The sequence below is a fragment of the Mytilus californianus genome, unplaced genomic scaffold, assembly GCF_021869535.1.
Source record: "Mytilus californianus isolate M0D057914Y unplaced genomic scaffold, xbMytCali1.0.p SCAF_10, whole genome shotgun sequence".
NCBI lineage: Eukaryota > Metazoa > Mollusca > Bivalvia > Mytilida > Mytilidae > Mytilus > Mytilus californianus.
The window spans coordinates 41,829,519-41,894,089 of NW_026262582.1; the positions used below are offsets into that span (position 1 = coordinate 41,829,519).

A 64,571-nucleotide genomic window follows, 5' to 3' on the forward strand; every position below is an offset into this window, starting at 1 on the left:
AGCATTACCGATCCTAAACAACGTGAAGCTCTTGCTAAGGAGTTGCACGATATCAAGCGGAACATTCAATGAGTCGTGACCTTAACAAGTTTTTTAAACCCGTCGTAGAAGCACAAGAGAAAACGGATTCTAAAATCACCAAGACGATTGAAGATCTCCCAGCTATCCTACCTGCATTGACTCTTTCACCTCCCGAGTCTGCCGATTCAAAACCTATCGAACCACCTACAAACATTATTCACGTTTGTCCTCGAGCACAAAACTATTTACAACTCACTTTATCGCTAAAGGATGCTGACCACATTTTGGGACTAAGATATGAAGACAACAATGGAATTTACATTGGGAATGCACCCGATACCTTTGAAGGAGATGACATTCTTGTGGATGGAGTACCATACAAAGGAACACTAGGATTGTGGGAGCTCATGGTGAAAAAAATTCCTGAAATTTTATGAACAGGACGACTTGGATGCCTATGAAGCTATCTTGAATGATACAAATGCAAGGTATAAAAAAAAATTATCCAGCGTCCGGACCTAAATCAAACAGAGGTCTCAAATGGAAAGCCATCGAGTCGGACATGTGCAAGAGAGATAAGTTTGGTAGTGGACTGCAACAAACCATATTTCTACCTTCAGACCTTGATCAACTCTTAGATCGATTAGAGCTGTGTGCTGCTTCTCATCAAGCTGGAAACAGTGGTGTACGCAATGAAATCGTAGCTATTTTTGGTGCTATGAAAAACGCGGTTTTATTAACAGCAAAGATTACAAGCAAGCTCATCGTAACCTTCTATAAATAAATGTTAATCAGTAAGAAAGGATACAAACGTAAATATATGGTGGGTGGTAGAGGTTTGTTTGACACGATCGCTAATTTAGCTGGGCGTGAATTTTCCTCTTCTACCGCAAAGACTCTAGGAAGTAAAGCCAAGACTGCTGCCACCAATGCTGCATTTAAAGGTATGGAGAAAGGAGCTACCAAAGCTGTGGATCATGTGATTCGTAGGAAACCAAAAACTCATCAACGTTTGAATAACATCATCTCATTCTCTTAAAGCAAAAAAGCCCGTTTAAACAACATCATCTCAGGCAGTGATATTGCAACCATTTATGACTTCGTCAAACGTTATAAATAAAGAATGATATGCTTAGTATCACAGAAAGTTTGTCTTTTGATGAAATTATGCAGGAATATCAAGTCCATGAATACGAACCTCAAACTGGAGCATCCTTAAACACGTCAGGTTCTGAAATACAAATCAACATTGAAACCCAAGATTTGTTTGTTCATCCAGCTGAAAGTTATCTGTTAGTGGAAGAACGACTTCTGAAAAACGACGACACAGCGTATGCTGATGTAGATCTGGTCTCCCTTGTCAACAATGGTATTATGTATCTCTTCAAAAGCATCGGTTGTAAACTGTCTGGTCAGCAGATTGAATACCTCAATGATCCAGGTATAGCGACTACTATCTTGGGGTTGTTGACGTATCCCGACGACTTAAGTAAATCGCGAGATCTTAACCAATGGTGGTATAAAGATACTACGACTGACGGTGAGGCTGATAACACTGGTTTTACAGCTAGACGTGGTTACATTATCGCAAAACCTACAACCAAAGGAATGTTTTTATTCGCCATCCCTTTAAAACACATCCTTGGTTTCGCAGGGGATTCTGATAAGATTGTGTATGTATTCAAACACGAACTCACATTCGAGCGAGACTCTGATGCAAACGCAGTGTTAAGAGCAGCAGGGGTAGATCCAGCAAATATAGTATTACGTAAACTATCTTGGTTCGTTCCTCATGTGGTCCCCTCCGATGACAACAAGATAACACTATACAAAACAATCCAAAGCAAAACTAAACTCAACTGTGGTTTCCACATGAGACAGTGTGATTCCATATCTGTTCCCCAAAGTAGGATTTCATTTGGCGACTCTCTGCCAAGAGTGGACGGGAGAAACCTAGATACATCATAGTTGCCTTCCAAACCGATAAAAGTAACAATCAAGAAGAAAACGCAGCCGTGTTTGATCACTGCCGATTACAAAATATCCATGTCACTCTAAATGCTCAACGTTATCCAGCCGTAGACTTTAACATCCTCTTCACCCAGCGTCAAGTCTCTAGGGTGTACAAGGAAGTCGCCGATTTTCATAAAAAGTTTTTCAACATGGATCATCTCGTTAGCAATAGTAATATCAACCCTTCTGACCTTATAGACCTATACCCTTTGTTCGTCATCGATGTGAGTCACCAGTCTGAAAAGTTGAGAGAGTCTGTGGTTGACATTCACATGTTCCAGCGAACACCGAAGCCTTTGCAGTGGTGATCTCAGATAGACTCCCACAGTTCGAGTCTGATCGACAAAAAATGAACGTCGTGTTCTAAAGATAAATGAGTGATCATAACTTGTTACAACGCATCGTTGAAAATACGACACCTAGGGAGGGTTTCTTTTTCATTTTGTCGGCTAATAACAACAAAATCGATAACCGGTTCAATCCACCAATTCACTTAAAAAATGGAAAGAGTTATGAAATGGCTGTGGTCAACCTAGAGATTTACTACTTTTTCCCAAATATTCATGCAGGGAACAATACCTTTCGTTATTCTAATGAGAATGGTGTCACCTGGTTTACCGTTGCGTTACACACACTGGCTCTTACTCTATCGAAAACATCAACAACGTGTAACAAAGGAATCTACTACTCAACAAACACCTCACCAAAATCCAGATCGGTGCTAATCACAGCACACTGTCACTTACTTTAGCTAGAAACTATGAAGTCAATTTTAATGTTGACAATAGCATCAATACAGTGTTGGACTTTAACAAAGAAATCTACACGTTCGATCGAGTTACAAACGGTTACACAGAGGGTGATACCATGGTCAACATCATCAGCATCAACAGCATTCTCGTTAATAGTGATATCATCAGTGGTAGCTATGTCAATGGTTCACAACAACCCACCATCTACAGTTTCTTCCCAAATGTATCCCCCGGTATGAAAATCATTCAAACTCCTAAAAACTTTTAAAACTATTTACCAGTCACACTGAACACCATCAATCGTATGATTACTACTCTGACGGATCAAGATGGAACTCCCATCGATTTGAGAGGTGAACATTTAAGCATACGTTTTCATCTTCGTGAGATTATAAACCACCTTAAAGCTGAAAAAAAGGTAATCATTTAATATGGAATACAACAAGAGATGTTATTGGTGTGTGTGTAAATTAAACTCTGACGTTGACTCACTGTTTTGTCCCGTAGACAAGCATTACTAATCCACGTTTTCTAAGTATTGGAGTAACATTACAGTAATGGGGTTACATGATAGATCATCAACAGTACGTAGTGCTTCACCAACCGTTTTTTCGATTTAATGTTGTTAAGCCTTCATTGAAGACAATACGCATCATTACACGTGTGTTAGGAGTAAAGCGTTAGTGTTAAACATGTTTAAACAAGTCAGTAATGAACCCTTACTTTGCCGTGCTAGTCATCGATAGGTGTTAAGTGAATTTGGAGGAACCAGGGGGTATGATGAATTTAAAAAACTGTTTGTCACTAAAACGTATTACATGCAACGTGCTTTACTGTTAAAGCGCCTTCAACACAAGTATGATGTAGTGAAAACCTAAGTAAAATACGATTTTGTTTTTTAGGGAAGATCCCTAAAAAAGAAAATCTTCATTAGGTATAAATAAATGAACTATCATACACATGGTTTGAATTTGACACAAGATGTTGCTCACTTAGCGACAAATACAAAAGATCAACACGCTGTTAAAAAGTAGTAAAGGTGGAATGGTCTTAGAGCTGAGTGTAAAACAACTTAAACAAAACATGCAAAAGGAAGGTCTTTTTTTGGGAATGTTTGCCGGATTAGCTATTTGAGCTCTTCCCATGTTAGCTAAAACAGTACTCCCCGCTTTAGGTGTAGGTGATTTGAGTTGTTTACTAGTGCTGCTATGAGTGAAGACCTTGGGTCTGGTCTCTATCTTTAACGAGGAGGTAATGTTTGCATTTGTAAAAAACAAGGTCAAGGTTCATACCTTACCCCAGGTCAACTCCCTAACACCAATGGTGATGGGTTGTATTTTAAACATGGAGGTAAATTTTACAATGCAAAACAGGGTAGTGGTGCGTTTTAATGTCCCAATAGTCCTTTAAGTCAAGTTCCTCTTCTAGGTTGGTTGTTATAAATAAATATATGACGTAGACTCTAACAAGCAAACGTATCGAGAAGACAAAATTCGATGCGTTGAACAAAAGTTGGAGGTAGAAATGCTAAAATACATTAGAATTCTAAATACATATAATAGACTAGACAAGGTGCTTTCCATCGCATTAGGAACCTGTTCTGTTCTAAACGTTATTTGTACAACCAGTGCACTTAGCACCGCTGCAACAGGAATCGGAGTCATTGCTTGCATTCCTTTAAGTTCACTAGCGGTCGTTAATTCGTTAGGAATGATGGGGTTAACGGTATTATCCAAACGTATTCATAAAAAATGTGAAAAACATAAAGATACCGTACAACTCATTAGAACCTTTAAATCTAAGATTGAAGATGCAGTGAGTAAAGCTTTGGATGATGATGACATTAGCGACATAGAGTTTACATGTATTGTTACATGCTTAGACTCTTATTACGATGAAAAACAAACATTGCGAAAACCATCACACACAGCAAAAAAAGGTCTGACTAATTTTCCCGCAAAAAAAAAAATCCCGCTAAAACAAAAAGGTCTGACAGCGTCAGACTAATTTCTAGTAATTTCTAGTAATGTTGTATAGCAATAACGTAACGTAAATTGTTTTATGAGGTGTGAACCTTAGCGCTACTACCAATTTTATACCATGATCTAATTTTTAATTTAGTGTTGAGCTAGATTAAAAATTAAATGGATTTTTTTTAACGGAGTAAGAGGTGTTAAAATGAAAGTAGGAAATTGAATTGTTGTTAACTAGGAGTAAGAAATTATTACATTCTAACCAAGTCGTAAGAAAACTACTCTTGTTTAGATTTGTTACTGATTTTAAATCCTGTACTTTTTACATAACCCCCTTCTAAATTGTCCTTCTCTCTGTTAAACCCATTACATGCCCATACCCTCATAGTATATCCTTCCTTTGTTTTTATGATAATTATTTTACTCTTACCAAATTTACCATCTACATCTGACACTTCCATAATTTTATACCATACATCAGTAGGAAGGTTCTTCCATTTTAATGTGTCTTCATTTTGTTCTTGTACATTCTCTTCTAAATCACTAATACTCATAAAGTCATTATTAAAAGAAGCCATCATAATATAATACTATACTATTCATGTCTTTTTTGTTAAATTTTTCAATTTTAACTCTTACTCCTATTCGGACGTTTTTTTTTTGAATAATGTGACGTCATCATCAAAATGTTATACACTTCCTGTTTTTAACCATTTCCGGTTAAACACGCATGCGTAAATAAAACTACTTCCCGTTTAAACCCACTCTCATTTTTCCTCGTGAGATTTACCAAATCTCGTTGACTCATGTCAAATCTGGCGAGAGTTTAAAATTAAAACCGAGATTTAGGCAGAATCCCCGGTTCTATACTACTGAAATTTCATCCACTAAACTGACCTCTCTATGTATTTCTTCTTAAGTCTGAGAGAAAAAAACTGAGTAGTGAAATATTCTCATAGTTTTACGCAAGTTTTTAATTTTGTTGTTTCTTACAGAGACGAAGTTTCTTCTAACCATTGAAGTTATAAAAAACCGTTTGCAAGAACTATTAAACTATTGATGCATTTGGTAATTTTTGATACATTCATGAATTTTGCATATTTCAGTCCGCAAAGATGACATTCTTGGATTTTCCTCTTTTTTTTTTAGACTGCATTTTAAGATCTTTCAAAAACATTAATTAATCAATTTCATTACAAAATTATACGCAAATTAAATGGAAACAATGTTAAGCTTTTGTTTACCGATACAGATAGTTTAGTCCGTGAATTTCAAAGGGGTGGATGATTACAAGGATATATTCCAACATGTTCAAGACAAATTCGATATTTCTTATTATCCAAATAACCATTTATCAGAAACTGAAACTGGTGATAACAAAACGGTAATTGGCGTTTTTGAATATGAAAGTGCTGGTAAAATTATGACCGAGTTAGTAGGGTACTGGCCACTCCACGTCCCGGGAGGTGTCGTCACCGACCCCCTCCTGTTACAATAGGACCGAAAAAAACAAACAATCAAAGCAAACCCGGAGAGTCTATATAAGCTAAGAGGGTCTGGATAGGGGTCCTTCAATTCTGTATTGTTTAATTTTTAGGTCATTTTTCTCTATTCTTTATATTTTTGTCCATTATTCTCTATTCTTTATATTTCAGCACTTCACTATTCTCGATTCTTTATATTTTTGGTCTTTATTTTGCACTTCATACCCATTATTCTCTATTCTGTAAACCCCATTCAGACCCTCTTATATTCCCTACCGCACTAAACATGCTAAACACATAGAATACCTTTCAGTGGAAAATCGAAGTCTCGATTAACAACTGCGTAACCAATAGACTCATAATATTCTAAAACAGCCATTGCTTGTCTGTTGAGTTTATAAGTATATGTGAGTACTTTGTCTACACCGACTAACCGCTGGAACTCCAATCACTCCAACATGTGCCTGGCATCAATATTACCAAAAGTAAATTGATTACACACAGCCAATCCGGATTCGTCTTTCATCGGCAGGTCAACTTTTATGTAATTTTCTTCATTTCCTTCACACATATTTGATCCGTATGTTACGGACACGCTTCTTACAGATGAAGATTTAACTGGACATATATACTGAACAGAATGAAGCGCTTCATAAGAGAAATACGTTATTCTTTTATGTGTTGAGTTTATGTCAAACTTCGTGTTGTCTTTGAGGTAGAAACTACATATGAAATTAGTCGCCCTTAGTAACGCTTTCTTTTCCCATGCATTTATTAATACAAGTTTTCTTCTTTCATTAAAATCGAAGTTCCTTACTTCAATAAGAATTGCAGAATACATATAAATGTTTTCATTTATTGCTTGTCTATATGGAATAAAGTTGTCACTTTTATATTTATTCGGTATAGTTGCATTCGCTGCCTCCGTGTAGGAAGTTGGACTGACAATAAATGAATCTTTCCACTCTTTCGTGTTTTGTAGCGTTTTCAGATCCTTCACCAAATAATCCTGATATAACCTAAGAATTCTATGGCCATTCAATGAAATTAATAACAAACATACAAAACAGATTATTTGGACAATAAAACGACGTACTTTCACTTTTTTGCATGTCATATCTACAAAACAAAAAAGTATTATATTTTCGTTAGTGGAAACACATTCAAAAGATATAGTAAAAATCTGAGGGTCATGATAAAGGTGGAAAAGGTTGGGGAACTGTATTTTGTATTTCTAGACAATTTTCTTCTATACATTTGGGGCCTCGGTGACCGAGTGGTCTAAGTAGCTTGATTTTGACCAAACGATGCTAATGGGTTTTTTTGAAGAAAAGTAACGGTTTAAGTTTTTATTTTGCAAATTTTATTATAAGTATAGCAAATCTCTCATTTTATAAAGAGCTCTTCAAAATTCGAACGAATGCTGCAGACACAAATCACAATTTACATATCCACCCTTCGTGTGTCAAAATTATACAATAGATATAAAACTTTCTATGTCTATCATTAGTAAATAATGTTTTAATTTAATTATGTCCTATATCGTTCATTTTATCAGATCCGTTGAAATGTTACACTTCCCTCTCTTGACGTTTTCTGCGTATTTGTTAAGTGTTTAATGAAAAACAATAGGCATTTGCGGTCTTTTTTATGATCTAAAATTGTATTTAAACGTGAAAAGATGTTGTTTAAGTGTATAAAAAAATATGTAAAAGTTTCAAGGGAAAATATTGAAAAGAAAATAAACACGATCTTTTTGCTTGTGTCTAGTCAAAATGTCACAAAACGCCGTTCTTTACATTTTAGTTAAAAGTATGATAAGTCATATATAAAACAGTTTTGAAGGGAACAAAATTTGAAATTGTATCTAAAAAAATACGATATAACATGAAAATCTACATTTCAGATATTTATTTGAACCCATTTTTGACTATTAGTCGAAAATATTAACGACACAGTCAGCGACTACTTTTGTCTAGTCATGATGTCACACCATGCTTTTTCCTTACAACCATACCAAGTCCAAAGACGTGTCGAGATATTACGAGATTTGCAAAAATTCGGGGAGAAAGTTGTCAACGGCTGTGTAAATGTACGAAATAATTCCAGACGATTATGAAATACGTCTTATTGGTAAGTTTCACCAAATAATTACATTAGATGTATGTTTCATTATAATACGTTATTCTGATTGGCCAACTGCAATCTCGCGTTATTCCTTAATCAACTTCATTACACAATGAAATTTATCATTCATGATGACACGAGATCCCACAATAAAGTGCACAGGTAAATTAAATAAAAACTTGATAAAAATCGTGTTTTCATGATCCTAGCTAAAAAATGTAATTATAAGTATTGAATGCTTCTTTTTGTAACTTCATAGGGTTGTAAAAGCGTTGACCCTGCGCACATTTTTAGAATGAAGCGCTTCCTATAGTTTTAGAAAAAATAGATACGGGTATAGTTTAACCTTTTCTTGGAACCAATATGATATTTAGACTATTCTGACACGACAATTGTTTAGGGTCTGCATTGTCAGCAAAGCACTTACTACAGACACTTTCTTATATTTAAATGGGTTCCCTTCTTCGTAATTTCACCATGTACTATGTGGGTGTACATTTATGTCCCATAAAGCAACAAACTCGGTCATAATTTTACCAGCACTTTTATATTCAAAAACGCCAATTACCGTTTTGTTATCACCAGTTTCAATTCCTGATAAATGGTTATTTGGATAATAAGAAATATCGAATTTGTCTTGAACATGTTGGAATATATCCTTGTAATCATCCACCCCTTTGAAATTCACGGACTAAACTATCTGTATCGGTAAACAAAAGCTTAACATTGTTTCCATTTAATTTGCGTATAATTTTGTAATGAAATTGATTAATAAGTGTTTTTGAAAGATCTTAAAATGCAGTCTAAAAAAAAAGAGGAAAATCCAAGAATGTCATCTTTGCGGACTGAAATATGCAAAATTCATGAATGTATCAAAAATTACCAAATGCATCAATAGTTTAATAGTTCTTGCAAACGGTTTTTTATAACTTCAATGGTTAGAAGAAACTTCGTCTCTGTAAGAAACAACAAAATTAAAAACTTGCGTAAAACTATGAGAATATTCCACTACTCAGTTTTTTTCTCTCAGACTTAAGAAGAAATACATAGAGAGGTCAGTTTAGTGGATGAAATTTCAGTAGTATAGAACCGGGGATTCTGCCTAAATCTCGGTTTTAATTTTAAACTCTCGCCAGATTTGACATGAGTCAACGAGATTTGGTAAATCTCACGAGGAAAAATGAGAGTTGGTTTAAACGGGAAGTAGTTTTATTTACGCATGCGTGTTTAACCGGAAATGGTTAAAAACAGGAAGTGTATAACATTTTGATGATGACGTCACATTATTCAAAAAAAAAAAACGTCCGAATAGGAGTAAGAGTTAAAATTGAAAAATTTAACAAAAAAGACATGAATAGTATAGTATTATATTATGATGGCTTCTTTTAATAATGACTTTATGAGTATTAGTGATTTAGAAGAGAATGTACAAGAACAAAATGAAGACGCATTAAAATGGAAGAACCTTCCTACTGATGTATGGTATAAAATTATGGAAGTGTCAGATGTAGATGGTAAATTTGGTAAGAGTAAAATAATTATCATAAAAACAAAGGAAGGAGATACTATGAGGGTATGGGCATGTAATGGGTTTAACAGAGAGAAGGACAATTTAGAAGGGGGTTATGTAAAAAGTACAGGATTTAAAATCAGTAAGAAATCTAAACAAGAGTTGTTTTCTTACGACTTGGTTAGAATGTAATCATTTCTTACTCTTAGTTAACAACAATTCAATTTCCTACTTACATTTTAACACCTCTTACTCCGTTAAAAAAAATCCATTTAATTTTTAATCTAGCTCAACACTAAATTAAAAATTAGATCATGGTATAAAATTGGTAGTAGCGCTAAGGTTCACACCTCATAAAACAATTTACGTTACGTTATTGCTATACAACATTACTAGAAATTACTAGAAATTAGTCTGACGCTGTAAAACTTTTTTTTTTTAGCGGGATTTTTTTTTTTGCGGGAAAATTAGTCAGACCTTTTTTTGCTGTGTGTGATGGTTTTCGCAATGTTTGTTTTTCATCGTAATAAGAGTCTAAGCATGTAACAATACATGTAAACTCTATGTCACTAATGTCATCATCATCCAAAGCTTTACTCACTGCATTTTCAATCTTAGATTTAAAGGTTCTAATGAGTTGTACGGTATCTTTATGTTTTTCACATTTTTTATGAATACGTTTGGATAATACCGTTAACCCCATCATTCCTAACGAATTAACGACCGCTAGTGAACTTAAAGGAATGCAAGCAATGACTCCGATTCCTGTTGCAGCAGTGCTAAGTGCACTGGTTGTACAAATAACGTTTAGAACAGAACAGGTTCCTAATGCGATGGAAAGCACCTTGTCTAGTCTATTATATGTATTTAGAATTCTGATGTATTTTAGCATTTCTACCTCCAACTTTTGTTCAACGCATCGAATTTTGTCTTCTCGATACGTTTGCTTGTTAGAGTCTACGTCATATATTTATTTATAACAACCAACCTAGAAGAGGAACTTGACTTAAAGGATTATTGGGACATTAAAACGCACCACTACCCTGTTTTGCATTGTAAAATTTACCTCCATGTTTAAAAAACAACCCATCACCATTGGTGTTAGGGAGTTGACCTGGGGTAAGGTATGAACCTTGACCTTGTTTTTTACAAATGCAAACATTACCTCCACGTTAAAGGTAGAGACCAGACCCAACGTCTTCACTCATAGCAGCACTAGAAAACCACTCAAAGCACCTACACCTAAAGCGGGGAGTACTGTTTTAGCTAACACGGGAAGAGCTCACATGGCTAATCCGGCAAACATTCCCAAAAAAACACCTTCCTTTTGCATGTTTTGTTTAAGTTGTTTTACACTCAGCTCTAAGACCATTCCACCTTTACTACTTTTTAACAGCGTGTTGATCTTTTGTATTTGTCGCTAAGTGAGCAATATCTTGTGTCAATTTCAAACCATGTGTATGATAGTTCATTTATTTATACCTAATGAAGATTTTCTTTTTTAGGGATCTTCCCTAAAAAACAAAATCGTATTTTACTTATGTTTTCACTACATCATACTCGTGTTGAAGGCGCTTTAACAGTAAAGCACGTTGCATGTAATACGTTTTAGTGACAAACAGTTTTTTTAAATTCATCATACCCCCTGGTTCCTCCAAATACACTTAACACCTATCGATGACTAGCACGGCAAAGTAAGGGTTCATTACTGACTTGTTTAACACTAACGCTTTACTCCTAACAAACGTGTAATCATGCGTATTGTCTTCAATGAAGGCTTAACAACATTAAATCGAAAAAACGGTTGGTGAAGCACTACGTACTGTTGATGATCTATCATGTAATCCATTACTGTAATGTTACTCCAATACTTAGAAAACGTGGATTGGTAATGCTTGTCTACGGGACAAAACAGTGAGTCAACGTCAGAGTTTAATTTACACACACACCAATAACATCTCTTGTTGTATTCCATATTAAATGATTACCTTTTTTTCATCTTTAAGGTGGTTTATAATCTCACGAAGATGAAAACGTATGGGAGTTCCATCTTGATCCGTCAGAGTAGTAATCATACGATTGATGGTGTTCAGTGTGACTGGTAAATAGTTTTAAAAGTTTTTAGGAGTTTGAATGATTTTCATACCGGGGGATACATTTGGGAAGAAACTGTAGATGGTGGGTTGTTGTGAACCATTGACATAGCTACCACTGATGATATCACTATTAACGAGAATGCTGTTGATGCTGATGATGTTGACCATGGTATCACCCTCGTGTAACCGTTTGTAACTCGATCGTACGTGTAGATTTCTTTGTTAAAGCCCAACACTGTATTGATGCTATTGTCAACATTAAAATTGACTTGATAGTTTCTAGCTAAAGTAAGTGACAGTGTGCTGTGATTAGCACCGATCTGGATTTTGGTGAGGTGTTTGTTGAGTAGTAGATTCCTTTGTTACACGTTGTTGATGTTTTCGATAGAGTAAGAGCCAGTGTTTAACGCAACGGTAAACCAGGTGACACCATTATCATTAGAATAACGAAAGGTATTGTTCCCTGCATGAATATTTGGGAAAGAGTAGTAAGTCTCTAGGTTGACCACAGCCATTTCATAACTCTTTCCATTTTTTAAGTGAATTGGTGGATTGAACCGGTTATCGATTTTGTTGTTATTAGCCGACAAAATGAAAAAGAAACCCTCCCTAGGTGCCGTATTTCAACGATGCGTTGTAACAAGTTATGATCACTCATTTATCTTTAGAACACGACGTTCATTTTTTGTCGATCAGACTCGAACTGTGGGAGTCTATCTGAGATCACCACTGCAAAGGCTTCGGTGTTCGCTGGAACATGTGAATGTCAACCACAGACTCTCTCAACTTTTCAGACTGGTGACTCACATCGATGACGAACAAAGGGTATAGGTCTATAAGGTCAGAAGGGTTGATATTACTATTGCTAACGAGATGATCCATGTTGAAAAACTTTTTATGAAAATCGGCGACTTCCTTGTACACCCTAGAGACTTGACGCTGGGTGAAGAGGATGTTAAAGTCTACGGCTGGATAACGTTGAGCATTTAGACTGACAGGGATATTTTGTAATCCGCAGTGATCAAACACCGCTGCGTTTTCTTCTTGATTGTTACTTTTATCGGTTTGGAAGGATTGTGATGTATCTAGGTTTCTCCCGTCCACTCTTGGCAGAGAGTCGCCAAATGAAATCCTACTTTGGGGAACAGATATGGAATCACACTGTCTCATGTGGAAACCACAGTTGAGTTTAGTTTTGCTTTGGATTGTTTTGTATAGTGTTATCTTGTTGTCATCGGAGGGGACCACATGAGGAACGAACCAAGATAGTTTACGTAGTACTATATTTGCTGGATCTACCCCTGCTGCTCTTAACACTGCGTTTGCATCAGAGTCTCGCTCGAGTGTGAGTTCGTGTTTGAATACATACACAATCTTATCAGAATCCCCTGCGAAACCAAGGATGTGTTTTAAAGGGATGGCGAATAAAAACATTCCTTTGGTTGTAGGTTTTGCGATGATGTAACCACGTCTAGCTGTAAAACCAGTGTTATCAGCCTCACCGTCAGTCGTAGTATCTTTATACCACCATTGGTTGAGATCTCGCGATTTACTTAAGTCGTCGGGATACGTCAACAACCCCAAGATAGTAGTCGCTATACCTGGATCATTGAGGTATTCAATCTGCTGACCAGACAGTTTACAACCGATGCTTTTGAAGAGATACATAATACCATTGTTGACAAGGGAGACCAGATCTACATCAGCATACGCTGTGTCGTCGTTTTTCAGAAGTCGTCCTTCCACCAAAAGATAACTTTCAGCTGGATGAACAAACAAATCTTGGGTTTCAATGTTGATTTGTATTTCAGAACCTGACGTGTTTAAGGATGCTCCAGTTTGAGGTTCGTATTCATGGACTTGATATTCCTGCATAATTTCATCAAAAGACAAACTTTCTGTGATACTAAGCATATCATTCATTTATTTATAACGTTTGACGAAGTCATAAATGGTTGCAATATCACTGCCTGAGATGATGTTGTTTAAACGGGCTTTTTTGCTTTAAGAGAATGAGATGATGTTATTCAAACGTTGATGAGTTTTTGGTTTCCTACGAATCACATGATCCACAGCTTTGGTAGCTCCTTCTCCACACTTTTAAATGCAGCATTGGTGGCAGCAGTCTTGGCTTTACTTCCTAGAGTCTTTGCGGTAGAAGAGGAAAATTCACGCCCAGCTAAATTAGCGATCGTGTCAAACAAACCTCTACCACCCACCATATATTTACGTTTGTATCCTTTCTTACTGATTAACATTTATTTATAGAAGGTTACGATGAGCTTGCTTGTAATCTTTGCTGTTAATAAAACCGCGTTTTTCATAGCACCAAAAATAGCTACGATTTCATTGCGTACACCACTAATTCCAGCTTGATGAGAAGCAGCACACAGCTCTAATCGATCTAAGAGTTGATCAAGGTCTGAAGGTAGAAATATGGTTTGTTGCAGTCCACTACCAAACTTATCTCTCTTGCACATGTCCGACTCGATGGCTTTCCATTTGAGACCTCTGTTTGATTTAGGTCCGGACGCTGGATCATTTTTTTTATACCTTGCATTTGTATCTTTCAAGATAGCTTCATAGGCATCCAAGTCGTCCTGTTCATATAATTTCAGGAATTTTTTTCACCATGAGCTCCCACAATCCTAGTGTTCCTTTGTATGGTACTCCATCCACAAGAATGTCATCTCCTTCAAAGGTATCGGGTGCATTCCCGATGTAAATTCCATTGTTGTCTTCATATCTTAGTCCCAAAATGTGGTCAGCATCCTTTAACGATAAAGTGAGTTGTAAATAGTTTTGTGCTCGAGGACAAACGTGAATAATTTTTGTAGGTGGTTCGATAGGTTTTGAATCGGCAGACTCGGGAGGTGAAAGAGTCAATGCAGGTAGGATAGCTGGGAGATCTTCAATCGTCTAGGTGATTTTAGAATCCGTTTTCTCTTGTGCTTCTACGACGGGTTTAAAAAACTTGTTAAGGTCACGACTCAATCCTTGTTTGTCCAGTCGTTGTTGTAAGTTGCTAGCTTGAATGTTCCGCTTGATATCGTCCTTAGCAAGAGCTTCACGTTGTTTAGGATCGGTAATGCTAATAAACGTCAATTATTTAGAGCGTTGAACGTTGAACGTTGTTTAGCGTTGAACGTTGAACGCTGTTCAGCGTTGGACCTTGAGCGTTGAACGCTGAACGCTGTTAAGCGTTGAACGTTGTTTAGCGTTGAACGTTGTTTAGCGTTGAACGTTGTTTAGCGTTGAACGTTGTTTAGCGTTGAACGTTGTTTAGCGTTGAACGTTGAGCGTTGAACATTGAACGCTGTTGAGCGTTGAACGTTGAACGTTGTTAAGCGTTGAACGTTGTTTAGCTTGAGAGTAGAACGTTGTTGTTTAGCGTTTGAATAGTCGTTGAAACAATGGAGGTAATGCATATAATTTGTATATCTTGGACAAACTTATTGCCTCCTCTTCTTCCCGCTTTTTAAAATTCAAGTGTCTAAGGCATAGTTTTTTTCCAGGGTTGACATGGATGAGTGCACTGATGTCCTCTGTTCGTCATTGAAGAGCATTGTGGTTGTTGAGGTGGGTGTTTTGACTTGTGAAAGGTTTTACCTAAATTCCAACACTCAAAGTCATCACCATGACTAAATTGATTGTGTTGTGTTCAACACCACATTTTAAACATTCTTTTACCCTGTCATCAACCGCTATAAAGTTATGGTAACACACACATCATCATTGTTACTACTACTTCTACTACTATTAAAATACTACTACTACTACTACTAAATAGTTCAAGGTAAGGTTCAAAATCTTTCATGGGATCCATTTTATTTAACGACATAGAAGTCTTTTAATTTGGATCTGTATTTCCCATTTTCTTCAGGGCTAGTTTGGTCGAGGGTCACAAATCCACCAGGCTTTTTCCAACACTGATTGCAGAATGTTTTAAATTCCTCAAAGGTGAGGTCTAAGCAATGATCACGATGAATGTGTTGAAGATTTTTAGCGTCTTGTGGAAATAAGCAAATGAAGTTACTATTTTCCCGAATCGTTTGACGTGGAAGTTTAAAGTAATTTTGACATAGGTAAAAACAATCCACGTTGTTATGTCGACCTCGAACGTAGTAATCTTCACATTTATACTGTTTACTTAACATTAAATCATCAAACATCATCAAGTTTTTACGATGGGAATCCAGTTGTCGAGGGTCTGGTACATCGTCTCCTTGTTCATAAAAGAAGGCCTCGATACCACTAGGATGTTGAGGTGGGGGTAAGTCTTTTACAACATCTATTAAAGAGTGGGGGTATTTTTTTTTTCACAGATAACAAAGATCGTATGTCTTTTTGATGTATTCCTTTTCCAATGAGTGTTGCAACAGTTGATAGATGGGTTGATGAAGTGATTTTCTGAACACGCGCAAGCAATCGTAATCTAACCAGTTCTCTTTAAGAAGAAAGTTGTTGAGTAATGTCGTTTTACCACAGTCTGACTTTTCAATAATCAGTCCTCGAATTAAACGCTGTGGAAGAAGGAAGTGATTCTTTCTTTTCACAGTCGTTTCATTGTATGAGATATCTTCAACGTCCATTTATTTAAATAAATGACACTCTATTGTTTGAAATGTAAAAGAACTACAGAAACGAAAGTTTTCTTCGAAAAGATGACTAGCAACGGACGACGACGAAAAGGTGGACTCTGCGCCGTTTGTGGATCAAAGAAATCTCAGTTTGTAAGGTCTACCGGTAAAGGTTTTATGACCAAACTCAATAACCATCTATCCGTAGAAATGCATCTTCCAGGACATCAGTTTACGGGACCTGGAACAAAGTTACATCAACGACTCAATGCAGATAAAAAACCTAGATCTTGGTCTAAACCTATCAATCGAGTCGATGAAGCTGCCTATCGTCATGACCCCTGTTATGCTCGACATAAAGATACACCGACACGTAATTCTCTGTGTGATAAAAATATGCTCTTACAATTAGACTCCATTAACCATCCAACCATGAGAGAAAAAATGGATCGTGGTATCGTTAAACCTCTCATCGGTACTAAAAGACGATTTGGTTTGGGACATAAAAAAAACTTCTTTGGACAGATCAATTAGCAGAAGAATTACAAAAACCCATTCGACGTCAATTCAAGAAAAGACGTGTGATCGCTGGAGATGTAGATGAGATTTGGACTGCCGATCTCGTCGATATGAGTTCATTTTCTCGCGATAACAAAGGATTTAAATTCATTCTAAGTATCATCGATGTGTTTTCTAAATACGGATGGCTCATACCTCTCAAAAACAAGAAAGGGTTGACGGTGAGAGATGCCTTCCAAGCGGTCTTCACATCATCATCACGACTTCCTCAAAAGTTATGGACGGATAAAGGTACTGAATTTTGCAACAAAGAGGTGAAGAAGTTACTTCAAAATCACGACATTGAACTGTACTCTACCGAGAATGAAGAAAAGCCGAGTGTTGTTGGACGTTGGAACCGTACCATGAAAGAGAAAATGTTTAAATACTTTTTCGGCTAATTCTACGCGCACTTACATCGAGGTGTTGGATGATCTTGTGCATCAATACAATACGTCTACACATAGATCCATTAAAATGACTCCTATCGCTGCAAGTCAAAAAGATCATGAAAACAAAGTGTACTGGAACTTGTATGGTAACCTTCTTTCATTAAAATGGGGTAAATTTAACGTAGGGAATACAGTTCCAATCATTAAAAAGAAAGGCGTGTTTGAAAAAGGATACACCCCTAGGTGGACCGAAGAAGTCTTTACGGTGTCCCACGTGTTAAACACTCAACCTCAAACTATCGTATCAGGGATTTAAATGACGAGGAAGTACAAGGTTCCTTTTATGAGCCTGAACTTAAAAAGACAGATCAAGACATGTACCGCATCGAAAAGGTCTTGCAAAAACGAACCAAGGGTGGTGTGAAAGAAGTCTTTGTTCAATGGAAAGGGTACCCTAAATCCTTTAATTCTTGGATCAAACATTCAGACATGCAATAAGATTAAGCTTTTTGTTCTTGGGACTCAAGATCAAAAAGGTTAACTCTTAAATAAGAACGTTTCACCAATCGAAGGTATATCCTTAAATCGTTTATATCTTTCTTGTTTTTCTCTCCCATTGCCAACGAACTTTCTAACAATGTATCGGTTCTTGACAAGGTAATTCTTTGCATGAGTAACAAAAGTTTTTCTAATGCATCGATTTTTTGTTGTAAGATAGTTTTAAACTCATTTACTTTTCCATCGAATTCGTGTTCCAGTCTGGTTTCAAACGTATCCACTTTATTCTTAAGTTGTTTGATGGTTGTATCATATTCTTTTTCCATGTGTTTGATATCCGTTTTTAGTTCCTCACACTCGGAGTGTAATTGTAATTCTAATTGTCTCGTATTGTATTTCACTTGCTGCATGACCCATTGTTTCGTTGCAGCATCCATACCGTGACTTGGAGATTTTAAGTTAGTGTTACGATTGTTGTTCATGTTCAGATCTTCTAGAAAACTATCCTTATGGATTCCATACATTCCAAATTTATCTGTCATTTTATAAATATCATGGTGGTGAAGGTTTAAACATCACAGTTGTATGGTCCCCTAGCTTGAGTCTTCAAGCCGTTGACTCCTATTTATGTCTATCTTTCCATAAAATCCAAATTTGTCTGTCATTTATTTATAGTAGCCAAACATGACGTCATCAAACAGTTGACCTTCCGACAACAATTTTAACACATATAAACAAAAGTGTCCACAGACCACTGTTCCTCTTATCTGAAGTTCATCGGTGTTGTAGTTAATGTTAGGTTTTAAGTAATTTACTATTTCGTCGGAGGGTGGAAGTCCGTAAGAGTCGAAATACACTTTGCTAGTTGTCGTCTTATACCAACACGTCCAATGGGTTCCTGGTGTTCCTGGACCCCTTATGGTATCATGATTTAAAATACCACATTCTTTACTATGGGGTTTGGAAGGTAAGGTGTCACACATAAACACATCTCTAAAATGAGGTATCTTAAGAGTCTTGACCGCTTTCTCCATCTCTCCGTTCGATAGGGGCTTGTTGGGGAGTAGGATGTTGTGTACTCGTATCATTTATTTTTCTAGCTTCTTAATGCTCTTGAATTCTTTTTTAATAACAGCCAATTTATACTTATACTCATTTTAGTAGTAGTAATTACATGCTTCTTTTTTTAGATTTGAAAAATATGTTTTGAAAGCCTTATTACCTTTATCAACACACGTCTTTAAGGTATTTTTCAATTTTGTTGTTGTTCTAAGCAAAGACCCTCAAAAATCGTTTTTACTTTTACCAAGACATCTTCAACACTACAAGTCGTGTCCACTTGTATGACACGAGGATGAAGTGTTAATAAATGGTCATACGTTGTCATAAGTGTTTGCAAATACTCTTTCGAAACGTTTTTCTCTGCTGTTCTTCTTCGATTCATAATACGATTAAAAATAACGTCTTGTGGAGCCGTTAAAAGAATAAGCACATCAGGTTTACGCGTCCACAAATTATAGTAATGATCTAACAAGTTAAACGATTCCTCTATCATTCTTTCTTTTAACTGTTCTACGAAAATCTGTCGACTACACCATAACCCCCGTTCTTCTATGATCATTGGATGTGTTGTATTCCAGACGGGTCGAATTAATTCCTTTTGCGCGAGTAACATTTGATACTGTAATACAAATGCATACTCTTAAACACCTGTTTTCTTATAAGCCATTTCAGTGTAAAATTCTTCTAAAAGCGTATACTGTTCAACAGGTTCTGGTAAACACACGTGTTTTGTTTCTTTCGCTAACGAATCTAACAATGTACTTTTACCAATTCCAATGGGTCTATCAATGGATACTAAAAAACTCATGTTGTTTGCTTTATGAGTTGGACCTCTTTTATTTTATAATGTCTCTGGGCTAGAGTATTTATACCATCGGATAAAATGTACTGTTTGTCATCATTCGCTGAAACAGCTACTTTATTAATTTCTTCAGTGTACATCTGATGAAGATAACTACGCATTACATTCATCTTTCTATTACATGCTTGTTGTGTAGTAGGACATGTCTTAAAATCTTCAAATGTAATATTACGTTTAATAACTGCCTTTTTCATTCCTTTGGCTTTCTTGGTATCTTTACCATCTTCCATCTGATAAGAGTACATTTTAGCTCGAAAACCTACAAAGTCAGTCATATACTTACCATTACATTCATCTTTAAAATTACCAATGATTTTTTCGTTCACGCCTATTGGAATTCCAAACGGATTATTGGCTTCATATTTAGACGTGTCAAACTTATCTTGTATGTGGGGTATCATGTCCTTGTAAAAGTCTTCGGTTTGAATTTCATACGCTAAACTGTCGGTATCGGTAAACAAAAGTCGTGCATTATCCCCATACTTTTTTCGTATAAACCCATAATGAAAATCGTACATTAAAATTTTAGAAATGTCTAAAATGCAACTTTCTAAGTTAACAGGTTTGTCAAACTTAAGTTTGGTTTTTTTTCATATGCACAGCTACTAAATTTTCGGTAAACACCACTCGACGGTCAAAGTTAGGTTTGGCTACTAATTTTAATGCTTGTTTTTCTGTGGTAACTAATTTTACATTTACACGTTTACGAATATTTTCGATCGTTTTTTTCCAAACACGGAATTGTTCATCAATTTAAAAAAATCCTTTTCAGACTCTGTTTAGATACCGCTCTAAGTTTTGTGTTTTGGTCAATGTAAGACTTAAGCCAACGTGATTGTTGAAATGTAATAACACGATGTACTTTGGTTAAAAGGATGCCATTCTGAAGACACTGTTTCAAATTTCTATAACGAAGGACATAATTTTCACGTTTGTTAAAATGCGGTACTAGTTTATGAACTTCATAGATGTCTATGTTTTCTGATAGGAAGGGGTAATCGTTATGACTATCGTGAAGTTCTGATGGATACTCTAAATCGCATTCAATCATATATTCCATATCACTATCATCTTCCCATTGTAAAATGTTTTCCATATCCTCTGGTTCTCCACATTTAAATTTATGGGTAGGTAAAGGTTCAAACAATATAAATTATTGGCATATAAATACGTTAAGTATTTAGTAGGTTGTGTAGTGTGTGTATTTATGGTTTGCCTTACCATGTAGATGACTTATTTGAAACACACCTCCTCGAGTCGCCTTTTCAAACATCAGTAACATATCTCGATCGTGTACTAATTCTAGTTTTACTTTACTAATTTCTAAAGCTGCATCATAAGCTAATCCTGGTGATTTATAATAATGAAAAGGGTCAAGTCGATAATGTTGTAAACAAATATCTCTAAAGTCTTCAAAAATGTCCTCTTATTGTATTACATCCCCTTTCAAATATAAATTGTGATAATCTTGCATAGTTTTACAGTTGCTTGTTTTAAATACACGTTGTGCATGTTTATAGTCGTCATCACTAATGTCTCCATCGTCTAGTCTGTTGTAAAACGCGCAAGGAGGTGGTAATTGTGTTTCCTTCATTTTTAAAGAACCATCCATATAATCATAAGGATACACTCCTTTTCTAATCATCAACTCGCAATGCTTTACAAAACACCCCTTAACTGCCTTAAATTGGTCTTTGGTTAGATTTTAAGCTAAGGTTTCCAATGAACTTAAACCTACATGAATCAAGAAATCGCATGGTTAAACCCCCCTTTACTTTCTTAGAAAAACTTATATACTTTTCATCAGTGTTTGGAATGCAATCAATTCTACCATTAGTATAAACCCTAACTCATTCACAAACAAATGGGCATCGTACCCTGTTAAATTATGAAACACAATAGGAACAAAGTTGGGGAGTTGAAAATCTAAATTACACTTTTTATGTCATGCACCACGATATTTACGTGTTAAATGATCATGATCTCGTACTTTGTCCATTCCTAATTCATCATCACAAATGTGACAACGTGTACTCGCTTTAAAACATGCATTATCTTCTTTTGTCATGACCATATCTTTTTCATCTTGATACATGTCAGCAATGTCCCTCATTTCCTCTTCCATACATTCAACAAACCTTTTAGCTACATCTTCGCCACAGTATACTAGTCCTTCTTTAGTTTCATTATGTGTATAAACAACTCGGTGATAAAAACCTGAAGGTGTATGTCGTTTATATGCATTCGTGTAAGGTTTCAATGCATTGGGTAGACAAGTATCTGTATTTTTTTAAATAACATTCGAAATCAGCATAAATAACAGCAGAAACACACATTTTACGGTTACAATTTTTAAAATTTATAAAGGTATCTTTCTTTGGCATTACAGTTCTATCTGGATCCTTTTCAATACAATACTTCATGTGTGTATCTAAAAGGTCTTGTTTTGAAAAATGCTCTAAACATCTTTGACAAAAATAAATCGATTCTTTATGATAGAGGGATGAAAGATACCAGAGGGACAGTCAAACTCATAGATCGAAAACAAACTGACAACGCCATGTGTTATGATGTGTTACTTGTGATGTTAAAAGACGTGACATACTTCTAATACAACAGTAATGTTGTTTCGTTGCATTCGTTAAAAACATAAGATCAACATGTGTTGTGCAAGTATCTTTGGAAATTCTTAAAGGGTACACTTCTAATGTTTCTTCATTATTTTCATCTAGTTCTATACCATCATAACCAAACACATTTATGTTAAGGTGTTTATTGTGTCTTTCAAATTTATAAATCGATTTTAATGATACTGGGAAATTATTACTGTCAAAATTAAGGTCATTTTCCCATTTCTTGTATTGACTTATCTGATTAGTGTTTTTTGATCCACATCTTCGTAATGTAATGCTGCTAACACCGCCCATTGAAAACAATTATCATCATAATTTCGCACGTTAATCATAGTCTTATTTTTAGCTAGTTTGTCTGGAAGAGGTATGTAGGAACTTCCCTTAAGTGGTATACATTTACTTATATGAATTTCTAATTTTTCAATATGACCAAACGTCCAACCACTACCTTCTTGCATGTATCTTACCATGCTTTCTTTTACCTTTTCAATCATGTGTGTCAATTCTAAATCAAGATGAGTTGCTTCAGTGATAGTCACATTGGTTAATATAAAAATGGAGTCCCATAAGTTTTGTCACCCGTTGCAGGGTTTGTTCGTACTAACTCCACTTGAAGTACTAGTTGCACCTTTAACATTTTCTTTTGAATAAGGGCCTCGTTAATTTTATGAATACGAGTGCTTTGACTCACTTCAAAAAATGTATCTACATCAAATTGTCGTAAAGGTTCAATCATCACAGTGCGAAATACTTCAAGTGTTTCTTCTGCCGGATCAGTAATAGGTATAGATTCTTCACTTTGATGTGAAGGACCTGATATTTTATCATCATCAAAAATGGGTGGTTTTTCATTATTAACAATAGGTAATTGTTCATTGTTCCACCATCTTCTAATGGAATTAAATAAATCACTTACAAAATGCATAAAGCGATTCATCTTTATGTATTTAATACTATAATTTTTAAGTCTTTATTGTTATTTTTTTTCAATTACCAATATTTTTTTTTAATCGAGTGGTTAGCTAGATTAAAAATGAATTGGTATTCATTTAAGGGAAAAAAACTTTAGGGTAATCATGTTACATTCTAACCAAGTCGTAAGAAAAATACTCTTCTTTAGATTTCCTACTGATTTTAAATCCTGTATTTTTTAATAGGCCCCTTCCAAAATATCCTTCTCTTTGTTTAACCCACTACATGCCCACACCATTGTACTATCTCCTTCCCTTGTTTTTACACTCAATATACGACTTTTACCAAATTTACCATCTACTTCTGACACTTCCATAATTTTATACCACACCCCAGTGGGAAGGTTCTTCCATTTCAATGTGTCTTCATTTTGTTCTTGTACCTTCTCTTCCAAAGCACTAATACTAATAAAATCATTATCACAAGAAGCCATCATATAATACTATACTATTCATGTCTTTATTGTTAATTTTTTCAATTTTAACTCTTACTCCTATTCTGACGTTTTTTTTTAATAATATGACGTCATCATAAAAATGTTATACACTTCTTGTTTTAACCATTTCCTGTTAAACTACTTCCGGTTGAACACGCATGCGTAAATAAAACTACTTCCCGTTTAAACCCACTCTCGTTTTTTCTCGTGAGATTTACCAAATCTGGTTGACTCATGTCATATCTCGCGAGAGTTTAAAATTAAAACGAGATTTAAGCAGAATCTCCCTTTCTTTATAACCCGAATAATTCAGTACCTCCCCCTGATCGACTCTCCCACTCGCGAGGGCCTGAATTCTTTATACAATAAAAACGCGTCACGAATCCAGGATTTTGATTGGTGCTCTCTGTGAGAGAGAGCCAATCATCTAATAGCTCAATGTTATCGAGATAGGTAAATCCCGAGCTAATTCCGAATGATTATTTGACGATTTTTTATTGACAAGGCCTTCAGGCAATAATGTAGCCATCGTAGAGCAGTAGAATATAACGACTGAATTATTCGGGTTACTTTCTTTACTACTAATTTCTATTATTCGATACAAAAATAAAATCATTGGAGCAGTAAGTTCATTGAAAGAAATTTATTTTATCAGACTTATGCCTAAAATATAACTCTTATAGCAGTGAGTTCGTTGGAAGAAATTTCTTCTATCAAACGTAATATGAATTACTTCGAGCTGATCGCTCGTTGAAAGAAATTTCTTCTATCAGATTTAAACCTAAAATGAAATATTTAATCTAAGCCGTTAGTTCGTTGGAAGAAATTCCTTCTATCAAACCTACAATTAGACCTAAAATGAAACACATGTAGCTGTTATTTCGTTGAAAAACTTTCTTTATCAAACTTGACCTGAAATGTAATATTGTTGGCAGTTAGTAAGTCGTAAGAAATTTCTTCTATCAAACGTCAATGAAATATTTGAAGCAGTTAGTTTTCGATGGAAAAAAATCTTATATCAGACATAGACCTAAAATGAAATATTTGTGGCCGTTAGTAAGTTGGGAGAAATGTCTTCTACCAGACCTACATGTAGATCTAAAACGAAAAACATGTAGCTGTTAGAAAGTGGGAAGAAATTTCTTCCAACAAACTATCAGACTTAGACCTAAAATATAAAACATGAATAAGAATATTTGGAGCACTTCGTTCGTTGGAAACATTTCTAGCCTTAAATAAATTTATATCATTTGTAGAAATTCTATCAATTATGAAGCAAATAACGTGATTGTGAGTAACACAATAATACTCCGGAACTGGTCAGATGTATCTCTATGGCAATTCATCTTGAAATCACATGAATTTACTTGACATTTTGGCATCAAACAGCATACATAAAGAAATGTAGTTAAACATAATTAGGTAGGGTATTTTTTTGTCATATTTTGGGAAAGAATATTTTCGGGTCAAATATCTTTAAACTTTAATAAAAAAAACTGTTTGACAAGCAAATACTTCATTTAAAAAGGCATCCCACCTTTGCAGACAGAATAAGAATGATCGGTGCGTTCAAAGAATATGTCCATTTTACATTTTCTAATTAAAAAAAAAACAATGTTCAAAAGAATATATAATTGTATTACCTGTTCTTAGAGACACTCAAAATGATAAAACGTTGAAATAAAATATTGTTATGAGAAAGTAAATGTTACGCAATACTGATTAATCAATTTAATTAATGACAGCGGTATACAAAAATTGAATATTGAAAATATTTAAATCATCTGTTGCAAAAGTCAAATGAGCATGTCTTTCTACACGTTTAAAATCACGATTTTCATCAATTTTTAAGTGGTGGTAAAGATTAAATGACTGTTTGAAAATAGCTCTAGTATATAAAAACATTCTGGAGTTACATTTTAACCTTACTTTATCTAATATCTTATTCAATAATATCTAGATGAATTATGCAATATTTGTAAATACAAATGTATATACTTTTTTTTTTTTTTTTTTTTACAAGAGAATTTGTATTTTATTGAAATCTGTACATTTGTTAATTGAATACATCGAATACCGGTACCTTATCCCGGCCTCGTTAACACGTATTTTCATGCAAATCTATCCGGGCAATACATCAAACAGACCGTCAATGTTTTAAAACTTTGTTTATATTTCTCCATTTAGCTTTCGTTTTCATTATAAGAGTTTACTTCTTATGATATATGCGAAGTAATTCATGCCGAAGCTGGAAAAATATAGAATTTTGATTCAATATTTGCTTTTGAACATTTCTCGGTATAATGTTAAAAAAATTAAGAAATATTCACAAGTTTTGTACTAAATTTTGGCGTTTCGTGACGTCAACGAAATTTTCTATATGACGTCAAATTTAACGTCGTAAATTACTGTCGGGCACTCGCCGTCCTCTTGAACTCTTCATTTAGTTGATAGCTACAAAATGCTTATAAAGAATAAATTAATAGTAAATACAATATTTATAGAGCGCATTATATAATAACAACAACTACTCTAAGCTTAATAAAAAGGCAGTCCAAAATAAAAGAGGAAAATCGGAGAATGTTCTTTTCGGAGGTAAAAATTTGCTGTAATTGTGAAAATGCTTAATTTTTCAATTTCGTATGCTAATATTTTGCTTTTGTTTGGTATTTTCTGCAGAAAATCGGTGTTGGAAGAAATTTCTTCTCTGGTACATATAAATGGAACAATTTGACCAAAAAAAAAACACCATAAAAATGACAATTTTATTGGGTATATATATTAAGATTACATTTCATATTTTACACAACAGGTATATCACAATTAAATGAAGAAACAGCTACCTATAAATTAATAAAATGCAATAATGTTTTCAAAACAAACACTTCACTAGTGACTACATTTTGTACAGAAAAAGATGCCATCCTCCTTGGAAGAAATTTCTTACAATAATTTAGAAAATGTAATTAATTTCCAAATAAGTACACAATTATTGTTAATAAACACAACTTGTTCACTTCATTTTGTATCTATTTTAAAGTTGGAAGAAATTTCTTCCAACTTGAAGGACTATTAAACTAGTTAAAATCTTTTCCAATAAATATAGAAACTTGTAATGCATTTACAAATTTTGCCATGCCCTTCTATTTCTCTGTTGCAGTCTATGTATCGCCCAGTTTATTGCCCCACCCTCCTTTTTCCCTGTTGCAGTATATGAATCCTAAAGTTTATTGCCCCACCCTCCTTTTTCCCTGTATCAGTGTATAAATCCTTCAGTTTATTGCCTACCTTCCTATTTCTCTGTTGCAGTCTATGTATCTCTTAGTCTATTACCCCATCTTTCTTATTTCCCTGTTGCAGTCTACTTATCTCCCAGTTTATTGCTACATCCTCCTATTTCCCTGTTGCGCTCTATGAGTTCTGCAATTTATTGCCATACCCTCCTATTTACCTGTTGTAGTATATGAATCCTCCAGTTTATTGCCCCACCCTCCTTTTTTTCTTGTAACAGTGCATGAATCCTCCAGTTTATTGCCCCACTCTCCTATTTCCTTGTTGCAGTCTATAAATCCTCAAGTATATTGCCCCGCCCTCCTACTTCCCTGTTGCAGTTTATGAATCCTCTTGTTTATTGCCCCACCTTCCTTTTTTCCTGAATCAGTGTATGAACTCTACATTTTATTGCCCCACCTTCCTATTTCCCTGTGACAGTATATGAATCCTATGGTTTATTGCCCAACCTTCCTATTTCCCTGTAACAGTGTATGAATCATCCAGTTTATTGCCCATCCTCCTATTTCCTTGCCACCTTCCTATTTCTCTGTAACAGTGTATGAATCCTCAAGTTTATGGCCCAATCCCCTTTTTCCCTGTAACAGTGTATGAACCCTACAGTTTATTACCCCACCTTCCTATTTTCCTGTAGCAGTGTATGAATCCTCCAGTTCATAGCCCCACCCTCCTTTTTCCCTGTAACAGTGTATGAACCCTACAGTTTATTACCGCACCTTCCTATTTTCCTGAAACAGTGTATGAATCCTCCCGTATATTGCCCTACCCTCCTTTTTCCCTGTAACAGTGTATGAACACTACAGTTTATTGCCCCACATTCCTGTTTCCCTGTAACAGTCTACTTATCTCCCAGTTTATTGCCCCATCTTCCTATTTCCCTGTTGCGCTCTATGAGTCCTCCAGTTTATTGCCATACCCTCCTTTTTACCTGTTGCAGTATATGAATCCTCCAGTTTATTGCCCCATCTTCCTTTTTCCTGTAACAGTGCATGAATCATCCAGTTTATTGCCCCACCCTCCTATTTCCCTGTTGCAGTCTATAAATCCTCAAGTTTATTGCCCCGCCCTCCTACTTTCCTGTTGCAGTATATGAGTCCTCCAGTTTATTGCCCCACCCTCCTTTTTCCATTTTACAGTGTATGAACCCTACAGTTTATTGCCCCAACTTCCTATTTCCCGGTAACAGTGTATGAATCCTCCAGTTTATTGCCACATCCTCTTATTTCCCTGTAACAGTGTATGAATCCTCCAGTTTATTGCCCCACCTTCCCATTTCCCTGTAACAGTGTATGAATCCTCCAATTTATTGCCCCATCCTCTTATTTCCCTGTAACAGTGTATGAACACTACAATTTATTGTCCCATCATCCTATTGCCCTGTAACAGTGTATGAATCTTCCAGTTTATTGCCCCACTTTTCTATTTCCCTGTAACAGTGTATGAACCCTACAGTTTATTGCCCCATACTCATATTACTTGTAACAGTGTTTAAATCCTCCAGTTTATTGCCCCACCTTCCTATTTCCCTTTAACAGTTTATGAATCCTCCAGTTTACTGCCATACCCTCCTATTTTCTTGTTGCAGTCCATGTACCTCCCACTTTATTGCCCATCCTTCCTATATCCCTGTTGCAGTCTATGTATCTCCCAGTTTATTGCCCCACCATCCTATTTCTCTGTTGCAGTCTATGTATCTCCCAGTTTATTGCCACATCCTCCTATTTCTCTGTTGCAGAATATGTATATCCCAGTTTATTGCCCCATCCTCGTATTCCCCTGTTGCGCTTTATGAATTCTTCACATTTTTGCCATGCCCTTCTATTTCTCTGTTGCAGTCTATGCATATCCCAGTTTATTGCCCCACCTTCCTATTTCTCTGTTGCAGTCTATGTATCTCCTAGTTTATTGCCCCACCTTTCTATTTCCCTATTGCAGTCTATGTATCTCCCAGTTTATTGCCCTACCCTCCTATTTCCCTGTTGCAGTCTATGTATATCCCAGTATATTGCTCCAACTTCCTATTTCTCTGTTGCAGTTTATGTATCTCCCAGTTTATTGCCCCACCTTCCTATTTCTCTGTTGCAGTTTATGTATCTCTTAGTTTATTGCCCCACCTTCCTATTTCTCTGTTGCAGTTTATGTATCTCCCAGTTTATTGCCCCACCTTCCTATTTCCCTATTGCAGTCTATGTATCTCCCAGTTTATTGCCCCACCTTCCTATTTCCATGTTGCAGTCTATGTATCTCCCAGTTTATTGCCCCATCCTCTGATTTCCCTGTTGCAGTATATGTTTATCCCAGTTTATTGCCCCACCCTCCTATTTCTCTGTTGCAGTCTATGTATCTCCCAGTTTATTGCCACATCCTCCTATTTCTCTGTTGCAGAATATGTATATCCAAGTTTATTGCCCCATCCTCGTATTCCCCTGTTGCGCTTTATGAATCCTCCACATTTTTGCCATGCCCTTTTATTTCTCTGTTGCAGTCTATGTATATCCCAGTTTATTGCCCCACCTTCCTATTTCTCTGTTGCAGTCTATGTATCTCCCAGTTTATTGCCCCACCTTCCTATTTCCCTATTGCAGTCTATGTATCTCCCAGTTTATTGCCCCACCCTCCTATTTCCCTGTTGCAGTCTATGTATATCCCAGTTTATTGCCCCACCTTCCTACTTCTCTGTTGCAGTTTATGTATCTCCCAGTTTATTGTCCCACCTTCCTATTTCCCTATTGCAGTCTATGTATCTCCCAGTTTATTGCCCCACCTTCCTATTTCCCTGTTGCAGTCTATGTATCTCCAAGTTTATTGTCCCATCCTCCGATTTCCCTGTTGCAGTATATGTATATCCCAGTTTATTGCCCCACCCTCCTATTTCCCTGTTGCAGTATATGTATATCCCAGTTTATTGTCCCATCCTCGTATTCTCTTGTTGCGCTTTATGAAACCTCCAGATTTTTGCCATGCCCTTCTATTTCTTTGTTGCAGTCTATGTATCTCCCAGTTTATTGCCCTACCTTCTTATTTCCCTGTTGCAGTCTATGTATCTCCCAGTTTATTGCCCAACCTTCCTATTTCCCTGTTGCAGTCTATGTATCTCTCAGTTTATTGCCCCACCTTTCTATTTCTCTGTTGCAGTCTATGTATCTCCCAGTTTATTGCCCCAACTTCCTATTTCTCTGTTGCAGTATATGTATATCCCAGTTTATTGCCCCAACCTCCAATTTCCCTGTTGCGCTTTATCTTCATGAATCCCCCAGATTATTGCCATGCCCTCCTATTTCTCTGTTGCAGTCTATGTATCTCCCCGTTTATTGCTCCACCCTCCTATTTCCCTGTTGCAGTCTATGTATCTCCCAGTTTATTGCTCCACCTTCCTATTTCCCTGTTGCAGTATATGTTTATCCCAGGTTATTGCCCCGCCTTCCTATTTCCCTGTTGCAGTCTATGTATCTCCAAGTTTATTGCCCCACCTTCCTATTTCCCTGTTGCAGTCTATGTATCTCCAAGTTTATTGTCTCACCTTCTTATTTCTCTGTTGCAGCCTATGTATCTCCCAGTTTATTGCCCCACCTTTCTATTTTTCTGTTGCAGTCTATGTATCTCCCAGTTTATTGATCCACCTTCCTATTTCTCTGTTGCAGTCTATGTATCTCCCAGTTTATTGCCCCACCCTCCTATTTCCCTTATGCAGTCTATGTATCTCCCAGTTTATTGCCCCACCCTCCTATTTCCCTTATGCAGTCTATGTATCTCCCAGTTTATTGCCCCACCTTCCTATTTCCCTGTTGCAGTTTATGTATCTCCAAGTTTATTGCCTCACCTTCCTATTTCTCTGTTGCAGCCTATGTATCTCCCAGTTTATTGACCCACCTTTCTATTTCTCTGTTGCAGTCTATGTATCTCCCAGTTTACTGATCCACCTTCCTATTTCTCTGTTGCAGTCTATGTATCTCCCAGTTTATTGCCCCACCCTCCTATTTCCCTGTTGCAGTCTATGTATCTCCCAGTTTATTGCCCCACCTTCCTATTTCCCTGTTGGAGTCTATGTATCTCCCAGTTTATTGCCCCACCATCCTATTTCTCTGTTGCAGTCTATGTATCTCCCAGTTTATTGCCACATCCTCCTATTTCTCTGTTGCAAAATATGTATATCCCAGTTTATTGCCCCATCCTCGTATTCCCCTGTTGCGCTTTATGAATTCTCCACATTTTTGCCATGCCCTTCTATTTCTCTGTTGCAGTCTATGTATATCCCAGTTTATTGCCCAAACTTCCTATTTCTCTGTTGCAGTATATGTATATCCCAGTTTATTGTCCAATCCTCCTATTTCCCTGTTGCGCTTTATCTTGATGAATCCTCCAGATTATTATACCATCCTCCGATTTCCTTGTTGCAGTCTATGTATCTCCCAGTTTATTGCCCCCACCTTCCTATTTCCCTGTTGCAGTCTATGTATATCCCAGTTTATTGCCCCACCTTCCTATTCCCCTGTTGCAGTCTATGTATCTCCCAGTTAATGCCCCACCTTTCCTATTTCTCTTTCGCGCTTTATGAATCCTCCAGTTTATTGCCTAACCTTATTATTTCCCTGTTGCAGTATATGAATCCCACTGTATATTGTTAAATGATTCCTTCCTCCATGCAAATAATTTTTTCCCAATAAATTTAGTAAATTGTTATACATTTACAAACAGTTTCATATGTATAAGTATTTCAATATACATAGTTCACTTAATTTCCAACCGATCTTGGAAGAAATTTCTCTCTCAAATAAATCAAGAAAATGTAATACATTAACAAAACTCTATGATGCAACAGGAACCGGTATCAAACATTCCTTCGGTCCCTGGAAGCGATAAAAATACGATCTCCTGGGACCCCTGGAACCGGTATATAATCATGATTTATTTAAATGGCCTGGGTCGTTATATTGGAATTTTAATGTTTTGGGTACCTGAGCTACAGGAACCGGTATCAAACATTCCTTCGGTTCCAGGAAGCGAAAACAATCCTATTTCTTTGGACCCCTGGAACCGGTATATAATCATGTTTTATTTAAGAAATAATTCATGCAAGCCATAGATTTGTTGAAAATTTTCACATGGACTGGGTCGTTATATTGGAATTTTATCCCGAGCGTAAGCAAGGGATAAAATTAACGAATATAACGACCCAGGCCATGTGAAAATGAAAACAAATCCATGGAATGCATGAATTATTTTGATTCTAATATGGTAAAGTTTCCCACTGAAAACTCTGACGCCATTTCATTAAAATATGGCGTTTTAGTGCACAAATCGCATTGTGACGTGGTCGATTTATAGTGGTAGTGAATTATTGAGTATTTTATTATGGCTATATTCATATGACGTAATAAGCACCCCATATTACAATTTATTTAAGAAAGCAAATTAATTGTAAACACCTATTAAGTCTGACGCCATTTCCAGATTTCAGTAAAATATGACGGTTTTGTGCACAAATCGCATTGTTTATTGAGTATTTTATTATGGCTCTATTCATAATTCCAATCTTATTTGCAAATATCACATAATAATCTGATTTCATGAGTGGAATCCGTTTCGAGTGACTGAAATTGAAAAGGTTAACATATCGATTATTCTGTCTACTGCACAACGAAACAAAAATCATGGTGACAAAGCAACTCGCCTCCTAAAAATTGTGCGTTCATGTTACTACAAATAGTTGACCTTTGCGTTGACATTCTTTAGATTTACATCCAATATTTTGAATGGTGAAAAATTCAAAATGTTATATTGACATCAGTTCATGTTTAAGATACTTTTGATACCTTTCCTGAAATTCTCCAGTCATAAAATCTTTTACAAAAATTCACCCTACAACAGTTTACATACTTTTAACCACGCTCTAAATTTTATATTTTTAAATTGTCCTGGAGTGTCCTTTTATTTTATGTTCTTGAAATGTCATGTTTCAAAGGTACATCTTCGATTGCATTTTATTGATAAAAATCCTTATTTCATCAAAAAAACATTCGATTTACATAAGGGTTTATAGTTGAGGTTTTATATTTGAGGACAGCGAGAATTTACGATGTAGGGTTCACAGAGAGATTTTCTTCATATCTTTATACTCATCTAAACTTTGACTATCATGCTTTTAATGTTATCAAAAAATAAAAACTTTATTTCTTTCATATAAGAAAATTTGAATATCGAATCGACTGCTAGCATCCGTTTGGATATTGAATATCGAATAACGAACCGGCCGCCAACTTGACAAACATAAAAAATTTAAAGAATACAAAAATGACCACCATCTCCATCAACTCTCGAATAATCAAATCACTGAATCTCGTTTCTATGGACACCTTGATTACTTCAAAATTGAATTTTTTTTCACCATTGGTACCAAATGGGAACACGTGGGACGTATGTCTCATTCGAATCTTACTTGTCTCTCCAAACTTTGGACTGGAGGTCATATATTGCCCATGCTAGACTTAAAGATGAATCACGGCCGTAAATCAAAATGACGGACTTGTGTATACAATGTACAATAAAAAACGAATAATACAAAGAACTATATATAAGAGGGTCGACTTGAATGGGTATTACAGAATAGAGAAAAATTAATAAAAAAAATTAGAATAAAGGGCAACAAATATGAAGAATTAATAGAGAAAAATAGGCCAAAAAAAAAAACAGAATATAGAATAATTAAATAGGGTGCTGAAATATAAAGAATAGAGAAAAACAGCCAAAATTTATAAAGAATACAGAAGAATGGCCCAAATAATAAAGAATACAGAAATGAAGGACCCCCTCCCCCTCCAGACCCTCTTATATAAGGATTGTAAACAGTTGCTACTCTTTTGATTTTATTCAGTTGGGCGGTGAAATATTCATCAAAAACGATATTCTCGCATCGTTGAATATATTTCAGGATGATATCTTCAGAAGTGATTTAGCAGGAGTATCTTCGTCGGTTAAGATGCATATGACATCGTGGAAACCATACAATCAATCGAGTGAACTTTTTATCGGGAAATATTTATTAAGTGCAGCACTTGTGCACGACAGAGTGAAATGTGTGTACATGCCTACTCGAACAAAACTTGGTTCAGTTGAGGTACACGGTATGATTCCATCTGGGAAATATAAAAGGTATGCAGATGCAATAGTAGAATTCAGAAGAAAGTTGAATCTGAAGCATTATTTTTTTATGGTGGAGAGTGACATGTTTCTACATCAAGTCTGATTTAAAAAGAAAATATGGATCAAATGAGATTCATGATTTTAGCGCATCTGGGTCAATATCCCTAATGGACCTTGAGATGAGGAACACAGATTTATGACTCTCATTAAAAATTTAGTCCGCCATACAATTGTAGAAGCTGTGATTTAAAAAATTGACATAAATGAACTAGGACTGGTGTTTTATAGCGCTGATGTGATGTGAAAAAAAGTATAAAAAAATAAACCTGAACAAATAATTACAAAGGATATATTTTTTAATGATTTTTATGGTCAGAATTTTGTGATTATTTCCTGAGGAGAGTGACATTTTTCACTATCTTTCGGGGTTGGGCACTTGACGGGAAAACGAATCACACTTGCCACCCCGAAAATCGCACCACACATGTGCAAGTGTCTCAGCTTCAAAATGAGCCATCATACATATCCAAGTTTACGATATGGCCTGAGCAACAGAAGAAAACGTTAACATTACCGCCTATGGAGAATCTATTACGCATATTGCCCCAATTTGTGGCCTTGAATTTCAAAGGTGATGGAGTGTTTCATGGCTCAGTGACCACAATTTAGGATGATAGCTGCTGAAATCAAGGTCAGTTACACTCTTTTAGTGCTAATTAATCAAAACAATACAAAATGGCTACCCAAACTTTTGATTTTTATCAAAAATATACTAATTTTTTGTTGTTAAATAGCATTGATGCAGAAAATGGGTCATGTAAAATCTGGACAGGGGCCATTCAGAGGAAAAGAAATTATATTTTAGGGATGCTAAATGTGGCTTATCCAAATGGAAAAAGGACAAAAATGAATGTTGCACGCTTGGCAAAAATGTTACAGTTAAAAACAGTTGACATTGATAGAAATTTAGATGCCTCGCACCTCTGCCATAATGCCTTGTGCGTTAATGCTGACCATATAATTTTTGAGCCCCATGATTTAAATAACCACCGTAAGGTCTGTGTAACTTCACAAAAATGCACCACTCATGAACTGCATGGCACAACATATCCTAACTGCTTGTTGCATCTTAAACTGTGGTTTGTTCTATTTTTAATTCTAAAATTTAAGTCTCCGAGGTAACATATTGCACACTTCACTATGCATGAATCATTTACTCAAATACAAGTTTCTTACACTGCTAAAAAAATGAAAATGGGATAAAAGCCCTCCCTCTCACCCTCCAAGACACTGAAACAAACATGCATGTTTATATTAACCTGAGGTAACACATTTTACGGCTTGTTTCACGAGTGTTTACCTTTTATTGACATAGGAGGGGGAGTAACTCTTGTTGTTTACAAATGTATTTTTAACTGTGTCAGGAAATTGGGACATTCAAACCACATGAACCAACTAAAGACTAAAGTAAGCATGCTTTAAAAGAAATCTTCAAAATAAAAACCAAACAAATCAAACAAAAACTACAAAATTATAAAATTAGGATATCAAAAGTAAAATTAAAAGCTAACAGAACTGAAATAATTGCAAATGGAAGTAAATATGGACATGATTTTATTTTATTTTATTTCCTTGTATGTTGTATCAATGAATGTGTGCATGATAGGAAAAATAATTTTTTATGCAATACATGTGTGTTAACCCTCTTAATGCCAAAGCGACATATATGTCGTTTCAGTGTTGATGCCAAAGCGACATATAAGTCGTTTGGGGGTTTGATGCCAAGGCGACATATATGTCGTTTCAGCAATATTACAATAAGTATATATTATAAATCAAAACTTTGCAACCTATACTACACTAAATAATTAATGCGTTATAACATTGTTGACCATCAGTCATCTAAGTGTATTTTGGAGCAATGACGTAATATCCATGACGTCATTGTGACATTATAATTATGGCACAAGTAAATTGAGTTTTCTTTCTCTGAAAAAAAACCCGTCTTCCAGCGGCAAACGACAACGTTGGTTTTTATATTTGCATGCACGCACATGACACTGATGCTGACGATTTAAAGATCGACATAAGAGCTGGAAACACAAGATAATTGAACAACAAGACCGGGCCGCCCTTTTTTTGGCATTGTAACTTACCAGACTAACATAATATAAAACACTTTATTAACCGCATATCCGACATATTCGTCAGGCTGTGTGTTGAAAAGTACTTTAGAAAGTTTCGCACATTACGTATGTTCGAATAGTAATGTTTATGTGTTTACCCTCTCAGTCCGAAACGGGAAATCGGTCCACCCATGACAGAATCATGGCCCAAGAGAACGCACAGTTAGGACTCGCTAAATATCAAAAGAATATTGAGATTTGGAGTTATGAAAATTTAGAAAAACACTAATTTTAAACATGGAACTCAACAGAAATTCCCTAACATTGTCGATAAAATACACACTGCCAATGCCTACAGTTTCTTATCTAAATTGAGTTTCTTTTACCCAAATGGTGTTTGACTGATAAGCGACAAATACTTTACTTTAATTTGATAAACAAAATTTCGTATTTATTAGTTTTCGATAATTGAAATTTAACCATGTTTTTAACTCCTTTTGATGTTTCAAAGTGTTCTTTATTATTGCTAGCTGAGTTCCTGTCGTGAAGGAGGAAAGGTTTAATTCCATTTTTTACAAACATATATTTCGTGAACTTCGACTGTATTATTTGTGTGAACACCGCAGGAAAAATATTTTACAAACATTTTAGAATGAAATCGTGTCATTAAACATTATATGGTGCATTATTGACGGACAATTTCAGTCGGCTTCACATAGTTGATAGACGAAATATTTAATTCAAATTTTAAGTAAAGCTATTTTAAAACTGAATTTACGATTAATTAATTGCATGTCATTTAGTTCAGCGACCAATATTTTATACTTATAATATAAAAATAAGGGAATGTGGTATAACTGCAAATGAGACAACAATAAACCAAAGTTGAAAAGAAGTGGATGTCAGCAGTATTGCAGGCAACCGTACGGCCTTCAACGATGAGAAAAACAATACCACTAGTCGCCTATAGAAGGCCCCGAAATGAAAAATGTGAAATAATTCAATTGAGAAAATTAATGACCTAATTCATAATACTACATAAGGTCTTATTAAATATAGACTAGACTGTAGTGAAAAACCTCATCTCTAATACTATATGGCTTATTCATACTCATGTTCAAGTATAACACACAACTTTGTAATCATTTATTGAAAAAAAAATGAAAGTTACTGAATGTTTTTGACATTATTTTGGTATTTTTAGCCATGCATGCACCATCTGTATCCAGCTTGAAATTTTAAAGCCTGAGGGACCAGTATTTTTTATTTGAAGTCTGACTTTTCCGGATTTAACAGAAGCTAGGGATTTGAATTTCACTAAACAGATACCACAGACCTGGTCATGAAATATTCATAAATAAATTATAGAGAATAAACTGATGAAACAATATGTTCTCCGAGTGTTCGAAATTAATTTTTGTAATTTAACTTAAAAGGATCTTGTCGATAATCGTACTTCTCTGTGCGATGATTCACATTAAAAAATACAAAATGAACACCCAATGTCTATGCATTCGTTAGAAGAGAACACGAAAAGATATATAAGAGGAGACACCCTCTACTGGCACAATTTTTTTTACACAAAACCAGCAGCGGTTATTACGGCCTCTAAAATCTGGAACTATGTTTAACCTTTTGATTCGGTCAATGATGTAAAATATACCATTTAGAAATGATATAAGTTGTTTTGCAGGTGAAGAATACAAGGAGTATGGGTACTAAAATTATTTTCGATAATAGTTACGCACGGGCAATGTACGGGCAATACTTTCTTTCATACTGTTTTTTATTTGCTGTATGTTTTTGAAATTGAGGTTGTTCTACAGAAATTTACACAAAAGGAATCTTGTTACCTTCAATACCCCATCTCCAGGATAAAAAGAAGTGGTTTAGGCCTACATCAAAAGACACAATAAATTAAAAAAAATCATGACAAACAGAGGTCGACAAACATTCAATACGCAATCACATCTATATAACTTCATATATTTAATAGTCCCGTGTCGAGACAAGTTAAGATAAATTTAAGCCCGTCTTCTGAATTTATCCCTAAACATTAAATGCAAGAAACAAATGTTCTTACATGTAATATAAAAAAAAGACCACTGCTCACATGGTTTATGTATAGAGACAGCACAGGACAATGTTGCTAGGTTAAAATATCACGACATTACTCGCCTTCTTTTTTATCGGTAATTGTTAAATCAAAATGTTACTTATAGAAAAATAAAAGTTCTTGAACATGGGGAAAACGATTATAACTGACCTTTCATTAACCTTTTAGAAGAAATTATGTACAACTCCTTTTTATACAGTGGCCGAGAAGTATTTTTCACGAACAACTTTTGGTTATATATTACATTTTTTTAAATATAAATTTTATAAAGTTATTTCTAATTGGATTTCAATCAACTAATAGAAAAAAATTATCACAAATCTAATATGTTTATAAGTAATATTTATCCTTGGACAATTATCTTTTACTGGTGATATAAACAATAATTTTTCATCCCGAAGTTTGTCATATATTTTACCCAAATTAGTTTGCAAAATATTAATATCAATGTTCACATCAGTAGAAAACAAAAACAATCGAAGATAAAACCCTAAAATATCTTTTTAAAAACTGTTATGATATGAAAATATATAGCCAAAATTGTAGGTGGCAAATACGTATTGCATAATACTTTACAATATTCCCTTGCAATTAAAAAAAGAACTTTTAATAATTGGTCTTGCGTTTTAGAGAATTATATCAGTCGAAAATTTAAATGGTTAAAGTAATTAACACGTAAATTGCACAAATTCAACAGTATTTTCAAATATTTATCAGTTAACTTTACATTCTTGAGTCTCCTTGGTCCATCAAGAAGCAAATTTGTATAGAAAGATTTTAATCGGTCAATTTAGCATTATCAAAATGATCTCCTGGTCACCGCTATTGTGAATGCCGGTCGCGTAGAAAAAACAACTTTATAAATCAATATGAGAAAAAAAAACGCCAAAAAGACGACGCCAAAAGAATTTGGTACTGGCGACGTCAAATTGTCATTGCCCATACACCTTATCGCTAATCCCGCATGACCCGAGAATCAGTCCCGCTCGAACTTTTGACGTCATACAACAATCACTTTTCCATTGTGGCGTCAGATATTTTCTATTATGACGTCATAATTTTACGGGAACTTCTGTGATGTCTAGTAATGGCGGACAAATAGCGATAAGGTGTATTGGCAACGTCGAAACGTTGATTTTTTTAATGTGGCATCAAGAGGGTTAATTTGCATGTATGATGCTGTGTGTGGTATGTTTCAATGTCAATACACTCTGTAAGATGTGTACAAACTAAATTATGATGTCATAATGCAATGACGTCACAAAAACAATGACGTCACAATGTACTCTTCACCATTTTTCCCACTTTCAACACACATACAAAAAAACCTCTAAAATTCTTATTACTTGATGGATTTTGAAAACAAGACTAGTTTTGGAAAGGCATGTGACTAATCTTTACAGTAATGAACATATATTAGAGATATTTATTCAATAAAAAAAAAATATAATAGAAAACAAGACTATCAGGGTGGAAAAATTTCTTAAATCTGATAGTTTTTAAGTGAAAAACACTATATTTACATGATTTATCAACAAAATATGAGGATTTGTAGAAAGTCTGTAAGGTAGAAGAGGCTTATGAATTGCAGTTATACCAATAAAAGTTAAAACAAATGTTTAAAATGTAAATTTATAAGATATGCTTATTGTGTTTTTTTCTTCCTTAAAAAGGACATAGAACAGTTATAAACATTGCTACCTAAAAGTATTAAAATGAGCTTATTTTATTTCAGATATGGCTAAAACTTCACAGAATTGTTAAGAAATGTGTACTAAAGGGATACAAACTGCAATATAAGTGGAATCTGACATTAGCTGATCTAATATGGGTCAATATCCCTAATGGACCTTGAGATGAGGAACACAGATTTATGACTCTCATTAAAAATTTAGTCCGCCATACAATTGTAGAAGCTGTGATTTAAAAAATTGACATAAATGAACTAGGACTGGTGTTTTATAGCGCTGATGTGATGTGAAAAAAAGTATAAAAAAATAAACCTGAACAAATAATTACAAAGGATATATTTTTTAATGATTTTTATGGTCAGAATTTTGTGATTATTTCCTGAGGAGAGTGACATTTTTCACTATCTTTCGGGGTTGGGCACTTGACGGGAAAACGAATCACACTTGCCACCCCGAAAATCGCACCACACATGTGCAAGTGTCTCAGCTTCAAAATGAGCCATCATACATATCCAAGTTTACGATATGGCCTGAGCAACAGAAGAAAACGTTAACATTACCGCCTATGGAGAATCTATTACGCATATTGCCCCAATTTGTGGCCTTGAATTTCAAAGGTGATGGAGTGTTTCATGGCTCAGTGACCACAATTTAGGATGATAGCTGCTGAAATCAAGGTCAGTTACACTCTTTTAGTGCTAATTAATCAAAACAATACAAAATGGCTTCCCAAACTTTTGATTTTTATCAAAAATATACTAATTTTTTGTTGTTAAATAGCATTGATGCAGAAAATGGGTCATGTAAAATCTGGACAGGGGCCATTCAGAGGAAAAGAAATTATATTTTAGGGATGCTAAATGTGGCTTATCCAAATGGAAAAAGGACAAAAATGAATGTTGCACGCTTGGCAAAAATGTTACAGTTAAAAACAGTTGACATTGATAGAAATTTAGATGCCTCGCACCTCTGCCATAATGCCTTGTGCGTTAATGCTGACCATATAATTTTTGAGCCCCATGATTTAAATAACCACCGTAAGGTCTGTGTAACTTCACAAAAATGCACCACTCATGAACTGCATGGCACAACATATCCTAACTGCTTGTTGCATCTTAAACTGTGGTTTGTTCTATTTTTAATTCTAAAATTTAAGTCTCCGAGGTAACATATTGCACACTTCACTATGCATGAATCATTTACTCAAATACAAGTTTCTTACACTGCTAAAAAAAATGAAAATGGGATAAAAGCCCTCCCTCTCACCCTCCAAGACACTGAAACAAACATGCATGTTTATATTAACCTGAGGTAACACATTTTACGGCTTGTTTCACGAGTGTTTACCTTTTATTGACATAGGAGGGGGAGTAACTCTTGTTGTTTACAAATGTATTTTTAACTGTGTCAGGAAATTGGGACATTCAAACCACATGAACCAACTAAAGACTAAAGTAAGCATGCTTTAAAAGAAATCTTCAAAATAAAAACCAAACAAATCAAACAAAAACTACAAAATTATAAAATTAGGATATCAAAAGTAAAATTAAAAGCTAACAGAACTGAAATAGTTGCAAATGGAAGTAAAATTGGACATGATTTTATTTTATTTTATTTCCTTGTATGTTGTATCAATGAATGTGTGCATGATAGGAAAAATAATTTTTTATGCAATACATGTGTGTTAACCCTCTTAATGCCAAAGCGACATATATGTCGTTTCAGTGTTGATGCCAAAGCGACATATAAGTCGTTTGGGGGTTTGATGCCAAGGCGACATATATGTCGTTTCAGCAATATTACAATAAGTATATATTATAAATCAAAACTTTGCAACCTATACTACACTAAATAATTAATGCGTTATAACATTGTTGACCATCGGTCATCTAAGTGTATTTTGGAGCAATGACGTAATATCCATGACGTCATTGTGACATTATAATTATGGCACAAGTAAATTGAGTTTTCTTTCTCTGAAAAAAAACCCGTCTTCCAGCGGCAAACGACAACGTTGGTTTTTATATTTGCATGCACGCACATGACACTGATGCTGACGATTTAAAGATCGACATAAGAGCTGGAAACACAAGATAATTGAACAACAAGACCGGGCCGCCCTTTTTTTGGCATTGTAACTTACCAGACTAACATAATATAAAACACTTTATTAACCGCATATCCGACATATTCGTCAGGCTGTGTGTTGAAAAGTACTTTAGAAAGTTTCGCACATTACGTATGTTCGAATAGTAATGTTTATGTGTTTACCCTCTCAGTCCGAAACGGGAAATCGGTCCACCCATGACAGAATCATGGCCCAAGAGAACGCACAGTTAGGACTCGCTAAATATCAAAAGAATATTGAGATTTGGAGTTATGAAAATTTAGAAAAACACTAATTTTAAACATGGAACTCAACAGAAATTCCCTAACATTGTCGATAAAATACACACTGCCAATGCCTACAGTTTCTTATCTAAATTGAGTTCCTTTTACCCAAATGGTGTTTGACTGATAAGCGACAAATACTTTACTTTAATTTGATAAACAAAATTTCGTATTTATTAGTTTTCGATAATTGAAATTTAACCATGTTTTTAACTCCTTTTGATGTTTCAAAGTGTTCTTTATTATTGCTAGCTGAGTTCCTGTCGTGAAGGAGGAAAGGTTTAATTCCATTTTTTACAAACATATATTTCGTGAACTTCGACTGTTTTATTTGTGTGAACACCGCAGGAAAAATATTTTACAAACATTTTAGAATGAAATCGTGTCATTAAACATTATATGGTGCATTATTGACGGACAATTTCAGTCGGCTTCACATAGTTGATAGACGAAATATTTAATTCAAATTTTAAGTAAAGCTATTTTAAAACTGAATTTACGATTAATTAATTGCATGTCATTTAGTTCAGCGACCAATATTTTATACTTATAATATAAAAATAAGGGAATGTGGTATAACTGCAAATGAGACAACAATAAACCAAAGTTGAAAAGAAGTGGATGTCAGCAGTATTGCAGGCAACCGTACGGCCTTCAACGATGAGAAAAACAATACCACTAGTCGCCTATAGAAGGCCCCGAAATGAAAAATGTGAAATAATTCAATTGAGAAAATTAATGACCTAATTCATAATACTACATAAGGTCTTATTAAATATAGACTAGACTGTAGTGAAAAACCTCATCTCTAATACTATATGGCTTATTCATACTCCTGTTCAAGTATAACACACAACTTTGTAATCATTTATTGAAAAAAAAATGAAAGTTACTGAATGTTTTTGACATTATTTTGGTATTTTTAGACATGCATGCACGATCTGTATCCAGCTTGAAATTTTAAAGCCTGAGGGACCAGTATTTTTTATTTGAAGTCTGACTTTTCCGGATTTAACAGAAGCTAGGGATTTGAATTTCACTAAACAGATACCACAGACCCGGTCATGAAATATTCATAAATAAATTATAGAGAATAAACTGATGAAACAATATGTTCTCCGAGTGTTCGAAATTAATTTTTGTAATTTAACTTAAAAGGATCTTGTCGATAATCGTACTTCTCTGTGCGATGATTCACATTAAAAAATACAAAATGAACACCCAATGTCTATGCATTCGTTAGAAGAGAACACGAAAAGATATATAAGAGGAGACACCCTCTACTGGCACAATTTTTTTTTACACAAAACCAGCAGCGGTTATTACGGCCTCTAAAATCTGGAACTATGTTTAACCTTTTGATTCGGTCAATGATGTAAAATATACCATTTAGAAATGATATAAGTTGTTTTGCAGGTGAAGAATACAAGGAGTATGGGTACTAAAATTATTTTCGATAATAGTTACGCACGGGCAATGTACGGGCAATACTTTCTTTCATACTGTTTTTTATTTGCTGTATGTTTTTGAAATTGAGGTTGTTCTACAGAAATTTACACAAAAGGAATCTTGTTACCTTCAATACCCCATCTCCAAGATAAAAAGAAGTGGTTTAGGCCTACATCAAAAGACACAATAAATTAAAAAAAATCATGACAAACAGAGGTTGACAAACATTCAATACGCAATCACATCTATATAACTTCATATATTTAATAGTCCCGTGTCGAGACAAGTTAAGATAAATTTAAGCCCGTCTTCTGAATTTATCCCTAAACATTAAATGCAAGAAAAAAATGTTCTTACATGTAATATAAAAAAAAGACCACTGCTCACATGGTTTATGTATAGAGACAGCACAGGACAATGTTGCTAGGTTAAAATATCACGACATTACTCGCCTTCTTTTTTATTGGTAATTGTTAAATCAAAATGTTACTTATAGAAAAATAAAAGTTCTTGAACATGGGGAAAACGATTATAACTGACCTTTCATTAACCTTTTAGAAGAAATTATGTACAACTCCTTTTTATACAGTGGCCGAGAAGTATTTTTCACGAACAACTTTTGGTTATATATTACATTTTTTTAAATATAAATTTTATAAAGTTATTTCTAATTGGATTTCAATCAACTAATAGAAAAAAATTATCACAAATCTAATATGTTTATAAGTAATATTTATCCTTGGACAATTATCTTTTACTGGTGATATAAACAATAATTTTTCATCCCGAAGTTTGTCATATATTTTACCCAAATTAGTTTGCAAAATATTAATATCAATGTTCACATCAGTAGAAAACAAAAACAATCGAAGATAAAACCCTAAAATATCTTTTTAAAAACTGTTATGATATGAAAATATATAGCCAAAATTGTAGGTGGCAAATACGTATTGCATAATACTTTACAATATTCCCTTGCAATTAAAAAAAGAACTTTTAATAATTGGTCTTGCGTTTTAGAGAATTATATCAGTCGAAAATTTAAATGGTTAAAGTAATTAACACGTAAATTGCACAAATTCAACAGTATTTTCAAAAATTTATCAGTTAACTTTACATTCTTGAGTCTCCTTGGTCCATCAAGAAGCAAATTTGTATAGAAAGATTTTAATCGGTCAATTTAGCATTATCAAAATGATCTCCTGGTCACCGCTATTGTGAATGCCGGTCGCGTAGAAAAAACAACTTTGTAAATCAATATGAGAAAAAAAAAAACGCCAAAAAGACGACGCCAAAAGAATTTGGTACTGGCGACGTCAAATTGTCATTGCCCATTGGCAACGTCGAAACGTTGATTTTTTTAATGTGGCATCAAGAGGGTTAATTTGCATGTATGATGCTGTGTGTGGTATGTTTCAATGTCAATACACTCTGTAAGATGTGTACAAACTAAATTATGATGTCATAATGCAATGACGTCACAAAAACAATGACGTCACAATGTACTCTTCACCATTTTTCCCACTTTCAACACACATACAAAAAAACCTCTAAAATTCTTATTACTTGATGGATTTTGAAAACAAGACTAGTTTTGGAAAGGCCTGTGACTAATCTTTACAGTAATGAACATATATTAGAGATATTTATTCAATAAAAAAAAAATATAATAGAAAACAAGACTATCAGGGTGGAAAAATTTCTTAAATCTGATAGTTTTTAAGTGAAAAACACTATATTTACATGATTTATCAACAAAATATGAGGATTTGTAGAAAGTCTGTAAGGTAGAAGAGGCTTATGAATTGCAGTTATACCAATAAAAGTTAAAACAAATGTTTAAAATGTAAATTTATAACATATGCTTATTGTGTTTTTTTCTTCCTTAAAAAGGACATAGAACAGTTATAAACATTGCTACCTAAAAGTATTAAAATGAGCTTATTTTATTTCAGATATGGCTAAAACTTCACAGAATTGTTAAGAAATGTGTACTAAAGGGATACAAACTGCAATATAAGTGGAATCTGACATTAGCTGATCTAATATGGGTCAATATCCCTAATGGACCTTGAGATGAGGAACACAGATTTATGACTCTCATTAAAAATTTAGTCCGCCATACAATTGTAGAAGCTGTGATTTAAAAAATTGACATAAATGAACTAGGACTGGTGTTTTATAGCGCTGATGTGATGTGAAAAAAAGTATAAAAAAATAAACCTGAACAAATAATTACAAAGGATATATTTTTTAATGATTTTTATGGTCAGAATTTTGTGATTATTTCCTGAGGAGAGTGACATTTTTCACTATCTTTCGGGGTTGGGCACTTGACGGGAAAACGAATCACACTTGCCACCCCGAAAATCGCACCACACATGTGCAAGTGTCTCAGCTTCAAAATGAGCCATCATACATATCCAAGTTTACGATATGGCCTGAGCAACAGAAGAAAACGTTAACATTACCGCCTATGGAGAATCTATTACGCATATTGCCCCAATTTGTGGCCTTGAATTTCAAAGGTGATGGAGTGTTTCATGGCTCAGTGACCACAATTTAGGATGATAGCTGCTGAAATCAAGGTCAGTTACACTCTTTTAGTGCTAATTAATCAAAACAATACAAAATGGCTTCCCAAACTTTTGATTTTTATCAAAAATATACTAATTTTTTGTTGTTAAATAGCATTGATGCAGAAAATGGGTCATGTAAAATCTGGACAGGGGCCATTCAGAGGAAAAGAAATTATATTTTAGGGATGCTAAATGTGGCTTATCCAAATGGAAAAATGACAAAAATGAATGTTGCACGCTTGGCAAAAATGTTACAGTTAAAAACAGTTGACATTGATAGAAATTTAGATGCCTAGCTCGCACCTCTGCCATAATGCCTTGTGCTTTAATGCTGACCATATAATTTTTGAGCCCCATGATTTAAATAACCACCGTAAGGTCTGTGTAACTTCACAAAAATGCACCACTCATGAACTGCATGGCACAACATATCCTAACTGCTTGTTGCATCTTAAACTGTGGTTTGTTCTATTTTTAATTCTAAAATTTAAGTCTCCGAGGTAACATATTGCACACTTCACTATGCATGAATCATTTACTCAAATACAAGTTTCTTACACTGCTAAAAAAATGAAAATGGGATAAAAGCCCTCCCTCTCACCCTCCAAGACACTGAAACAAACATGCATGTTTATATTAACCTGAGGTAACACATTTTACGGCTTGTTTCACGAGTGTTTACCTTTTATTGACATAGGAGGGGTAGTAACTCTTGTTGTTTACAAATGTATTTTTAACTGTGTCAGGAAATTGGGACATTCAAACCACATGAACCAACTAAAGACTAAAGTAAGCATGCTTTAAAAGAAATCTTCAAAATAAAAACCAAACAAATCAAACAAAAACTACAAAATTATAAAATTAGGATATCAAAAGTAAAATTAAAAGCTAACAGAACTGAAATAGTTGCAAATGGAAGTAAAATTGGACATGATTTTATTTTATTTTATTTCCTTGTATGTTGTATCAATGAATGTGTGCATGATAGGAAAAATAATTTTTTATGCAATACATGTGTGTTAACCCTCTTAATGCCAAAGCGACATATATGTCGTTTCAGTGTTGATGCCAAAGCGACATATAAGTCGTTTGGGGGTTTGATGCCAAGGCGACATATATGTCGTTTCAGCAATATTACAATAAGTATATATTATAAATCAAAACTTTGCAACCTATACTACACTAAATAATTAATGCGTTATAACATTGTTGACCATCGGTCATCTAAGTGTATTTTGGAGCAATGACGTAATATCCATGACGTCATTGTGACATTATAATTATGGCACAAGTAAATTGTCTTTTCTTTCTCTGAAAAAAAACCCGTCTTCCAGCGGCAAACGACAACGTTGGTTTTTATATTTGCATGCACGCACATGACACTGATGCTGACGATTTAAAGATCGACATAAGAGCTGGAAACACAAGATAATTGAACAACAAGACCGGGCCGCCCTTTTTTTGGCATTGTAACTTACCAGACTAACATAATATAAAACACTTTATTAACCGCATATCCGACATATTCGTCAGGCTGTGTGTTGAAAAGTACTTTAGAAAGTTTCGCACATTACGTATGTTCGAATAGTAATGTTTATGTGTTTACCCTCTCAGTCCGAAACGGGAAATCGGTCCACCCATGACAGAATCATGGCCCAAGAGAACGCACAGTTAGGACTCGCTAAATATCAAAAGAATATTGAGATTTGGAGTTATGAAAATTTAGAAAAACACTAATTTTAAACATGGAACTCAACAGAAATTCCCTAACATTGTCGATAAAATACACACTGCCAATGCCTACAGTTTCTTATCTAAATTGAGTTCCTTTTACCCAAATGGTGTTTGACTGATAAGCGACAAATACTTTACTTTAATTTGATAAACAAAATTTCGTATTTATTAGTTTTCGATAATTGAAATTTAACCATGTTTTTAACTCCTTTTGATGTTTTAAAGTGTTCTTTATTATTGCTAGCTGAGTTCCTGTCGTGAAGGAGGAAAGGTTTAATTCCATTTTTTACAAACATATATTTCGTGAACTTCGACTGTTTTATTTGTGTGAACACCGCAGGAAAAATATTTTACAAACATTTTAGAATGAAATCGTGTCATTAAACATTATATGGTGCATTATTGACGGACAATTTCAGTCGGCTTCACATAGTTGATAGACGAAATATTTAATTCAAATTTTAAGTAAAGCTATTTTAAAACTGAATTTACGATTAATTAATTGCATGTCATTTAGTTCAGCGACCAATATTTTATACTTATAATATAAAAATAAGGGAATGTGGTATAACTGCAAATGAGACAACAATAAACCAAAGTTGAAAAGAAGTGGATGTCAGCAGTATTGCAGGCAACCGTACGGCCTTCAACGATGAGAAAAACAATACCACTAGTCGCCTATAGAAGGCCCCGAAATGAAAAATGTGAAATAATTCAATTGAGAAAATTAATGACCTAATTCATAATACTACATAAGGTCTTATTAAATATAGACTAGACTGTAGTGAAAAACCTCATCTCTAATACTATATGGCTTATTCATACTCCTGTTCAAGTATAACACACAACTTTGTAATCATTTATTGAAAAAAAAATGAAAGTTACTGAATGTTTTTGACATTATTTTGGTATTTTTAGACATGCATGCACGATCTGTATCCAGCTTGAAATTTTAAAGCCTGAGGGACCAGTATTTTTTATTTGAAGTCTGACTTTTCCGGATTTAACAGAAGCTAGGGATTTGAATTTCACTAAACAGATACCACAGACCTGGTCATGAAATATTCATAAATAAATTATAGAGAATAAACTGATGAAACAATATGTTCTCCGAGTGTTCGAAATTAATTTTTGTAATTTAACTTAAAAGGATCTTGTCGATAATCGTACTTCTCTGTGCGATGATTCACATTAAAAAATACAAAATGAACACCCAATGTCTATGCATTCGTTAGAAGAGAACACGAAAAGATATATAAGAGGAGACACCCTCTACTGGCACAATTTTTTTTTACACAAAACCAGCAGCGGTTATTACGGCCTCTAAAATCTGGAACTATGTTTAACCTTTTGATTCGGTCAATGATGTAAAATATACCATTTAGAAATGATATAAGTTGTTTTGCAGGTGGAGAATACAAGGAGTATGGGTACTAAAATTATTTTCGATAATAGTTACGCACGGGCAATGTACGGGCAATACTTTCTTTCATACTGTTTTTTATTTGCTGTATGTTTTTGAAATTGAGGTTGTTCTACAGAAATTTACACAAAAGGAATCTTGTTACCTTCAATACCCCATCTCCAAGATAAAAAGAAGTGGTTTAGGCCTACATCAAAAGACACAATAAATTAAAAAAAATCATGACAAACAGAGGTTGACAAACATTCAATACGCAATCACATCTATATAACTTCATATATTTAATAGTCCCGTGTCGAGACAAGTTAAGATAAATTTAAGCCCGTCTTCTGAATTTATCCCTAAACATTAAATGCAAGAAAAAAATGTTCTTACATGTAATATAAAAAAAAGACCACTGCTCACATGGTTTATGTATAGAGACAGCACAGGACAATGTTGCTAGGTTAAAATATCACGACATTACTCGCCTTCTTTTTTATTGGTAATTGTTAAATCAAAATGTTACTTATAGAAAAATAAAAGTTCTTGAACATGGGGAAAACGATTATAACTGACCTTTCATTAACCTTTTAGAAGAAATTATGTACAACTCCTTTTTATACAGTGGCCGAGAAGTATTTTTCACGAACAACTTTTGGTTATATATTACATTTTTTTAAATATAAATTTTATAAAGTTATTTCTAATTGGATTTCAATCAACTAATAGAAAAAAATTATCACAAATCTAATATGTTTATAAGTAATATTTATCCTTGGACAATTATCTTTTACTGGTGATATAAACAATAATTTTTCATCCCGAAGTTTGTCATATATTTTACCCAAATTAGTTTGCAAAATATTAATATCAATGTTCACATCAGTAGAAAACAAAAACAATCGAAGATAAAACCCTAAAATATCTTTTTAAAAACTGTTATGATATGAAAATATATAGCCAAAATTGTAGGTGGCAAATACGTATTGCATAATACTTTACAATATTCCCTTGCAATTAAAAAAAGAACTTTTAATAATTGGTCTTGCGTTTTAGAGAATTATATCAGTCGAAAATTTAAATGGTTAAAGTAATTAACACGTAAATTGCACAAATTCAACAGTATTTTCAAAAATTTATCAGTTAACTTTACATTCTTGAGTCTCCTTGGTCCATCAAGAAGCAAATTTGTATAGAAAGATTTTAATCGGTCAATTTAGCATTATCAAAATGATCTCCTGGTCACCGCTATTGTGAATGCCGGTCGCGTAGAAAAAACAACTTTATAAATCAATATGAGAAAAAAAAAAAAACGCCAAAAAGACGACGCCAAAAGAATTTGGTACTAGCGACGTCAAATTGTCATTGCCCATTGGCAACGTCGAAACGTTGATTTTTTTAATGTGGCATCAAGAGGGTTAATTTGCATGTATGATGCTGTGTGTGGTATGTTTCAATGTCAATACACTCTGTAAGATGTGTACAAACTAAATTATGATGTCATAATGCAATGACGTCACAAAAACAATGACGTCACAATGTACTCTTCACCATTTTTCCCACTTTCAACACACATACAAAAAAACCTCTAAAATTCTTATTACTTGATGGATTTTGAAAACAAGACTAGTTTTGGAAAGGCCTGTGACTAATCTTTACAGTAATGAACATATATTAGAGATATTTATTCAATAAAAAAAAAATATAATAGAAAACAAGACTATCAGGGTGGAAAAATTTCTTAAATCTGATAGTTTTTAAGTGAAAAACACTATATTTACATGATTTATCAACAAAATATGAGGATTTGTAGAAAGTCTGTAAGGTAGAAGAGGCTTATGAATTGCAGTTATACCAATAAAAGTTAAAACAAATGTTTAAAATGTAAATTTATAACATATGCTTATTGTGTTTTTTTCTTCCTTAAAAAGGACATAGAACAGTTATAAACATTGCTACCTAAAAGTATTAAAATGAGCTTATTTTATTTCAGATATGGCTAAAACTTCACAGAATTGTTAAGAAATGTGTACTAAAGGGATACAAACTGCAATATAAGTGGAATCTGACATTAGCTGATCTAATATGGGTCAATATCCCTAATGGACCTTGAGATGAGGAACACAGATTTATGACTCTCATTAAAAATTTAGTCCGCCATACAATAGGGATCATTCGTAATATTTCTTCCTGTAGACGTCGCTGGTGTTCCATAAGTGGTTGTCGGAAACGTTTTAATCACTTGGACGCTTGAATCGCATTACGTTGCACATGTTTACATTAGTAACCACAAATTATCGACACTCGCTAATTTCACCAACCTAAGCTTCAAAATTGTTGTGTCCCCGGCTGCAATTATTCTGAAGGGGGACCACAGATTCCCAAAAGACAATGAAATTCTTTTGAAATGGAGAGAAGGCATCAAGAGAGTTGATCCACCCATCAAAAATATCTAGCCTTCTAGGGAAACCCGGCGGAAAGTCGACCAAGTTTGCCATAACCAGCTGATAACCATGTCATGCCAGGAGATTATATAACAACAGGATTAGGTTATTATGTATTTATATTTTTTTTTATATTTAGTACATTATTAAACCTCTTTGTTTCATTTTTTCTCGATTAAACAGCCCAATAATTTGACAGGTTATTATTTATTAAAATAGGGGGATGACACAGGGATGTATTTTATTCTTCAAATACACCCTCACACTTTGCAAGTTTTTTCCTAGTCTTCACACTTTGTAAGTTTTTTCCTAGTTCTCACACTTTGTAAGTTTTTTCCTAGTCTTCACACTTTGTAAGTTTTTTCCTAGTCTTCACACTTTGTAAGTTTTTTCCTAGTCTTCACACTTTGTAAGTTTTTTCCTAGTCCTCACACTTTGTAAGTTTTTTCCTAGTCCTCCCACTTTGTAAGCTTTTTCCTAGTCCTCACACTTCGTAAGTTTTTTACTAGTCTTCACATTTTTTCACCCTTTTACCTTTGTTTGCATTGTAAATAAGAAATAATAATTATGTTGTGCACTTAATTATAGCAAGTGAAATATATTTCCCTGACAAAACAATGCATGAAAGGAAGAGAACTACATATATTGGGAAATATGACAATCCCTATATTGCATTCTAAAAAAAACCATGGTACACATGAGCATAATTTTTTTATTTGTTTGTCGCAATAAAGTCTGAATTTTCTAAGGACTTTACATTAAACTTATGGCAAAAGCTGTGTGAACAATTTTTTTTAATTCTTCAAAGTTGGAAATCAAAGAGTATTTTTGTGAGAAAAAAAACATCACACACATACCCGCATTAAACGCTTGTCCTTTATGAATGATAAGAAAAATTTCTGAACCTGCAGTTTATTAAATAACATGATGCTTTGTGGTTTCCTGTTTTAATATTTCAGAAGCCATCATGGATAACAGACTTTTTACCCAACCATGAAGTGATGGATGGGATACATCTTTATGTTTAAAATGAATTCATGGTTAAAATCCAAGTGGCTGCAAGTGCGAGGATCAATACTTCTGTCAGAACCAGATGTAAAAAAAAAATTTGACAAAGGTGACAACAAATGGCAAATAGTGGAATTATGAAACAGGATTTATTTACTAGCCAAGACAGTTCGATCCTTATATTAACACACAAACTTTTCTGAAAGGGAAATTCCAACTAGATCAGAAGAAAGTAGTTTGTGATAGAAAAGTGTCATCCAACCGAATTCACATTAAAAGAGTCCTTGTATTGTCTAAAAGTTACACAAGGGTAAAACTTAATGCCCCTCCTTCGCTGTGGCAGGGGAATAAAAAATCTGAAACATGTAATTCCACGTGGAAACTTCTAATTCAACTTGGTTCCAGAATTATCTATGTTTGCTGTGTTCTTTCTAATCTCATAAAAATACATTGTAAATAAATATGCATAAAAGATGAAATGGATTTACATGCAATTGATTTTATTATTTGTTCTAATGTGGTGCTGTTTCACCACTGCTTTCCCAGTTAGCACCAAAAAAAAATAGAAAATGTTGAAAAAATATTGTAGAAAAATATCAAACTCATGCAAAAATGTATGGCGTTAAAAATATTTTCAAAACATTTTCATGATACTTTTCAAACATCATTAAAATGTTACTGAATTTTGATGACAATGTTTGTAAAATGTCTTATAAATGATTTGAATGTGTTTGTTAATCAAATATCCCTGAAACATTTTAAAAACATATAAAAATTCATTTCTGCAGGATAAAATGTTTTGAAAAAGTTCAAAAAATATTTTTTAACAAAATGTTTTAATCATCTTCATATTCTCAAAAAATCGTTAAAAAAAATCATTTAAATGTTATACGAAATATCATTATAAAAATGTTTTCTAACATAATCTTTCAAGTCCTTTTATAAAATATTCAGAATATAATTGAGAATGGAAATGGGGAATGTGTCAAAGAGACAACAACCCGACCATAGAGCAGACAACAGCCGAAGGCCACCAATGGGTCTTCAATGCAGCGAGAAACTCCCGCATCCGGAGGCGTCCTTTAGCTGGCCCCTAAACAAATATGTATATTAGTTCAGTGATAATGGACGTCATACTAAACTCCAAATTTTACACAAGAAACTAAAATTAAAAATGATACAAGACTAACAAAGGCCAGAGGCTCCTGACTTGGGACAGGCGCAAAAATGCGGCGGAGTTAAACATGTTTTTTGAGATCTCCCCCCTCCCCCCATACCTCTAGCCAATGTAGAAAAAACAAACGTACAACAGTACGCATAAACAATGTTTAATATCAGAGACAGATTTAGGAGTGGGGTGCCTTTATGGCCCTTATGGAGCTACATTTATGGTTAATCCAGATTTTTTTATTACTCTCAAAACTTTGTCTAGTTTGGGGTATGATGACCCCTTTCTATGCCCCCGCAACTGAAAGTTGGGGGGAGGGGGCATATTATTTTACCCCGGTCTGTCCTTCTGTCTGTCTGTCCGTCCGTCCCATTATGGGTATATAGTTATTCAGCATAACTCCTCCTACAGTTAGAATCCTAGGAAGTTTTCACTTTGCTGTCTGTTTGTACATATATTGAAGATGTGCATGTGGTCAGGGTTTTGATTTTTATTAATATTTGCTCTTTTGGGAGATACAATGTAGTTGAACTTTGTCATTTTTGGGGTATAAGCGGTTAAATGTTATAGTTATTTTAAAATAACACTTTGCATCTACGGGGGCATCAATTGTGTCTCCCAGACACAATAATATCTCAAAGAAAGTCCTACATTGACTTTGTTTTAATACAGTTACTTCAGAGTGGATTGGGGGGGATCACTTTATTTAGATTCAAAATCCTGGATCAACATTTGAGAAAACAACTGCCGTCATACTGATCTTTATCCCACATCTCCTTTTACATTTGTCTGCATGCTGTTGATGCCGGCTTAATCTACATATATTTTGGCTATTTTTGTCGGGTTGATGTCTCATTGACAAACCCCAATATTTCCTGTCTTAGATATCAATTTTATTGAATAGTCCATTTTTTTGTATTTTGCACTGAACACATATGAAAAAGAAGATGTGGTATGATTGCCAATGAGACAACTCTCCACAAGAGACCAAATGACACAGAAATAATTACAACTATAGGTCACCGTACAGCCTACAACAATGAGCAAAGCCCATACCACATAATTTGTTTCACTTGCATAGAGGTATTAATTTTTTCAGATTATAAATATCCTCATGCATTTCATTTGGTCCAGCATTGAACAAATTTTTTTCTTAGAAGTGTTTTTTTATCTTTTGTTTGATCATGTGTAGCATCTGTCATTTTCTGTCTGAACAGCTTTTCGATGGTTTTTTTTGCTGTCTTGGTCAACAATACACAAGATAACAACAATAAGAAATGCAAAAATTTTATTTAATTTTGTCATTTCACTGTTCTTTTTCATTTTTTCTTTTGTTCCATTCTTTTTATTTCTCTTGACTTCTGCTGGCTTCTGTAAAGAAAATGTTAACAAATTAGTCCTGTTGTTTAGTGAGTAAACTAGTGGAGATAATTTAAATTTCACCAAATTACACAAGAAAATTTTATTTTAATCCAGTCTGGTTTCATAAAAATTTATATTGAAAAGCGACATCTAATCAGTGTGGCTGGATTCGGAAGGAATATTCATAGCTATTAGATATGCACGTACATCTGTGGAGTTTCAGGTGTATTATTATCATACGAGTCTGTAACGGTAGAGTTCACCAGTACTAAAATAAAACTGTACAGTACCATTTTCCCAACTGAGATTAGGTCCTGTAACCTTTACTTGGTCTTAACACAAATACATTTTTGTGATATAGATTGAGGCTATAAAAGGATAAATACCTTCACACAATCTGCTCCTCCAGAATGTTTTGAACGTAAGCTTATACATTTTGGCTCCTCTAATTGATTCTACAAAAGATAAAAAAAAAGACAAAATATCAAATAAAATACAGTCAAGAAAAAATCACATTGTACAAGTCAGCTACAAAGGTCACAACATTCAAAAATGAAAGAAAATTCAAACAAGAAAACTAATGGCTTGATTTTAAATTATAAAATAAGACAATAAAAAAACAAATATATATGTATATATATCAGAAATTAACCAACTATAACTACTAGATTAAAGGCTCCTGACTAGGATTGACACATTAACAATTATCTATACTTACAAAAAATGTATCTGGCCTGGCCTGAAGGGCTAGCGATTAATCACAGGCACTTGTCTCAGAAAAAATTTCCTATATGCCTTAATATAACACGTGTTATATATTGAGGTATATAGGAAATTTTTTTCTGAGACAAGTGCCTGTGCGATTAATCATGAAAACTGTATAATGAATATATTGTCTTTCATGGTTACAAATATCTATCAGTAGAAAATGTTATCTATCAGTAGAAAATGTCTGCAATATTTCACTATTTTATATTACTTTACTAACTAATACATTGTTGATGACGCTGAAAACAGCATACCTAATATATGCTATGTCTTGCTTTTGGACTCTGTCAAGGCAAGACAAAAAGGAAAGAAATCAATGATTCAAGTTCAAATATATTGATGGATTGTTGGAATCTTAATGTCCAGTGACAAATATTTAATGCATGTTCCAGCCAAAGTTTAATTAAACAAGCTAAGGAATGGTTTGAATTTTTTTAAAACATGTAGGTAAAGATTTTTTAAAGTACTATTACATAGATTAAAATGTTAGGATTACAAAGGAGGTTTCTGCTTGCCATGAAATATTTGAAAAACAAGATATCAAGTGGATTTAATGGTATAACTAATAAAATTTTGAAAAATTCTTGTATGCTGAATGTTGGGCATGATATGTATATAAAATTATGAAACACTACTTTTTTCTTAAAAATTAATAAAATTTTCTCTCTAGCAAGAAGTTCTTATTGGAGAGAAAATTTATTTAACCCATATTCAAAGGAAGATGTTTTAATAGCCCTTCAAACCATAGAGGTATAACCCTTTTTACTAGTTTAGGAACATTTTTTTCTAGAGAATAATAGTTTAGAAAACTATTTAGAATCATATAAGATTATCTGCCAAGAACAGATAGGATTCAAAAAAGGACGTAGAACTATAGGGACCACATTTCTAAGTTTAAAAAATATTTAGTTGGGTTAGTTTTCATAATTATTTTCTAATCAATTTTGAAGAATTTGAAATTATTCCATATTTAAATAATTCCTTGTTTGAACTTGAATTACAAATAAAACTTCATTATAGATGTATATATCTTTAAAATTTCCAAAAATGGCCCCATCATGTTATATGTAAAAAGTTTGCAGAGAAGGGCCTTTATATTTTTTTTACAGTGTCTTTTTTTTAAGTTGATGAAGCTGAGACATATTAAAAGATTTAAAGCTTAAAAATGTAGAATCATGTCTTGTTTAAAAGTGGTATTGGGAGGATTTAATACTTTCCTTGTGTAATTGTCCCATTTTCAAAAGTAATAAATTGTTTATATATAACTGGGACTATAATACTATTAGTATAATAGTCCCAGTGTATAACAAGTTAAATTTAATTTTCCCTTGCCCAGTCTGCATGGTTTATATCACATTTCATGGCCAACAGATAATATCTGTATAGAACCCCTATTTTTAATTATTATTATACAAAATCATTTAAATGTATCCTAGAAAGTTTAATTATACATTCATGACTATTTATAAGTTCAGTGGGTTTTTTGTTGTTGTTTTTTTTCTAACTTGGGGTACATGTATTTGTCACTTGGTATTTCACTAAATATTTCATATAAAATTGCATTTCAAAAGATTATTTAGGGGACATTTCTGATTTGATTTTATGCAACTTGGTACCAACAGCAGAATAATTATTTGTTTATTTTCATTTTCTTCTGAGATAAACATAAATATTATTGTCTATTATAAACAATCTTGCTATATATTTATATTTCAACCAAATTGAATTGTAAAAAATAGTACATGTGTTCACATCAGGAGAAAATAAAAACAACTGATGACAGAGCTATGACAAAACAATCAAATACTCTTTATATACAATTCAGCGTTTTTCAACACATTATTTGTAAAAATACAACCATAAATGCCTCCAATAAACGTGTTTTTATATGAAATATATAGCCCAAAAATGTAGGTACCGAAATCTTTTTGGCCATGTACTGTAGCGGCGTTTCCGCTTTATATAATAGAAGAAATCTCAATATTTTTTTAAATACATCGTTTACCTTTCTATAAGATCTATAGTTCTGTCTCTTGTGACAGCTCCATGTAACGTTAGTTCTGGAACAGACCAGGTGATGTAATCATCGGATGCCATTGTTTACGTTGTAAATACAGATGCAAGCGTTTTACGTGATTGAAGCGTTCAAGTAACCACTTATGGAACCGCAGCGCCGCCACGCGTGAAAAGTCGTGAATGATTCCTATTGTAGAAGCTGTGATTTAAAAAATTGACATAAATGAACTAGGACTGGTGTTTTATAGCGCTGATGTGATGTGAAAAAAAGTATAAAAAAATAAACCTGAACAAATAATTACAAAGGATATATTTTTTAATGATTTTTATGGTCAGAATTTTGTGATTATTTCCTGAGGAGAGTGACATTTTTCACTATCTTTCGGGGTTGGGCACTTGACGGGAAAACGAATCACACTTGCCACCCCGAAAATCGCACCACACATGTGCAAGTGTCTCAGCTTCAAAATGAGCCATCATACATATCCAAGTTTACGATATGGCCTGAGCAACAGAAGAAAACGTTAACATTACCGCCTATGGAGAATCTATTACGCATATTGCCCCATCTGTGAACCATTGAAGATATAAAAAGAAAAGGAAAAGAGAATGGACCCTATCAAAAAGGAAGATGATGATGGATGGCTGCTCAACGTCCAGCGGCAAATTACTATGCATATTCAGGGCGAGAACATGTAATATGAATATTAACCCTACTAGACCGACACGCTGAGCCGGCTTTTTGACGTGCTAATTCACAAGGTAACAGTCTACAGGAAGACATGCCACCTTACTCGGGCACATTATTCTGACTCCGAACCGACCAGTCCTTGCTCTTACTCCTTAATGCCACGTGCTTAGCGTAGAAGCAGCAAATACCAATTTTAAAATTCTTTGGTTTGACCCAGCCGGGGTTCGAACCCACGACCTCCCGCACTCGAGGCGAACACGCTACCACGAGATCTCCGAGGCGGTCAAAAAGGAAGAACAAAAATAATTAAGACCTTTATTTGGAATGGTTGTTATTTTTTTTAGCTTTACATATATTGATATGTCTCAGTATAAACCTGGAAAAACTTATAGAAAAACTAAAAGCATCATTATGATATATCATTTAGATTTTCTGCAGACGAAGAGAATTTGTTTTCGGGTGTTACTAAGTACGGGGTAAAAATCATAAGTCGACGAAAGAAAGAAAACAGCAGGGCAAATTAAGACAACAGGACATATATTATGGGTTTTGCTCATTGTCGAAGGCCGATTGGTGACCTATAGCTGTTAACTTCTATGTTATGTCATTTGCTCTCTGGTGGAGAGTTGTCTCATAGTCAATCATACCACATCTTCTTATTTTCATATTAAATGTTTTACAAAACACGGAACGAAATAAATTAAAAAAAAATAAAAACGGGAGTTCCAGTTGAGTCAGAACTTCAACGTTGAATAAGAAATAAATTAAACTGTTTGATTTTTTTTTTTAATTATACTGTAGTAAACCATGTAAATGTCGTACATAATTCTTCTGAAGTTTTTAAAATAGAAATACATGAAAACAATTGGTCGTCTATCGTCTATGTGTGTGTGTGGGGGGGGGGGGGGGGGGGGGGTTTAAAGCAGATTCGTAAAAGTGAATTTGAAATACTGCAGTATTCATTTTTATTTAAAAATTTCACTTGGATCATACACTGTATAGTGCAGACAATCTGAAGTACACTCTTGATTTTTACCGACATCATGTTGCTTATTTCCGAAAGATGTCTTATTTTTCCGTTATTTATTTGACCCGTCTACATTTTTTTATTTTCAGGAAAGTACTTCCAGTGACACAACTCGTTCTTCATCACTACAGGAAGTGTAGAAAAGAATATTGGTTTTCCAAAAATATGAATACAAATAAAAGAAATTCACTGTACTACAATAATGCTACAGATGACAAGTGTTTCGGGTTCAGGTCCTTTTACGAGAAGGAAATGGAACTTATGGGAAAAATAAAAACAAGCGTTTTAGAATTACAAAGAAAACTGCTATTATGAAAAAAAAAGTAACATGTACGACCAATTGCAATTTCAGCTTTTAATTATTGTCAATAAAACAAATCTTAATAATTAGGTATAATTACGTACCTGCTACACGTGATCTCCGTTATGTTGTTGACTGCTGACAGTTTTGATAAAATTCATTCAATTCAATTTCTTCTTTGAACCAGCATTCAGTAACTGCGATCATTCTTAGATCAGTGCTTTGTGTCTTTTGTCCTTAATTTCAGTTGTTGTATTTTTTTTTACTTCATGCTGTTCTCTCTCTTTACTTACATTTTAGTCCTTTGAGTCAGATTGATATTCCTGTTATATTTGAAGAATGTTATATCATATATGCACGTGCGTGTCAAGTATCTTATACCTTACAGCACACATTTGTAAAATTCTGAGGACCACGGTTATAATGTAAGCAATTGGAACAAAAACTTAAGACAGAATAATCGGAATATCTTAACATATGTAAATAGGTACATGTATCTTTATCTTACCTCCTATATACTTCTATGAATATCATTGGTTAAAAACTAACACGTGGAGACAGCAATGCCATGTTTTGTTCCTCTCTGCTAATTTTTTTCCGAAAATACGGGCTTTGGACTTTGATAAATTGTTGAAAATCACAATTATACGGATTTTTTTTTTATATACGTCTTCAGATATTAGGCGGATTTTTTGGTATGTGAGTTAACCATGATGAGTTACAGATCAAGTTTAAGTTTCGTTCCGTTCTGCTAATATTGCCGAAATTACGGACTTTGACCTTTGATAAATTGTTGAAAATCACAGTTATCCGGACTATTTTTCTAAACGCCTTCAGATATTGGGCTGATTTTTGGTGTGTGAGTTAATCATGATGTGTTACAGATCGAGTTTAAGTTTCGTTCCGCTCTGCTGAGTTTTGCCGAAATAACGGGTTTTGGACTTTGAAAATTGTTGAAAATCAGCTATACGCCTTCCGATTTTGCGCTGATTTTTGATATGTGAGTCTACCATGATGAGTTACAGATCAAGTTTAGTTTCGTTCCGCTATGCTGATTTTCATGTCGCATATTGTTAGATCTGCAGTACATCGAGCTCCTGTTTGCTGATAGTTTGAAATTTAACTACTCATTGATCAAGGAAATTTTTCATCAAACTCGTATTGGTCTTGAGAGCTGGATACTATCCATGCATGTTTGTGTCCACATGTGTTGTTTAAATTGCAGATTTTTCAACTTTTTGAAACTGGGCCATTCGTGTCGCTCCGATACATCTATTTATTTACTGTTCCTATAAAATCTTTTGGAAACTTCAGGCGACATGGTAATTAAAGCTTGTTAACAGGAAAAAAAGGGGCAAAAATTTGATTTGTTTACTTCCAGTGGTGGTTGTTATCTTATATGCAATGAAATCTTATATGCAATGAAATGCTATGTGAAATTTTCACTGTAGTACTGGACAGGATAAAATTTTACTCATGCAAAGTATTTCTTTATTTGAAACAAAGATAAATTCTGCACAATATTTTGAAAAATGACAATTTGATAAAGACTAATAGGGGGACATACATGGTGGTATTACTTCTTGGATTAATCTTGGAGCTCGGTATTTTTGTTAATACTTTTTTTCTTACGTCGTCTATTTAAATGACATTGCCAACGGCGCAAATTCATGTACAAAAATGCTAGTAGATGTAACAAATTAAAGAAAACACAACGTATTATTTGCAATTATATAACACTAACGGTACCAATTTTACTGCACCAGATGAGCGTTTCGACAAATAATGTCTTTTCAGTGATGCTCCTGGTCATAAAAATTGAAAATCCAACACCCAATACAAACGTTGAACAGCTTATAAAACCAAATAATTAAATTTTGGATGTAGCACGACTTCTGATTGGCTGAAAGTTTTTTGTCTATCAGCTCATAGACATAATTTTGTCATGTGACCGTGACGTCATCAACGTTTTTTTCATGATTTACTCATTAAAAATGGAATTTAGATTTAAATTATGAGGAATAACTGTAATATTTGATTTCAGTCACTCCTTAAATAGACGAAATGTAAAGCCAAACCCGAACACGAAATCAGAGCTACGCATCAGAAAGATAATAGTCCTGAATTTAAATGATTTCGAAATGAAATAATAGCAAATTTAAATAAAACAATTTTTGTTTTGTCATGCAGTGTTGAGAAACTGGCTATTCCCTCGGGGACTTACAGTTGGTCAGACAAAACTTGGTCATGTTTAATGAATATTTAAAACCCTCGGCTACGCCTCGGGCTTTATATATTCATAAAACATGATCAATTATCTAACCTATACTTGATTGGTAAGTAGAGATCAACTCGGGACTACACTAACATTTACTAGAAAGAACCGTTCGAATTACTCGGGCTTAAAATCAAATAAAATATGTATATTTTAAAAACTTGCTCTTTTTTCTTACTTTTTACAAATGTTTTCTCGTATAAAAGTATCACAGGAAATTTCGCTCAAACGTCCTATTTGAAAATCAATTGGCGCTAAAATGTCCTATGATGTCGGCGCTCAAATCACCCTAGGTGCATTTTTTATTTTCGCTGAAATATCCTCCGTCCAACAGCAGAGGCATCGACCCAATGGTATTTATGACGTGAACAGTGAGTGATGTGAAAGGCATTATCCGAAGCTGATACATTTAAAATAACGCATTAATCTTTCGGTCTACATTGCATAAAACTATTTGTAAGCTATGTTTCAAAGATGAATTATAATGGATTAATCAGCTATGTTATTAAAAACAAAAGGTTAAAAATAGTATCTGTATAATTAAAAAGATGCAAGTTGGTTAAATCAATGTTATATTTGTCTGTTATTAGTAAATAACGCATCAATCTAACACTTATAACATACATTCGGAAAGCGTATACATTCCATTCGGAAAGTGTCTTTGAAAAATGAGATTGACATTATCTTACTTAATTCTTCTCACAGATTTTCAATTCTATCATAATGAGGAAACCCTTAAGGCTGATCTCTCTCTCATTTGTTGTGTGATTTGTCAAGAAAATGTATGAAGGTCTGGATACGGGGTCCTTCAATTCTGTATTCTTTAATATTTCTAGCCATTTTTCTCTATTCTTTATAAATTTTATCGATTATTCTCTAATCTTTGTATTTTAGCACCCAATTATTCTCTTTTCTCTTTTTTCAATGCCTATTTTTCTTCTTTTTTTTTATATTTTTAGCCACTTTTTCTATACTTTTTGCCCATTATTCTCTATTTTGTGAACCCCATCCAGATCCTCGTGTTTCCGGTTTTTTTTCATAAGCTGGCGTTTAATGATAAACTTTATATACTGACAGTTTGTAATTGGTTAAATTTTCACTAATCCTTTTTTATGTCTGGGTCATTGTGGTTCCATTAAAGGTGCTTATCGTTATTTGGAGTATATAAATTAAAGGTTCACTGCTCGAAGCTCCAGATATATTTTGCTATGATAAGCATTCAATTACGAACGAATATATTATTGATACAAAATAATGAAGAAATAAATTCCGCAATTATAGATATTTCCCTTTCATTAAAAATTCCAAGTTCAACAGAAACCTGAGAAAGAAAAGACAAAAAGACATAGAAAGTCCGCAAAACACTACACAACAGACTGAGCAACACAAATCCTCAACACACCAAGAATGTACCCAGATGCTCCGGAAGACTAAATGATTCCTTTCCCAAAAGTTTTGTATTTTTTGAGAATCTTGACACAGAAAACAGGATTAGTCGTGAACTATGAAAAGAGGACCCAACACTGTTAACGGCAAATTGGCATTCTTTTTACATTATTCCTAGACCTAAGATTTATCACCGAATATGACTAATCACCGTATGTTGTTTACCCTTCCGAA

General features: G+C 34.2%; 3 long non-coding RNA genes across 3 annotated transcripts; 2 read left to right on the forward strand and 1 right to left on the reverse strand.

The window, feature by feature from the left end:
• The first annotated feature begins 34,553 nt into the window (after nt 1–34,553).
• Nucleotides 34,554–52,051, forward strand: LOC127718155 (uncharacterized). Its single transcript, XR_007989588.1, has 4 exons — nt 34,554–35,091; nt 40,378–41,010; nt 46,129–46,761; nt 51,885–52,051. It is a non-coding gene; the product is annotated as an uncharacterized LOC127718155 (long non-coding RNA).
• A 3-nt stretch (nt 52,052–52,054) lies between these two features.
• Nucleotides 52,055–53,837, forward strand: LOC127718163 (uncharacterized). The gene is made up of 2 exons (XR_007989598.1): nt 52,055–52,440; nt 53,295–53,837. It is a non-coding gene; the product is annotated as an uncharacterized LOC127718163 (long non-coding RNA).
• A 1,947-nt stretch (nt 53,838–55,784) lies between these two features.
• On the reverse strand, nt 55,785–56,303 carry LOC127718158 (uncharacterized). Its single transcript, XR_007989593.1, has 2 exons — nt 56,260–56,303; nt 55,785–55,882 (listed from the first exon to the last, which is right to left on the reverse strand). It is a non-coding gene; the product is annotated as an uncharacterized LOC127718158 (long non-coding RNA).
• Between the last annotated feature and the right edge of the window lie 8,268 nt (nt 56,304–64,571).